The following is a 60948-nucleotide window of genomic DNA, read 5'->3' as shown; positions in this document are numbered from 1 at the left end:
ATGAGCAGTAAAAAAAAAAAAAAAAACTCAAGGCCTATATGAGCACATATTGATGTCCCTCACCGGCTCAGTGAGAAGGAAAGGTCCCAGAACAAAATGTGAGGGTCAACAAAAGGCCCACCAGGTCTGAGTGAAACCAGCCTGACAGTGTAAAGAGTCCCCAGTGCTGTTAAGACGGGGAGCCAGCCAACTTTAGATTGGCAGAATAGCAATAAGATGCAGTGATGAAGACTGGGTTATGCTGAAGCGTAGAATACTAGAAATTACAGAAATCAGCAGTTCAGCTGAATCTTGATGTAACTATATCTTAAATTTATAATTTTAGCTGACAGGATGAGAATGGCTATTATTAGAACCCATGGAATTGAAATATAGGAATTCTGTTTTAAATTAGCACCCTGGGCAATTCTGATCCTCATTCTGGCTCGAACATCCTGTGTTAAACGGACAGCAAGGATCAGAAAACATAAAAAGGTGGAGCTCAAAAGTAATTATCCCAACCTCACAGGTATCTAATATCAAATACTGGATCAGAATCTGACGCTTATTCAAAGTACTCCCTTCTCAGTATTATACTAAAGATACAAGTCAGCAGGGAGCAATATGTTTTCCAGTTATTCAATAATGATAAAAAATGGTATGTTGCCTCATTGGAATTCATTGGTGAGAAGCAAAAAGTATGAAAGAGAAAGGTCTCTTTAGATTAGACATACAAGTAAGACAGCAATCAATAAAAGTTATTAAGAGTAAACTCAGCAAGAGAGATGTGATAAACCATTCAACCACCTGACGAATCCATCTGGTTCCTGAGCAGAGAGCTCACATCTTTTGTGGTATAGGTGCCCTTTCCTCTGTCCTCAGGAAATAATAAAGAACAAGGCAAAAGGTGGTTCCTTCCTACCTCAGATGAGTTGAGGGTACAGGATGAGGCTGCCAATAATCTTAAATTCTTTTTTTCTAAATTTAAAATTTCCCTGCTATTTGAGACAGACATTGGGCTGGGCTGGGTCATGCTTGCTATCAATGTCAAGTGTTGAAATTAGCACCACAAATCCTCCACCAGGACTGAGACTTGGTGCCAGGCCTTGCCCATCATCAATCTTGAATGTGAGCAAAGGCAAGCACGAATGCTATTCTCGGGAAGAAATGCAGCTGTGCAAAGTGAAGGAACGCACAGGAGACAGTAAAACCTAGGGAAAAGGGTGGTAGTAATGAAAGTGAGGTAGAGAGCTAGTTCTTAGCTCCTCCAATTGCCAACTGAAAAGACAGAAGAAATAGGGTCAAAGACTCGCTGCAGGGCAAGTACATGAGCCCCTTGAAATTGTAAGATGCCCCAAGAAATGATCTGGTTATCCCCCCTTGCTTATTTTTTAGCTCAAACTCTTAACAATGTTGGGAGATCGACACCTCTCTCTACAATACAAAAGAGTAAAAACAGACTATGAGAAAAGTCTTCATTACACATGGGTAGAATTCATCCCATAAGTCAAAGAACTTTGCAAAATTACAAAGTTGAAAGGCAGAGGGGACGAGATATCTGAGGTGTTAACAGACAGGCTGACTTGAGACTCCGTGTTCTTTATTTACAGAGAGGCAGAAGATAGATTTCAGAGAAGAAGCTAGTGTCACAAATTAAGATATCTGAAGGAGAAATTGGGCCTCTTTTTCCATTTTCTTACAATATTTATTTCCTTTACTGGAAACCAGTGTTAGACAAACGGCAACAGGGCTCACCAAATGGACTCCATTATGTACTTCACTTGGGCCCCTTGCTAGATCCTGATTTCCCTATTTGATGTGAAAAGCTCCTGAACTTCCAGTCTTTTCTCTGCTAAACTGTCTAAATAATGTATACTTAGAAGTTAAAGAAGCATATTTACAATATGCTTAGCCTTGGAGTCTCCAAGTCAGGGTCATGGAAGAAACTATTCTGAAAATGGTCCTTCCATAACCCAACATGTCCACAGATCACAAGTCCTGATCAAAGTTATAGGTTTGGTTTTCACATTTCCAAGTAGAAAATCTGCTCCCTGGCAGTTCTTAAACTTTATCTGACAAATATTGTACACCTTCAGTCCAGGCTCCTCAATTTTTCACATCTCCATTAACACCGCAGCAAACAACAAAATGCATCCTCTTATCACAGTTCAATCCCACTTGAGCATCTACAGCGACTATTTGGACATAATCATGTTCTGAAAGCTGACTGGGTGTCCAACAGCAGCGAAGGTCGTCATTAGGATAGACGTGTTGGCACCAACAATACTGAAGTTTGGTTTTTAACTGCATTTTTTGTCAGTTTGGCTGGGGAGATCTGGACAGCTGGAAGTGAGCTTCTCCATCATTTTCTGTTTCCTTCTTTGTATCAGTTTTCCACCTGTGAAGCCCAACACCCCACCCCCCAGCGCAGCTGCAATTCCTGCCACTTTGAAGCCTGCAAGGAGGCCAATCGGGCCCCCCACCACTCCTCCGATGAGCGCACCTGCCACAGGCAGGGCTGCCAGCTTGTATTTTGCAGCCTGTAAAAAAAAAAAAAAAAAAAAAATTCAATTTAGAAATTGAGTTGAGAATATCTCCCTGTGGTGATGTGCGTTTTCCTCTCATTACTCCTGGCAATGCCTCTTTAACTCGAGGCACATAATTAACCTTAGAGATTGTTCTGGGGTTGGGGGAGGGGAGAAAGTATTCCACAGGTACTCTAATTGCTGCAGATCTCAGAACTTAGAGAAAGGAGCTACAAAGAGTGGACTGCTACAGATTGATTTTACTTGCAAAACAGTCAATCCACTAACTAGCTAGCTAGCTTATCTAAACAGTTTCAGGAGCCACAGATACTCCCAAAGCTTTTATGTTGCACACAGATTATTCCATGCTATGTACCTGGGTCAAAAGCCACGTTCTGTGGGAATAAATGGACCCACACCACGCGTGCTGTCGTGTCCCTAAACTATGGCCCCTACTGGGCTCTTCCAACCCTCTCTACTCCTCTCCCCGACCCTGAAAATATTCTTTTCTAACACCAAGGGCCATATAGCAGGGCTTCAGTTTACTCTCTCTCTGAAAAAATGTCTCTCCCAACAGAAGGAATCTTAGAGTAGAATATTACAACCACCATTGATTCCCTGCACTACCTATGTGTCCTTTCTTCCTTATTTTCTTAATTGCTGGCTCCCTCAGATCAATTGGGCTAACACTGGGGACTCCTGAGAGCCAGAGCCCCGCTGATGCGTCGGCAGGAGCAGAGTCTCACCTTCCCCAAGCGTCTGGTTCCCTCTTCAACATTCGCAGCAGCACTGTTGACATGGTCCTCAATGCTGTCAATCTTCTCCTGCTGAGACTAGATGCAAAGGAATTATGAGTGAGCGTTCCTGCTGGGGAGCAGCGGTCAGCCAATACACACTACTTTAATTCCTGTAATCAGAGCCCTGGGTACTGCAGCCTTGCAGCCTTAATAGCGGTTCATTAATAGCATCTGATAAACCATGTTGAAAGTACAAATTCACTTGTATGAAAAAAAGAGGGTGACTTAATTATTAGACAAGAAAAGGGTGGCACCTTTATAGGAAAAAGCATCTCACACTAAAATCCATTCTAACATACAAACATATTATTCTCCAAATGAATCTACTTTCCAGGAGGAAAAACATCCAAATAAGCATTTACGTGTCATGTGAGGTTTGATGGAAAAAAACAAAATCAAACCAAAAAGCCTTTCTAACTTATCTTCTTTGAAGATTCAGCTTAAAACAGACAAATCTGTCTTAGGAGTTAAACGCCCTTGATCCAATAAACACAAGTTATTATGTTTTAGGAATAATAATACAATATGGCTTGATCTGCCATAAAATTGTTCCATTTGTGATATGCACTGGGGAGCAGTGAATGACTTTACTGCCCCATGTCTGACACCTGTACACTTCAATACATTTAAAAATCATGACAAGTTAAAATGTTTCAGATCAAACATATCAATAAAGACCTCTACAGAAAATGGCAACACCTGTGCTGACACAACAGAAACACGGACTCAGGGTGGAAGTGCAGTTTCCCGTCGGCTGTGTGAAGCCCCACTGCACCACTTCTGACACGTGGCCACTGAATCTCAGCTCAAACGTCTCCAGGGACAAGAACTCACTACCGGACAGAGGAACATATTCCCATTTTTAGAAAACTTTATTTCTATGGAATTTACATATAATGTACAACCAATGCTCAGGGCATATCCTCTGATTAGTTCTCACACATGTATAAACCCATGAAGCATGATCACATCAACATACAGACTGCTTACTTTTGAGGGTTTTTTTAATTCACAGAAAAAAGAAGAGAATCCCTCTTCGACCCCAGATAAATGCCAAACTAGACTCCACTCACAGCTTAATCTGGACCCTGTTTGTCCACCGGGACCCTGGCTTTTTATGCTGGGCCAAACCATACATACACAACTTTATTCCACTACAGGACACCAAGCCCCAAACAACAAAGCCTCCTCACCTCTATCTACCAACCTTCCCTTTTGCTTCTGATTTACTTATGTTTGCTTTCATTGACCTAGGCCTCCCAAATCTGACAACCATCAACTTAACACTGACACCTCATATTGTTCTCAGTATCCCTTTAACAATGATTTAAACCATTTATGAGGATCACTGTAGTTTTCTCAAACTAGAGTAATGAATAGACTTCTCCTTTTTAAAGGAAAACAATTCTCCAAAGAATCTAAGAATATGTTTATGGATTTAACACTGACTTAGGTTTCCTTACCTGCCTGAAAAAAATAACAGAATCTTAATAAGCAGTTATAAGAGCACCTAAGATTCTAGGGGGAAATGTGATTTATTAAGTAAATATTTGTCAAGTAGAATGCAATTTGGGCATTTGAAGTCAAAACCATGAAGAACTGTTTTCCCCTTGTTGGTAGTTGTACAGTTGTATTAATGTGCCTGGAAAGATACAGGTTTAAGAAACTAATGCCAAAATTCCAGGTATGTTCCTTTATTCTTCTCTCTCTAAATTGCAGCCAGCTTTCAAGGCCAGCTTTAGTCTTAGATCCCAACCAACTAAGCTATCTTGGTTCTGAGCTCCAAAGATAGATAGTACATTCACCTTAATTATATGCACTCATACACAGAAAAGCCCGGAAACAAACACACAAACGCTATGACACACGGGCAGAGTCTCCTGGCCCGGAGTAGGCGGTAAGCAGGGTGGGTAAGCGCGGTGCTGACATCAGGGGCTCCAGAAACAGGAGAGGGACTACAGGAACCACAGCTCGAAAACGCCTAAAGGCCCTGGCGGTGGCAGAAGAAGAACCCTCAGCAGAGAGGGCCTCAAACAGGGGGGAACAAAGGCACGAACGCAGGGGTCGGGGCAGGCAGTGGTGCGCGCGTGAGTCGCCTGGTCGTGGCCTACTCTACCCGTGAACCACAGCCTGCCAGGTTCCTCTGTCCATGGAATTCTCCAGGCAAGAGTACTGCAGTGGGTTGGCATTTCCTACTCCAAGGGTAGGGAAGGGAGTGGGAAATAAGACAATATCTCATGGAGTCCTCCCATCAATTTACAAAGCTAAGTGTTGTTAACATTCTGAAGGTCACATAAATAATAAATGGAAGAATCTGATCTAATCAATTACAACCCAGTTTTTATGCACTGGGAGTAAAACTTAAGTATAAAAGCCATACAGGATGTGGCAAAAGGCAGAGACAAAACTGGATGAGCAGCAATAGTGACAAGCTATTGAGCAAATGGCCCAGAGTTTTCCTGATTCCTCTTGACTAGAAACAGGGCTGGTTCCACAGTTGCAGGAACAGAAGAGGGCACTTGAGCAATAAGGCTGAAGAAAAAAAAGAGGGTGCCTAGTAGATATTAATTAACATTTACTGAAATATACATGGATCTCTTAACAGCTTTGCAAGTATTATTATGGAAAAAGTATATATAAAATTTACAATTTTTTTTTTAATTTACAATTTTTAAGTGTATAATTCAATGACATTAAGCACATTCACAATTTTGTGTAACTATCTTGACTGTCCTATAGCTTCTTTTTTAATACTATTCTCTATTCTTCATTGTACTGAGTTTAGCACAATACTATGCACACAGATAGCATTCCATAAATACATGGTTAATTAGCCTAAATACTATCATGTCCATGTGATGATAATGAAAGGATGTGGTCACTCCAGTTATGTTTCCAAATCGTATCGTGTCTAAATGGAGTTTCTGTTGAGTCCGTGACCATGTGGTCATGAGGACGCAGTCACTCTGGGAACAGTCATCAGGGGCTCTGCTTTGAGCTTTTGCCTAATAGCATTCTGTCTCATGTCCTTACACAGACTATTATAAAGAGGACGTCTGTATAGAGCCATGGTTATACCCAAAGTTTTCTTGTACAAATCTTCCTTAGATTAGGGGTTGGGAGCTGCTTACATAACCTAATAGGAAATATAACTTGTTAAGTTGCCACAAACCCTTAAATTCCCTTTTATGTGCCTATCTCATTGGAAGAGAAATGCATTCATTTCGAATGAGAACTTGTACATGTTTAGTTTTCTTTTTATATCAACTTTGAGATGTAATTTACATACATTGTAACTCATCCATTTTATTGTGTAAATATTAATGATTTCCAGCAAATGTAAATATCTGTGTAACCCTACATGTACAGATTTTACAAACTGCATTAGATCAGATTCTGAGTTATAAAAATTGAATAAATCATGATTATAAAAACAAATATTTTTATTATATAATTCTCTTTCATACACAACTATATTAACAGATTGTACAGATACCTAACTCAGAAATTTCAAGCATTTTGCTGCTTCTGATTCAGAAGCATAAAAAAGGAAAATGCTTCAAACAATTTACTGTACTCAATTTTAGGTGTTACATTTTGAGAAATAAATCCACAAACTAGAGTAAATAACTAGTACTGAAAAGCTGAGAAATTAGACTCTAGAAAAAACATTAGAGAATCAAGGGTTCTTAAGAGAAGAAAATAGGCTGAAGTGTGGTTGGGTGAGAAAGGATAACGTTGATCTCAAAAAGCTGAAAAATTTTTTTTCCCTTTCCATTATGTTTTAGTACAAGAATACTGAATATATTTCCCTGTGTGACTGGGTAGGACTTCATTGTTTATTTACTCTATACATGATACAAATTATTTGAGTCTGCTAATCACAAACCCCCAGTCTATCCCGCCCTCGCCCACTGCCTCGTGGCAAGCATAAGCCTGTTCTCTCTGTCTGTGAGTTTGCTTCTGGTCTGTAAATAAGTTCATTCGTGTTAGACTTTAGGTTCCAAGTATAACTGATATCATATGGCATTTGTCTTTCTCTTTCTGACTTCACTTAGTATAATCTCTAGGTTCATATAGGTAGCTGCAAATGGCATTATTTCATTCTTCTTTATAGCTGAGTAGTATATAGAAAACCCTAATAACTCCACATAAAGACTACTAGAATTGACAAATGAATTCATGAAGGTAGCAGGATATAAGATTAAAATTTAAAAATTCCTTTTAATCACATAAAAGTAATACTTAGGCATAATAAACTTGGCCAAGGAGATGAAAGACTTATGTCCTGAGACCTATCAAACATTGGTAAAGGAAAGATGGTTGAAAGAAGCAGACCCATGCTCTCGGACTGAAGGAACTAATATTGTTAAAATGGTCGTTCTACCCAAAGCAATCTGCAGACTTAATGCTATCAAACTACCCATAACATTTTTCACAGAACTACAACAAATAATCCTAAAATTTATCTGGAACCATAAGAGACCCAGAATTGCCAAAACAATCCTGAAGAAAAAGAACAAAGCAAGAGGGCTTCTCCGGTGGTCCAGTGGTTAAGACTCTGGCTTGCAGAGCAGGGGACACAGGTTCGATCCCTGTCCTGAGAAGATCCCAAATGCAGTGGGCCGACTAAGCCTGGCACCACAAGTACTGAAGCCTGAGCACCGAGAGCCTGAGCTCCTCAACAGGGAAAAGCCAGCACAGCGAGGAGCCCGCGCACCAAGGCTACCGCAAGGGGAGAGCCCTAGCAGGCCAAACGCCCACAAAGCAGGAGGCGCAGCTCTCCCAGACCTCAGACGCGGCGGCAAAGCTACAGCAACAAAAACAGCACGGCACTGGCGCAAAAACAGACACATGGATCAAGGGCACAGATTAGAGAGCCCAGAAATAAACTCACACGAAGGAGGCAAGAACACACAGCAAGTGTGCTGGAGCCACGTGTGAATCAGTGAGGTCGGAGCAGTCTCTCACCACGCACAGACACAAGCTCCACACGGCCGAAGACTGAAACGTGAGACAGACACCATCAAGTGAACACAGGCAAGACATTCTCTGACACAAATCACAGCAATCTTTCCTTAAGTCAGGCTCCCAAGGTAATAGAAATAGAAGCAAAAATAAACAAGTGGGGTCTAATCAAACCTATATGTTTTTGCACAGCAAAGAAAATCACTTTAAAAAAAAAAGACAATCTACAGACTGGGAGAAAATATTTGCAAATGATGTGACCAACAAGAGATTAATTTCCAATATATACAAACAGTGCATACAACTCAATAACAAAAAAGACAAACAACCCAATCTAAAAATGGGCAGAAGATTGAAATAAACATACAGATAGCCAATAGGCATGTGAAAAGATGCTCAATGTCTCTAACTATTAGAGAAATACAAATCAAAACTATAATGGGGTACCACCTCACACCAGTCAGAATGGTCATCATTAAAAGGTCTATAAACAACAAATGCTAGAGGGGGTGTGGAGAAAAGGGAATCCTCCTACACTGTTGATGAGAATGTAAATTAGTACAGTCACTCTGGAAAACAGTATGGAAGTTCCTCAAAACACCAAAAATAGAGTTCCCATATGATCCAAAAATACCACTCCTGGGCATACATCTGGAGAAAACTATAATTTGAAAAGACACATTCACCCCAATGTTCACAGCAGCACTCTTTACAATAGCCAAGACATGGGAGTACCCTAAATGTCCATCAACACAGAATTATGTCATTTACATACACTTGACAATTTTATGTCCTCTCTTCCAATTTTTGGATACCTTTCTTTTTTCTTGTCTGATTCCCATGGTTGGGCCTTCCAATTCTATGGTGAATAGAAGTGATGAGAGTGGGCCTCCCTGTCTTGCTCCAGATTTTAGTGAAAAGGCTTTCAGCTTATCACTGTTGAGTATTATGTTGGCTGTGGTGAAAAACTTTTATAAGGAAAAAAGACTTTTTCAGGACAGGGTTTCAGAGGGCAAAAGTACCAGAGGGAAGTTATTAAGGGCAAAGTTGACTTTACATAAGAAAAAAAACTTCTACGAGTTAGAGCCTCCAAATGGAATGAGTGTGTCTCTGCACTGTGATTGTTCAAGAGGCAAAAGATCATCTATTTGAGAAGCTTGAGCAAGAGTAGAAGCATCAGATTAATAGGCCTCATAAGTCCTTTGCAATTCCAAACCTCAGATTGTGTGACCTAGGAACGTCCTATAATTTAAAGTCAGATGTCAGGGAAACCATAATTCAAAGATGTACAACCCCTAACTCATGGTTTGATTAAGAACAATGAACTAAACCCAGACAGAAGCATATGCAGAAACAGACATGCACCTGTGTACACACACACACACACCCCTTCCCATAATTCCTGGGAAGGAAAAATAAGAGTAACTTACAAAAATAATGACAAAAAATCTGTTCTATCTTTCCCACCAAATCTACTTTTGTTCCCCAATCTTTGTTAACAGTATCACTGGCCACCCAATTACGTAGAATAAAGCCTTAATTTATTTTGACTCTTCCACCTTTCTCCAATTTCTCATAAGTCGACCTCAGAAATGCCTCTAGGCTGCCTTTTACCTTTGTATTAATATTTGTATCGCCATGCACTCAGTGAAACTCTTGCAATTGATTCCAAAGGTCCTTCCACCTATAATCTCCTCCCGCCCAGGGCAATTATTCACACTGCTAATAGTCATCTTTCTGAAGCATAGACTATCACATCGCTCTATCTGCTCAAAAATCTACTGGCTCTTTAATATCTACAAAGTAAAGTTCAAATTCTTTGGTATGGCTTTCAATGGCATCTCAATCTCCTTGCTTAGTTTACCCATGGTACCTTATGCATTAGTCACATTGCTAACACTTGTTATTCCTGAAAGGACAGTTGTGTCCAACCCTTTGCGACCCCACAGACTGCAGCCTGCCAGGCTCCTCTGTCCATGGGGATTCTCCAGACCAGAACACTGGAGTGGGTTGCCATGCCCTCCCTCCAGGGGATCTCCTCAACCCAGGGATCAAACCCAGGTCTCCCGCATTGCAGGCAGATTCTTTACCAACTGAGCCACCCAGGAAGCCCATACACTTTTCTACTCTATGTTCTAGTTTAGGTATCTTCAACTGCACCCCTCATTCCCACCTGTGGAAATTTTACTCAATTTCCAAGGCTCAAGCAAATGCTACCTATCTTATGACACTATTCTTAATATGCCATGACACCTGCAACTTTCCCTTGGAATTAAACACTTCTCCTTGGGGCCAATAATACTTTTCATATCTTATTTTTGCATTTAACAATAATTCTTGAAATTTCAGTTTTGGTGAGGTCCAAGTTTATGGCCACCCACTGTAAATCCCTGAAGGCAGAGAGCAGGATTCACTTATTTCTATATCCAATCTTGTCAGAACCCTAATACCCAGTATATTCTATATAAAAAATGCTTAATAAAATTTTTTTAATTGAAGTGGGATTTGAGGACAATTAAGACTTCGGTCCATGGCTCAATACCAGTCTTAGAAATTGTAAATTCTATTAAAATTCTAATCAGAAGTCTAGTAATTTATAAAAGCCTCTTATTCTATTAATCCAACATCTCTGAGTCAAAAACAGTTATGTACTCACATTCACTAGGAGAGAGAAATCAGTGACCAGTTGGCTAAGTTCAATTAAGTCCTTAAAAGAGAGAGAAAGAGAAAATTACTTACTTTCATGCCTCACAGCTGCCAAAAGGAAAATCATTTCTAACATACCGCTTCTAAGGTCTCCCATGATTCTGCAGCATTTTGATCTCGAGGAATTTCAGGCAATGCATAAATCTGAGTCATACTCTGAGGATCAGCTTCATCTTCAGTACTGTGAAATGTTCCTGGATGAACATAGCCTCATGTTTAGAGTATATCTGCTTTGTTAGAAAGATGGTAGCATGAATCAATTCCATGAAACAATTACCATGTGAAATGCTTACTAATTAAGTTCAGGCTAAAAGTAAATTGATTATCTATGGAGAGATTAGTTAACAAACACTATTTCTTTAATTATTTTACAAAATCATCTAAGAAAATTACTACAAATACTACTTACCCAGTCTGAACAAGTAGGGCTAAATGCTGAAGTAGCATAAAGTAGAACTATTCTATTTGGCCAATGTTCTATGAAGAGATAACCTAGTCGAAATAACACTTTTCATTGCTAAATCATTAACATTTTCTTTGACTATTTTAGTAATAAACATCAGATTCACAAGATTTTAAAAGTAGGGAAATGATGCATTTTTAGCAATGAAAAATCAGTCATTTTTGGTAATAGTAAATTGTTATTAAACACTCTTACCATGTGTATCTTTTTGCACACACTGTCATCCTTCTCCTCAGAGTAAGTTTTCTGGCCTGGGCCTTCATTCTTCTATGTCTTTTCTGAATTTTAAGTCATCAACCCTTGAAGCCTTTCCTCATTAACACTGCTATATAAAGATGAATTTATACTCCAAACTCTACCTTCAAGTCTTTCTTATTACCTCCTCCTTGGTCTTTCCAATGTCATTAAACTGATATTTATAAAATGCCTACTATATGTCAATCAATGTGCTAAGGTAAATCAGTTCCAAGAAGTCATAGTGGTTAGGAGTATCGGCCTAGTTAGAAAGACCTGGGTTAGAGTCCTAGTTTGCCTATTTTCTAGCTCTTTGATTTCTTTGGCTTATTTCCATCATTTGTAAAATAAGGTGATGTTTATTTTACATGGTGCCTGGCTTATCTATTAAGAATACTGTCACTGCTGTTACTGTTAATGGAGTTTACTATATAATGTGCGAGACAGACAGGTTTACAGGCAAGGTCGGTACAGTCTGAAGAGAACTCTGATGTGGGGAAGTATGGTATGCTCTGTGAGCACAGAAGAGAGGCGTTTCACTGAGACTTGCAGAGAAAGAAGCGATCCGACAAGGCTGTGAGCCAAAGCCTGATGATGAGCAGGAATTATCGTGCTGCACCGGGGCAAGCGTGAAGGGGAAGGAGAGAATGTTCAGGTCAGAAAGACTAACATGCGTAAGTCTAGGAACCGAAACCAGTCCAGACAGCTGAAGCACAGACTACGACAACAGAAAGCAACGGTTGAGGCTGGAAATCTAAGGTGACATTGTTTATGGCACTGTAAATTACATTAGAGTTTTGTCTTTCTCTTAAGATCAATATGGCACTTTTAAAAGGATTTGGAGACTACTGGGAAATTGAGGGTGCCATAATCAGATTTCAGATTTAGAAAGGTAACCACAGCTTAGTGTGAAGAACAGATTAAGGATGGAGTCGACAGATAAAAAATTAGAGAGTGAAAACCAGTTGGGAGGCTTGTCAATGTGTCTGGTGCTAAATGATGACGGTGTGCTCTAGAACAGTGGCAGTGGAAATGGAGAGATGAGATCTGAAGGTCTACTTCCCTTTGTCTTCCTTACTGAAAGCTCAAAACATCTAATACTTCAATATTTCTGAGCATCCATCATGTTTTGGGTTTAGCATCAAGGATAAAAAAAGTGAACAGTATGAAGTAGCTGTTCTCAAAGAACTTACATTCTAGAAAAGTAAACATACAAACAGGCAATCCTAAAACAGTAAGAGACTGCACTGATATCTATATAAATAGATACAGATATCCACAGTGTTTATGGGAGTTTCAAGCTGGGCATGGCATCTGACCGAGTTTGATGTGGTGTGCAGTTTATGGAACAACTTACTAAAAAAACGTTAATTTTTTCTTACTGGGCTAAGAAGACAGGAATATAAATTCTAAATAGAGAGACCAACATGAAAAAGGTCCTCAAAAAATACCCAGTATAGCTTAACATAAAATCAGCAGTCTGGTCTTGCCAAAGCATAAAGTTGAAAACATACAGCTACAAGTATAAGACATTATAGATGGTTAGCAGGTACCTTGCAGCCCAGTTAAAGACTTTGGACTTTATCTGGAAGACCGTGGAAATCTACTAAAGGTTATAAGCAGGAAAGTAGCATAGTGATGTGACCTGATGTATTCCTAAAAGTCAGTCATTATGACTCCTAAGTTCATCTTTTCTATCAATTTCTCTTTTCCTCTAAGCCTACGCGGTTGTGTTAGTCGGTCAGCCGTGTTCAACTCTTTGCGACCCCGTGGGCTGTAGCCCGCCAGGCTCCTCCGCCCATGGGATTCTCCAGGCAAGAATACTGGAGCGGGTTGCCATTCCCTTCTCAAGGGGGGGTCTTACTGACCCAGGAATTGAACCCAGGTCCCCTGGATTGCTGATGGACTCTTTACCATCTGAGCTATCAGGGAAGCCCCTCTGAATGGTATTTTATAAAACTGCATTACTATTTTACCTTCATTACCTTGTGAATGTTTTACCTCTTAATAAATAAAACCTATTTGAATTGCTTAGGAAGGGCAGTCAGTTGATTAAAAGTTAATTTGTAGGTTTATCAGAATTGACAGTGTTCTTTTAATTTTGAATCTTAACTGAAATGAATATATTTCCCTACCTTAAAGGAAGAGCAAAATCAACACATACAGAGTAGTTTTACATTACAGCATATGGCAAATATCCAACATATTAAAAGCTCTGATTTTTACAAACGTTTAGGAGAGTTATTTACTCCACGTCCTAAGTTATCAGATAAAAAAACTTTTTACTTCAAATTAATTAATTACTCTAAGATCTTTCTTCTACTTAATATTCCATTTGTAATAAGAACTCCAACTTCCTTAATAGGATGATAAATAATGATACCTCTTTTCATTAACATATCAAATGTAAAGCAAAACTTTGTAAATATCACTCGAAAGACTTTTTAAAGCCATAATCATTGTACTATTAGAGAAGCTTCCAATGCAGTATGCCAGGATGTATAACAAAATGAGGAGAGATTATCATACAAAAATTCTTGATCTAAAAATGAAGGGATGGGAAATGTTTGACATTTTAAGCAAACATAAAAGATTTCCCTCAATGAAAAAAATAATTAAATGTTTAAGTCATTTACGTTTCACTTGAAACCAAACTGCGTATGCATCTTAGTTCAAATGGAGTCTTAGAACAAAGAAATCTGTTCTCTTCCATGGAAAATCCTGCTGTAAACTTACAACTCAGAACATTGCTAATCAATTCAAGGCATGACTAACAATTAAGAAAGGAACCTCTTAATTTCTACAACTTCCGTAATTCATTTATTCCAGCTTGTATTAAAAATCACTATCTCAGTGTTCATCCATTGACTTTGAACTTTTACAAACTACTACAGACATACTGAGGGGAAACACAGAGAGATTATAGCTGCAGGAAAGACGGCCAAAGAATTCTCACCCTGTGTCCACGGAAGTCAAGACTGCTGCTGCTGCATAACAATCTCAGTTTCACTCACTTGCAAGCAACTCATGTGTAAAGTGCATGTGGAATATGGTATCACTGAGCAGTGTTATTCAGATTCTATTTTTTTAAAACATCATTGACTATAAACTCAAACATTAAGATATTTTTAGTTGATGTGAAAAATAAGCTTAGTAACATAGACATAAGACCTTTTCCTTCTATGCATCTAAACTATTCTCTCTATACCCTCCCCCATCTCTCTCCACATATCAGGAAGGGCAATGATTCCAGTAAGAATCACAACACAATATTTAAGGAACTTCCACTACATTTTACATTAGGAAAAGCTCCATTTTAAATCTAAGTTAATTCAAAAGCATTTCCTGAATTCTTTCATGTTCTAACAGCTTTAGCATAATGAAATTATTTTACTGATCATCTATATAAACCTACCTATTAAGATAAAGTGACTTTGGAGTCATGGTTTAACTTAGCTGCAAAGGAGCATTTTTAAGAAAATTGAAGTCAATTCAAAAGACACCTTCTAAGTAATATATAAAAACATGATTCACAATGTGTTCAATACAAGTGTACATATACCTGTGATAAAATCTAGTATTTCATCAAATTCAAATATTGGTCTGAAGTTCCCAGCAGTTTTAATGTTGGACTCTTTTCTTTTGTGAATAGTTGTTTAAAATGTAGTAAGATTCTGTTCCTATTGCACTGGTGAAGTGTGTGAGCTGGATGGGAAGGAAGAAAGACAGAGAGAAGCACTGATTTGCTCTATATGACTTGATACACCTTGCTAAACACAAATCAAATTTGGAGGCTCGTCACTTCTCTTGGTGGGAAGCAATATGCTAAAAATGAAACTAGATACACGACTGAGACAGAAGGGAGTTTCTCAGATCAAGCAAGATTGGCAGAGAAGATGTGCTTTAGAAACTCTCAGAATCTGGACAAAAGATACAGCAAAATCATCACAGCTTCCCCCTAAACGTAATAGGCTTCTTTCATTCTCCAGAAAACATAAAACATTCTATTCTACTTGTTATTTCTATCTAAATGAAAAACTATTTTTGCATTTTGATCTCAGTCATGGAAATGTGGCATTGCTCCTGAATTTCTGCTCTCATGTTTCCAACCAAGTTATTTATAATCAGATTGAATTTTTAAAGGAAAAAGCATTTTAAGGCACTTAAATTTCTGTGCAAATCATTTTTTTTTCTGTATAAGCTGTCACTACTGTTATGAGTACCAAAAGCAAAAATAGGAAAAAAGGGAAAAAAAAAAACCCAGAGAGCACAGGATAAAAACATTTAGGATGACAGAAAAGAGTCTACAGCTAGAAGACCACACATAGAGCAAACCCAGTTCTTTCCCTGCTATTAAAGTCTTATGTAAATTAGTTATTTCCTTTTCATTATTCCTCTCCTTCCCCACCCTCTCAATTACTTGTTAATATTTATGGATTTAACACAACCTAGTAGAAACTTGAAGTTTGGTGAAATACTCAGGCACTGAGTGAGACGGTTAATTTTAACTGCTTAGTGTTGGCAATGGATACAAAGTCAAAGCACAATCGGACCAGCAGACTGTTCAGAATTTGAAACTATACACACTGTTTTAGATTATGAGTTTTTTAGATGTCTTAGATTATGAGATTCAGGTATCTGATCTCATAAATGGAATGACTGTTTCAATCAATCTGCACTAGACGCAGAGATTTAATTTCATAGTTTCTATCAGTGGCAAGTGATTTGTTCTTTAGCTAATCTGGTGCTCCATGAATTGAGAAGTTTGAGAAGCAACAGAGTTGGAAAACAAATTTCACCTGCTATGTCCTCTCCCTCACCCTCTAGCTCTGCCCCAATCTTCTTCACTTTCTCCATATACATGCTTCCTCAAATTTTCCCATCACTTTTTTTTTTAATACCAGTCAGCTACCTACAGAGAAAGTTAATTGCCAGCAAACTGGGTAAGCTGCCTTTTTCTAATAATCACCCAATTCCTCTGATGACACGTAAAACCAAATTTGTTGAGCCCAAGCAATTCTACTAGCAAAAACACAAACAATGCAATACCAAAATGCAAATTAAGGCTAAAACACTTAAATAGAACTCAAAATTTTTGTTCGTGAGGGAATTGCTGGTGATGGGCAACTGAAAACTAAACAGCAGAAGAGACTGACACCAGTGACTCTTTCCAGAAAACCCATCGTCTTCACCGTTATTACTACCGTCACAGCGGTCACAGGGTCTGGTAAATAAGATGACTCCTTAATCTCACGGAGCCTGTAAGGTCCAGTTTCTCTATACATAAACAGAAAGCATAGCTTTGTACTTCAGTTAGAACAGCACTTAGCGACATCATTATGGAGGTGATAATTCTATATGAACACCATGATATAAACAGTAAAAAGAAGTCTTCCTAAATACTCTTCAACCAAGGTTGAGTGCTAAGATTTTCTTTCTACCCAAAACAAGACTTTGGGTAGTGTTGTCATGCAGTGGTTATCTACACAGTGAAGTGACTAGAGCACATCTGAAATTACAAAATTGTATCTAAAAAGATTTTATTCATTCATACTTATAACACATTTATCAATGGTCCACTATGTGCCAGGTTCTATGTACTATATGCTGAGGTACTGAGGAGACGATAACAGTAAGATTATCCAGAAACTCTGGATGATGGCCTAAATGTTTCTTCTATTTTAAAAAAAAAAAAGCCCTGTAAAATTGGATCATTGGCACTGAAAATACAGCATCAAACAATCAGGCTTTGGAGCCAGGGAGCGATACAGGAGCCTCCTACTTTCTAGGTAAATAAAAAGAGGAACACTGGTCAGATGCAACGTCTCCCAGACTGTATTCTAATTAGTAATTTATTTACTGTAATCCTCAGATGCTTTGCGACACCATGGACTGCAGCTTGCCAGGCTCCACTGCCCGTCAAGTCCTCCCGGCAAGAATACCGGCATGCGCACAGTTAAGTCGCTTCAGGAATGTCCGACTCTTTGCGACCCCATGGACTACAGACCACCAGGCTCCTCTGTCCATGGTCTTCTCCAGGCAAGAATACTAGATTGGGTTGCCATGCCCTCCTGCAGAGGATCTTCCCAACCCAGGATCTGAACCCACGCCTCTTACACCTCCTGCATTGGCAGGTGGATTCTTTACCACTAGGGCCACCTGGGAAACTCAACATTAGAAAACCTAATATCATGGCATCCAGTCCCATCACTTCCTGGCAAATAGAAGGGGGGAAAAGTGGAAGCAGCGACAGATTTTATTTTCTTGGGCTCAAAAATCACTGCAAATGGTAACCACAGCCATGAAATTATGATGCTTGTTGCTCCTTAGAAGGAAAGTTATAACAAACCGGGGCTTCCGTGATGGCTCAGATGGTAAAGATTCTGCCTGCTATGTGGGAGACCTGGGCTCGATCCCTGAGCTGGGAACATCCCCTGGAGAAGGGAATGGCAACCCACTCTAGTATTCTTGCCTAGAGAATTCCATGGACAGAGGAGACTGGCAGACCACAGTCCATGGGGTCGCAGAGTGAGACACAACTAAGTGACTAACATATATATATATATATATGTAGATATATATGTAGATATATATATATATATATATGACAAACCTAGACAGCATATTAAAAAGCAGTGACATTACTTTTTCCAGTAGCTATATACAGATGTGAGAGTTGGACCATAAAGAAGGCTGAGCACCGAAGAATTGATGCTTTTGAACTGTGGTGGTAGAGAAGACTCTTGAGAGACTCTTGGACTGTAAGGAGATCAAACCAGTCAGTCTTAAGGGACATCAACCCTGAATATCATTGGAAGGACTGATGCTGAAGTTGAAGATCCAGTACTTTGGCCACCTGACGCAAAGAGCCAACTCAATGGAAAAGTCCCCACTCACTGGAAAAGACCCTGATGCTGGGAAAGATAGAAAACAAAAGGAGAAGGGGTGGCAGAGGATGAGATGGTTAGAAAGCATCACTGACTCAAGGGACATCAATTTGAACTAATTCCAGGAGACAGTGGAAGACAGAGGAGCCTGGGCTGCTGCAGTCCATGGGGTTGCAAAGAGTTGGACACTACTTAGCAACTGAACAACAACAATTTATTTATACCCCACCTTTTCCATAAAGTTTTAAGGTGGCTTAGAACATATATAAAATATAACAGGATGCATAAATTAAAAAGAGAAATTCAAAGGAAAAACAAGGGCAGTAATGACAAAATAAAGCCAGGAAAGTTCAAAATTTAGGCTTTTGGCAGTTAAAAAATTTATATTTAAGTATTCTAGTAAACTTCCCTGGTAGTGCAGCTGATAAAGAATCTGCCTGCAATGCAGGAGACTCCATTTCGATTCCTGGATCAGGAAGATCCACTGGAGAGGGATAGGCTACTCACTCCAGTGTTCTTGGGTTTCCCTGATGGCTCAGTCAGTAAAGAATCTGCCTGCAATGCCGGAGGCCTGGGTTCAATCCCTGGGTCAGGAAGATCCCTTGGAGAAGGGAATAGCTACTCACTCCAGTATTCTGGCCTGGAAAATTCCACAGACAGAGGAGCCTGGCAGGCTACAGTCCATGGGGTCACCAAGAGTCAGACACAACAGCGACTTTCACTTTTTTTTTTTCTCGATTTTCACTTTCTTTTACATTCTAGTAAACAACTCAAGCAGAGAAACTTTGTTAGTTATGCCATTCGGTATCTATAAGAATAAAAAAGATTAACTGCTTTGAAGTACTACTAATTAAACCAATAATTTTTTTCAGGTTTCTTTATACATACATTGTTTAATATAATCAACAATTATCAATTACATCCTTAGAGGAGCTATAATGACAGGTTTTACTGGCCTCTTCCTTAGAGTATCACTTCATAAAAATTAATGGTGTGACCCCCAATGCAGATTTTTATGGGAGAGAGATCTGACATGCCCTCTGAAAACTAGAATGCCTCAGAAAGAGGCATGCCTGGCTAGGCTGCCCCTGCACCTGGAGATGAGGGAGAAGTACTCTGCAGACCAGGATGACATTCTCCTTAGGAAATATTTTAAAATTTATTTTTAATATATGACCAAGTAGGTACTTGAAGCCTTTATGTTTCACACTATTCAGCATAGCCTCTATTTTTTTAATCCTATAAAATATTTTGGAGAAGAGAATGGCAACCCACTCCAGTATTCTTGTCTGAAGAATTCCATGGGCAGAGGAGCCTGATGAGCTACAGTCTACAGGGTCACAAAGAGTCAGACACGACTGAACGACTAATATACATGAAATGTTTAGGATATGCATTTCCAGTCACACTCAGGGTCCAAGAATTCAGCATACTGAACTAGGAGGTATCCCTGGAGATTTATATATAATTTGCAAATCTGCAATATCAGTACCAGGAAGTGAACTTAATTAACTGCATTACAATACTATGATCAAAAATAAGACTTAGTACATTACCACCAACAGTCACGGATCTGGTCAAAGAAGGCTGTAAAAAAGTTTCTTCATCATTAAATTGTTTCTTAAGTTCTTCTACAGATTCCAGATGGAGCTGGAGAAATTCTGCTGTTGCCGCTGATGCTTCTTCTTTAACAGGATCTATCAATCTCTTCAGAAGTCCTAGGTCATCCTTTCGCACTTTCAAGCAAAGCTTCTCCATTTCTCGGATATTGGAGCGGAGTTGCTGTAAAAGAAAAAAAAAATCGTCAAAGCTACCATCTCTTAATATAAAATATCTTTACATTCAGAGCCAATCTGTGATAATGGCTTTGAATGGAAATGATTACAAGTATTCTCTAGAGCAGACAGTATGCATTAGTACTTTTCTATTTTTTATATCTCTGGCCAAATCCAGCTTCTTTAGAACACACATCCTCATATTCTGACTTTAGCATTTTTCCTTCATTAAATGTGATTATTACAAAGGTAACAAATGTTCTTCATAAAAAATGAAACCCTGCAGAAACATATCAAGAAAAACAATGATTTCCTCACTTCATCAAGCCTACCACTTCTCTTAACCCAGTCCTTCTGCATACTTCTCTCTACTTATACAAATATTAGCATATATAGACCTTCTTTTCACAAAAAATGAATTGTAGATTATGCAGAATAATCTATAACTGACAAACTTTCACACCCCAACTTAACAATATCGTAATGGATATCCTTCCTGGTCAATGACTGTACCATATTCCATAGTACTGCTATAATATAATTCACTCAGTCACTCTTCCAGTGATCAACAGTCTTTCATGTTGTTTCCAGTTTTTAACTATTACAAACTATGAAACTAATGTACTGGACTGTAAATCCTGATCGCAGGAGACATGAGTTTGATCCCTGGGTCGGGAAGATCCCCTCAAGAAGAGAATGGATACCCACTCCAGTATCCTTGCTGGGATAATCCCATGGACGGAGGAGCCTGGTAGGCACAGTCCATGGGGTCGCAAAGAGTCAGACATGACTGAGGATGCATGCACATAAATCCTAATAAACAGTAACAGTATATATTAGTATTCTAGTATATACTATTATACTATATTTTGTAGGAATGATTCCCCAAAGTTAGACTGCTTATTCAAAGGATAATATGCATTTTTATTTCAAAAGCTATTACCAGTTTTTCCCTGAAAGGCTTAACAATCCACACTACCACTAATGTCCGAGTTTCCATCTCCCCATATACTGACAGTACTATGTGTTATCTCACTGTTTTATTTTAATTTCTAAGTGAAGTTGCTGGGTTTTTATGAAATGCTTTTCTCTCTTTTAAAAATCACCTAGTAGCATAATCATAAATTTTTCTCTAATGTGTTGATATAATGAATTATGGGCAAATTTCATGGTATAGAGCCATTTGAATATTTCTGAGATAGACCCTCCCTGGTTAATACATACAATTTTTTTTTTAATACATACAATTTTTTAATATACTGTGGGACTCAATTTGCTAATACTTTATTTGGAATTTTAGTACATGTTGAGTATTTGAATGTGTGTATGTGTGCACAGATGCATACATGACCAGTGCGTGTGTCTATACTAACTTCCCTGTGTTTAAACTCACTCTAATAGGCTGTGCTACCCTCAAAAAATAAACCAGGGAGCTTTTAATCTTTCTCAATGGTCTATACTTGGAAAACATAAAATCCAATTTTTCTTTTACAGTTAAACACAACTTGTAAGAATGATCTATTTGTGCAAGTGTGCTCAGTAACTCAATTGTGTCTGACTCTTTGCAACTCCATGGACTATAGCCTGCCATGCTCCTCTGTCCATGGAATTTCCCAGGCAAGGATACCGGAATGATCTAGATAAGACGCTTATTTTAAAATTGCAGATCTCTACTCATATATTTTAAATTATTTTCCCCTAATGTACTTTCACAGACACGAATGCAAATCCTGCACAGTAGGCAGAACAAAAAGTATTGATTCCTTTAATGTTTCAGGTGCCTACTTTCAGTGAGGTGATACAGTCCATATAATTACATTTCACATTATTACACAGAGAAATCTAAACAAAATTTGTGCAGGATTTACTTAATTATCTACCAGCAAAACTGAGGTTAAAATCCAGGTATTCTTATAAGTCAGCAACCTTTCCATTAAACTACAAACATAATTCCTAACTATAGGGCACCTTAATACAATCTAAAGTATCTATTGCACTATATTAAAATTAAAGCCAATCTTGAAAAAAAAAAAACAGTTTAGCTACACTAAAGCATCTTGTAAGAAGATTTTGTGCGTGAATCAAAAAGTTGTGCCTCTATCCTATCATGACTTTATATTTCTTTTATACCCACTCTTACCATTCCAATGTGAACTGGAAAAACTAAAGATATATGATATTGAGCATTTCATATGTAAAAATCATAGAACTCTAAGGGGCTTATAAGATCATCCATTCAACCTTACAATTTTACAGTAAGGAAACCAGAGTCCAGTTAAACACAGTGGCAGAATGAGGGTTAGGTCCAGTTCTCAAACTCTGGAACAATATTGTTCACGGCATACCATCTCTTGGCTGCGTTATTCTTTTCTACACTACAGTTACAAAGCTTGGTTACATACTTGCTACATGGTTCACAGAAGTACTTCAGGTAACATTAGTTTGGAGAAGCTTTAAGAAATTTCTGCAGCTAATGAGCATCTGCCTGTGACATATTCTCCCTCTTCTATAGAATTTGTAAGATGTTACATCCCCAGCCAAAAATACAGTGTCAGACTTTAAGAATTCTCTTACTATGGGTGAAGGGAAATGTTAAGGGGGACATCTTTAAAAATCCAATATGACTGGGTAAGGTGTTCTGTAAGTTCATAATTTTAAGATAGTTATTTAAAAAAAAGAATGAAAAGAAAGGCATGTGAATAAGGATGAACACAAAAGAGTGACGTGAAAGGAGAAGAACCATGTATGTAAGAGCCCAGAATGAGCGGAGGCTGGTGAAAAATGTTAAGAACGATAAAAAAGATTTAAAAAACATGTAGAGCAAGAGGAACAAGAAAGAAGGTTTAGGCCTACTGCTTGGGGCAGATGGTATAATGTTAGCAGATGATACAGAGAAAGCAGAACTACTTAACTCCTATTTTGCTTTTGATTCTCCATTAAGAAGAATATTCAAAACTGAAAGGGGCATAAGAAACATGCTCAAAGGAAACTTGAAACATCTCACTGTAAGGATCTATACAGGCTTCATGACAGAGGTGAGATTTGAGCCATTCTTGATGACTAATATTAAAAAACAGAATAAATCAGAAAAAGATAAATGGAGTGGAAATACTGTATTTCATCAATTTTAGGGCACATCCTTCCAACATCTCTGAAACTGGAATATATCTTAAAAAGAGATGGTTTGAAAAACAAAAAAAAAGCATATTTAACTGGCAGCACTTTATCCCTCTTAGAGGAAAATACTGGTGTATCTTACAAGTGATGGTGCCTTAGATTTAAACAGTACCTATTCCAATCAGAGTAGAAGCACAGGTACCAAACGTATTAAAAAAAAGGGCAGGGGGGTGGGGGACAGGAATCCTAAATCCTGACTAATCAGCTCACAAATATTTCAAGTCAAAATTTAAGTTTAAATTCCTCTAAACTCATAATAACCTAAAAAGAATTTACCTCCTAATCGCATTCATTTTGGAGTCTACTCTTCTTTCTCTTCCTTAAGATACCTGGCCTTGCTTCTGTCTAATCTTTTTTTTTTCCCCTAGCTTTTATCTACTATCCTCATTTCTCCCTATATCTTCCTCATTCCCTCTCTTTTCTACTGCTTTTCCCTTGTAATTTTTCCTTAAAAAAATTAAAAAGGAGCTCAAGTATCCTGTATTTCTCCTAGTATTAACAAAATCATGAAAGCCATATTTTACTTCTACCAGTTCCATGCCTGACTTTCTATGTATCTGTGCTACCTACGGAACTGGGACAGACTCTCTGTAGAGCACTTTCTTTCCAAATGTGGTCTGACATCTACTGAATCAGAATCTTTAAAGTGAGTCCCAGAAATCTGTGTTCTCAACAAGCTCTGCATCATCACTGCTGACCAAGTTTCTATACAAGTTAACGTTTTTCGTTGAATTATTAGAGTAGTAACAATTTCAACTTTTCACTTAGTTTCAAAATTTGATCACAAAATCTTTCTTATTCTTAATGATTTCTTATTCCAAAGAATAAAACTGTTAAACCTATTCCATTGGTTTGGCCAACCACAACACCTGCAGTTTCAAAACATAATAACAGATAGACTTCTGTCTCTGCAGAGTTTGTCGAACAGAGTACCGAAGAGGAGAGAGCTGTACAGAAAAAGAATGCTGGAGATACGAAGAAGGGTAACCCTCAAGCATTTGGCAAAGAACTCATTAGAACATGTATGTGGGGAAACTACCCAAGGCTGGAGAAAAATACCATCTAAAAAGATTACAAGGAACAGTGCTCAGCACTCATTCAAAGCTGGAAAGTGTCCCACCAGATAAACTGGAAAAACTCTTAATTCATAGGGCATTGGGCAGAATACTCAGAAAGGTTTTCACTTCGGTCATGGGGAAATAAGTAGCCCTAGACCAAGCACTGTTCCAATCAAGCTTATAATAAATCACAAAGTGAGGATCCTTTTGATCTGAAAGGATCAAACTCTTTCCAAGTAACCTAACTATGTGCCATAACAAAGCTCAGAGGAGTTACAGGAAAATATAAAAATATCTAGCATCCAGTCATGCAAAGGTAACCCAAGCAAAGACCACTATACATACAAAGAGGGAGAAAAATATGGCCAATGAAGAAGATAATAATCAGGTGAAACTGACCCAGAATTGACACAGACATTACAATTAGCAGAGAAGCATATAGGAAGCTATTATAATTGTATTCCATATGTTTAAAAAGTTAAGTAGAGACATGGAACATATTAAACCCAAATCAAAATTTGAGAGTAGAAAATTATAATAAGAGATGGAAAATACACTGAATGGATTAACAGTAGATTAGACATGACTGCTGCTAATACTAGTGAACATAAAGGCATAGAAATAGAAAATAAATAAAATGAAACACACAGAGAAAACAGGATGCAAAAAATTTAAAAGAGCATCAGTGAGCTGCGAGCTAACTTCAAGTAGCATAATATATATATAATTAGAGTCCCTGAAGGAGAACAGAGATAGGAGGGGACAGAAAATTATTTTAAGACATAATGGCCAAAAAATTTCCAAATTTGATGTAAACTATAAACTAGGAGATGCAAGAAGCTCAACAAATTTGAAGCACAAGAAAAATGAAGAAAACTCCACCAAGGCTCATTATAATCAACATGCTCAAAACCACTGATAAACTGAATGTTGTAAAAGTACCAAGAGAAAAGACACATATTACATATAAAGGAATAAAGATAAAAATAAAACAGATTTTTCATTGGAAACAATGCAACTGAAAAGACAGTTGAACAACATCTTTGAAGTACTGAAGGAAAAACACAATGCAGAATTCTATATACAGCAAAATTCCTTTTGAACACAAAGGCCAGATGAAGACTCTTCAGATATATACACAAAGGAATTTAACAACAGCAAAACTGCACTCTAAAAAATGTTAAAGGAAGCCTTTCAGGCAAAAGGAAAATTATACCATATAAAAATATGGGTTTACATAAAGGCATTAAGCACACCAAAAATGGAAATAACAGAAATAAATAGATAAGATTCCCCACCCCCGCTTAATATCTAAATCACTTGAAAAAGAACTGTTTAAATATTATGAAATATATAAAACATGTATCAGTATAAGTAAAATATATGACAACAGTAGCATAAAGACTAGGAGGGGAGGCCATCATTTAAAAATCTACAAACATTAAATGCTGGAGAGGATATGGAGAAAAGAGAACTTGCCTACACTGTTAGCGGGAATGTAAATTGGAACAGCCACTATGGAGAACAGTATGGAGATTCAGTCTCTGTTTTGTATTGAATTAACTCAGTATTTTTCATTCTATTGATCTTCTTTCTTGTCTTGCTAGCTATAACAACTCTGTTATTTTAGGGTTTAAAGTATACTCTTATTATAGTTTATCTTCAAGTAAGATTCTACTACTTAAGAAATTTACAATGTAAAAACATCATTAGTCAAATGAAATTAAAATGACAATGAGATTCCACTACAGACCTATAAAAAGTGGCTAAAATGAAAAAGGTAAACCATATCAAGTGTTGGCAAGCATATGAAGGAACTGGTAGGAGTTTAAAATGCTACAATTATTTTGGAAAACAGCTTGGCAGTTCTTAAAAAGGTAAAGAATATGAACCAGTCATTCTATTCATAAGTATTTATCCAAGAGAAATGAAATTCTTTGTACATACAAAGTCTTATATTCAAACATTCATAGTAGACTTATTTGAAGTAGCCAAAAACTAGAAATACCCAAATGTCCATCAACAGATGAACAGATAAACAGGCTGTGGTAGATCCATACAATATAGTATCTACTCAACAATAAAAAGTGAAGTTTATTCATGTCAAACTGTCCTAGGGTCAGCAGCATTGTGACCAAGAGGCCAGATAACCATGTCAGCTGCAGCATTGGCTGCATCCACAGCAGCCCCCTTGTCAGGGCCCAAAGAAATGAGTTTGGAGAAACCAAAGAAGATGACTAGAGAGGACTGGAGAAAGAAGAAAGATCTAGAAGAACAGCAAAAATTGGGCAATGCCCCTGCAGAAGTTGATGAAGAAGGAAAAGACACCAATCCTCATATTCCTCAGTATATTTCTTCAGTGCCATGGTATGTTGATCCATCAAAAATGCCTACTTTAAAGCACCAGAGACCACAGCCAGAGAAACAAAAGCAGTATAGGCTCATCTGGAGAATGGTACAAGAGGGGTGTAAAAGAGAATTCCATAACTACTAAATACCAAAAAGGAGCATGTGAAAACTGTGGAGCCATGACACACAAAAAGAAAGACTGTTTTGAGAGACCTAGGTGAGTTGGAGCAAAATTTACAAAGACTAAAATAGGATATGGTTTGTGATACTAATTGCTATTTTAATTGTGACTGCCTTTATATAATAATCATGAATATCAGATTTTTTAAAGATTGTAGAGTATCTGTTGTACCTAATCTTGATATCCAGCAGTTGTCTTTTGGTAAAATTTGCAAAAAGTGAAACCTAAAGTTGAAGGTTTCTTCAAAATATTACAAGTATAGACTGTAGGGCTATTAGTAACTGAGAATGGCATGATTTTTTAGCTTCTTCTAATAACATGGTGAAGATAATGCTGACAGAATAGGATCAGTGAAAACAGCCTGTTTAAAACCCGACACAAGTACATTGACTTTGAACAGTTACACTGGCTTTTCCAAACGACCAAAACCCACCAGAATATTGCATTAAGTTAACATCTCGGAAATACTGCTGATGGGAAAGTAACTAAATCAAACTGTCAAGTACTGTGGATATACATTGAATCTAAATTCAGACCAGTATGAAATTAAAACAGTGATGCAAACAGATCTAATTCTTACCTACTTTAAGAATGTCAAATTTTATGTTTTCATATTCCTACCTTAACATAGGCTGCTGCTGCTGCTAAGTCACCTCAGTCATGTCCGACTCTGTGAGACCCCAGACGGCAGCCCACCAGGCTCCACCATCCCTAGGATTCTCCAGGCAAGAACACTGGAGTGGGTTGCCATTTCCTTCTCCAATGCATCAAAGTGAAAAGTGAAAGTGAAGTCACTCAGTCGTGTCTAACTCTTAGCGACCCCATGGACTGCAGCCCACCAGCCTCCTCTGTCCATGAGATTTTCCAGGCAAGAGTAGTGGAGTGAGGTGCAATGGCCTTCTCCCGTAACATAGGCTGGTTCAACATAAAATCTGATATTAGTGTCTATTTTGTATTTTATTTGTCTTTTGTTAATAAAGATATATAATTGAAAATAAAAACAAAAGTGGTGAAGTACTGATACACAATACAACATGGATGAACTTCAAAATATACATACAAAATGAAAGTGAAAGAAACCAGACAAAAAAGTATATACTATATGCTTCTATCTATAGAAAATTCAAACTAATGCATAGTGACAGAAAGCAGGTCAGTGATTGCTAGGGTAGTAGGAGTGTATGTGCATGTGGGAGGATGGAGGAGGAGAAAGTCAGAAGGAGGGTTACAAGGGGGCTAAAAGGAAACTTTTGGGAGCAATGGATATATTTTTGTTATCTGGATTGTGGTGAAGGGTTCACGGTATCTTGGTTGTGATGATGGTCTCATGGTGTGTATATATATCAAAACTTATCAAATTGTATACTTTATCATATGTCAATTACACCTCAAGAAAGCTGTTTGGAAAAAAAGCAGAAACAAAGATGCAAAACAATATCATATATTATTTATATATGCTGCTGACAAGTGCTCAGATGTGTCCAACTCTCTGCAACCCCATGGACTGCAGCCCTTCAGGCTCCTCTGTCCATGGGATATCTCCAGGCAAGAATACTGGAGTGGGTTGCCATTTCCTTCTCCAGGTATTTACATACATTTATATGCAGAAAAATGGCAAATACTTAAAACAAAGGAAAAGATTTCCTTCAGATACAGACAGGAACAAAGTAAATGGAATCAAGGAAGGGTACACAACTGACTTCAGTGGTCTTTCTAAATTTTTCTTTAAAAAAAAAATGGGAAGAAATTGGGGCAAAATGTTAAGACTTGACAAAGTTGAGTGATGAGTACATACATGTTATATTTTCGTTATTTCCTTTCCTACATTTTTGTATATTTGAAGTGTGTGTAACTTCTCAAAACGGTATTTCAATGTTAAATTTGTTGTCAGGATAGTTTCTTATTCATCTGTCAAGCTTTTAAGTCCAGAACTATTTCCCAGGGCTACAGAAAGTATGTAAAAATTAACATACCAGGCCTCTGACATTCTACACAAATTGTCTGTACGTGGGTATTTCTGCATTTTTCTAAAAAGCAGACCCATAGTACCCTGATTATTATATTAGCCACCTATCTGGCATTCTTGCTTCAATCCTTGCTCCCTTAGAATCTATCCTTTTTATAATAGTCAAGGTGATCTTTTAAATCATATCACATTATCATATGCTCAGAACCGTCCAAAGGTTTTCTATCCAACTTTAAGTTACCACATCCTGCAAGGCCTTCCCTAATTAGAGACAGCTGATCTCTCTGACCTCCTCTCTTGGGCTCACATCAACCACACTAAACTCCTTATTACTCCCTGAATATGCCACACATCTCTCACCTCAGAGTCTTCACACTGGGTTTCCCTTATGCCTTTACTTCCGTCAGGTAGGTCTCAGGTCAAATGTCATTAGAAATCTTCCACAACCATCCTTTATACAAAAGAACACTCATCATCTCCAGCAATTCTTTGTTCCTTTTAATTGGTTTTTGCTTTTACTTCAACGTACTTATAATCATCTAAATATTTATTTTAAAAACATGTCTGTTTTCTTCATTCCTACCCCCAACATATAAGTTCAGTGAGAAAATAATTTTCTTCTGTTTTGCTCACAGCTGTATCTCCAGTGGCTTGAATAGTATCTGTGGTGGTGGTTTAGTGGCTAAGTCATGTCTTGTAACTGCATGGACTGTAGCCAGCCAGGCTCCTCTGTCCATGGGGTTTCCCAGGCAAGAATACTGGAGTGAGTTGCCATTTCCTTCTCCAAGGGATCTTTCCAACCTTGGGATGGAACCCACGTCTCCTGCATGACAGGGGGATTCTTTACCACTGAGCCACCAGGGAAGCTCTGGAATAGTATCTAGGACATAGCAAATGTTCAAGTGTTTCTGTTCTCCTAATAATCAAGTTCTCCCAATAATCTCCTGAAAAAATTAATATTATTATGCCAAGTTCTGAAAATATGCAAAACTATCAAGTTTGATAAATGGTACTATAATCAAGGAAATAAGTTTTTTTAAAAAGTATACCAACTCAGTAATTAAAACATTTTGCACTAAGCAAGTAGTAGTAAACTGCAAACTATGGCCAAATTTTCAGTAAAGTAAAGGTGACATCTCTCTCTAGTTCTGCATCTAAATTTAGTAACTAGTTATGGCTTTTTCCCTTCTTCCAGAAATATCCTGAAATTTCTGTCTATAGATTAAAAGATATATTTAAATGTATACTTATCTATACTGATAATGGTAAAGTAATTATTCTGAGTTAATTAAAATTCTGAAAAATGGCTAATTATGTATTTAATGATTAAAACAAGAGAGGCTATGCATATATTTGCCTTTGTTAAATATTGATCTAAGGAATTCTAATGTGTTTTTACAACATGTAATTTTGAGAGCAAATTGTACACAGCAGAAAACATTTGGTATCATAATAATTAATCTGATTTCTTTACAAACATAAAGCACAAGTCCACTGGGAAACATTTAAACAACTTAGAGTAAACACATTCTAGATGTCATACAATTTATTATTAAGGACCCCAGAGCCATAACTATTTAATTAAAATAAATCTGGACTATCCCTTGCTTGTATTGCCTAACTATTACACTAAGGTATTAACAGTAGTTAATTACTTCACATGTATTTCAATATCAAAAGGCACAAAAAAGATTCCATATAGCTTAAAATATATTACATGAACCACCAAAAGGAATAAAAACCAAAGGAGAAAAGGGCCTGCATTCATTTACTCAACAAATATCTAATGAAGACCTACTATCTATTAACTGCAGTATTCCTGAGAATATTCCTGGATTAGTCTATCCACCTGAGTTAATATTTTAAAAATAATTCCAGATTGGACCCCTGTCCTTCAACTTATGACAGTCTTGTGCTTTAGACAAACACCAGTTTCTCCGTTCTTCAGCCTTCTTTAATTTGAAAAATGAGAATAATACTGCCGCTATCCAGCATCCAAATAGCTGGCATTCTATCGCTTACTGGTCTCCAGAATATATTTGACAATTAGTCCCATACTGACTTATGATACTTCTTTTCCTAAAGCTTTAAATTATTATTTAATATAATGGGCCATAAGATCATATATGAAAATGAACTATATTTCTATATATACCACCAACAGTTAGAAAACGTAATTTAAAAGAAGGACAATGTTTCACACCTCCCTCAAACACAAAGACACACCCTAAAACAATAAAGTATTTAAGAACAAATTAATGAAGTAGATTGAAATAGACAAAATTAAGTGTAAGTCCTGTATTCCAGTCATCTGTTGCTGCATAACAAATGCCTCCAAAACTTAAAGGCCTAAAACCACCACTTAATTTTGCTAACGATTTTGCAGACCAGACATTGAAGAAATCAGCTGAAGAGTTCTTCCTTGGGATCACTCATGTGACTTAGTCAGGCATTGGCTGAAGTTGTATTCATTTGAAGGCTCAACTGCACTGATGTCCACGATGGATCACTCATGTGGCTAGCACTTGAGGCTGGAAATTCCTAAGACCTCAGTTGTGGCTGTGGATATCTCCTGTATGGAGGTCTTCAGATATTTGAATGTTTCGCATATGGCTAACTTCCTTCAGTGCAAGCATCCTCAGAGTACCACTGGGAGCTATTTGGCTTTTTCTAATCGAGCCTCAGAAGTCTAGTGGCATTACTTCTGCCTCAGCTCGGATTCAAAGGAAGGGGAATGAGACTCCACCTGTTGGTGGGGAGTAACAAGGTCATACTGTAGAAGACCATGTAGGATGATAAAAACCTTGGCAGATATCTTGGTAGACTGTACAATCTACCACAATCTTATGCATAAAACTATAAAGATACACATATAATAAAGAAGGTGTAAACAAGTGCAAGAATATCATATATTCATTGGTAGGAAAACTGGACATTGTAAATACGTCAATTTTCTCTAAATAGATGAACAAATCTAATGTAATTCCCATATTTCCAACAAGATTGTGTATAAACTTTGAAAAGCAGATTCCAAATTTTATATGGATTACCAAATGGCCAAGTATAGCCAAAACACTCCTGGGAAGGAAAAATAAGGTAACAGTATTGTCCTACTAGATATCAAGCCTTAAACAAGGCTGTCTTAACATAGTGTAGACCTTGATGGAGAAATAGACAAATAGAAGAGAAAGACGAGAGACAGACTCATGCATATATGGAACTGCAGTATGTAAGTAACACTGCAGAAATCTGTTAATAATGAAAGACAACTGGTTTTCCAAATGGGATAATATTTTACTTATACCTTCCTCATACCAGGTGGATTAACAACTTAAATGGTAAAAGCAAAATATTTAAAATATTCAACAGAAAATATAGGGAAATATCTTCTTGGTCTTAGGACACAGAACATTCCCTGAAGAAGATATCAAAAGCATGAACCACAAGGGAAAAGATTGATAAATAAAGACTGACACATTTAAATTAAGAGCTCCTTTTCAACAAAGACACTATAACAAAAGTAAAAAGATAGTTCTTACTGTACAAATCTAATAATGATAAATCTTGAAAATTTATAGTAACTGTTCATGAAATTGTTTATCTAAAAGTGTTTTACACAAACTAGCAAAGAAGCAGCCTGTACAAAAAATTCAGGGCATACACGAATAAAACTAAGCCAATACCTACATCTAAAAACAGTTTCAATCTCATTATTTTAATGGTACAGAAAACTTCTCTGCCAGATGGAGATCGATAATGTAAATATATATGTATACTTTAAAAAATCGGTAAACAAACACTTTGACCCTACCACTGTCTCAAGAAAGTCATAAGTGATTTTTAATGACATGTTAAACAGTAAAGATGGTAAGAAACGAAAGTCATAACAATCTCATTGACATTAACATGCACAGTACCATTCCATAAACTGAATCTTGCTGAGCAGCTGGTGCTCTGAGATACACAATTAGTGGAGACATAGTCACTGATATTAGGGCTGTAATCTAGGCAGCAAGAAATACTGATAAAAGACATATATGAGAGGCAAGTCAAATTTCTACCTAAGTCTCAAATCAATTTTTTTCCTACACCTTCACCATTTGTGTAACCACGCCTAAATAATCTCTTGCATTGATTATATTCTATCCCAACCTACTGACTATACTGCAACCATACTAACCTTTTTTGAAATGTAAGAGGACTAAAGATGTCTTTTTTGGTGAGACTTCAAATTCAGAAACATAAAGAGAGACTGGACAGGGCTCACACGACTGAACAACGGAAGCACAGCAGAATTGACCCACGCTGCTGCTTCTGTAATTAGGAAATAAATACCTACCTACCTAGGAGGAAAACAAGGATTCTTCTCAGAAAACTAAACCACAACAACCTCCAGACACTGATACTTGGAGGTTGCTCCAAGGAAAATGCCAGCCTATCAAAGAATATTTAAGTGAAGTCCACCAGGAGACAAGCAATCAGTGTCTCACAAAAGCAGAAAGAATTGTTATGTCCAAAGGTAAGATGCTATAAAAAATAATAAGAAAAAGTTCTTGGGAAATAAATGTCATAATAGTAGAAACGAAGAATTCAGTAGAAAGAATTGAAAATAAAGCTGAGGAAATCTCTCAGAAAACAGAATAGAAAATTAGAAAAGCAATCCAAGAGTCTTCCATTCAGCCGAATAGAGATCAGCAAATTTTTTCTGCAAAGGATCGGACAGTAAATAGTTGAGGCTTTGCCGGGCGTATGGTCTCTTGATGCAACCATTCAATTCTGGTGTTGTAGTATGAAAGCAGCCAAAGACGGCACAGAAACAAACGGGGCCCAGGGCAGGCAAGGTGCGGCCTGTGAGCTATGGTCTGCTGACCCTTGCAGTAAAAGGATATTTTAAAAAGAGAGGACAAGAGAAAACACAGAGGAATAAATAATCAATAAGTAAGAAAAATTCCCAACGGTTTCCTTGGTGGTCAGCGTTTAAGAATCCATCTGCCAACACAGGGAACACAGGTTGAACCCCTGATCCAGGAAGACCACACATGCGGTGGGACAACGAAGCCCAGCACCACAAACACCGAACCTGCACTCCAGAGCCCACAGGCCGCAACGACTGCAGCCCGCACGCCCGAGAGCCCGCGCTCCAAGGCAGAGACGCCACTGCCACGAGCGGCCGACTCAGGGCAACTCGGGGAGCCCGGCTTACCACGGCCAGGGAAAGTCCCAGAGCAGCAATGACGACCCAGGGCAGCCAGAAACAAGGAAATAATTTTTAAAAACATATTTTACAAAAAGGAAAGAAAAATTCACAGAACTAAAATCATGAGTTTTTAAATTGAAAGGGTCCAACACAAAGCACATCACATTATCAAATTTCAGAACACCAGGGCAGACAGATCACAAAGGTTCCCAGAGAGGAAAAAAACCTGGTCCTATACAGAGAATGGGAAACTAGGTGATAGTTACTTTTTAAGAGCAACACTAAATTAGAAAGCCTTCAAAATTGAAAGAGAATTCTACACCTACTGAAATTAGCAATCACACGTGAGGGGAGAATAAAGGTATTTATCAGACACATAATAAATTAAAATTTTACCTCTAAGGTACCCTTATTTGAGAGCTATTGAAAGATATATTCCAGCAGAACAATGGAATAAGCCAAAAATGAGGAAGACATGATATCCAGAAAAAACAGGAACCTAACACAGGAACAACTGAGGGAAGTCCCAGTGAACAAGAGCTGTGCAACAAACCTAGAAAATAAGCTCAGGCTGGAAATGGCAGAAGAACGGTTTCAGGAGAGAGCCTTCAGGATAGAGAATGGAAGGGACATACTTGAGCATATAAAAAATACTGACAGCGCTGTGGCAGAGAGGTGGGGCACTTTTTAAAAATTAACTAAAACTGTACCAAAAAATAGGAAATTTTTTTAAATGAAAAGATTATTAACTCCAAAAGAAGTAAAAAGACAGTTAACATCACACTTAACAGTAAAAAGGAGAAAGTATTTCCTCTAAGGTCAGGAACAAGATAAGAATGTCTACTCTTTGCACTTTTATTTAACATAGTATTGGAAGTCCTAGCCACAGCAATCAGATGAGAAAAAGAAATAAAAGGAATCCAATCTGAAGAGAAAGAGTAAAACTGTCACTGTTTGCAGGTGACATGATACTTAGAAAACCCTAAACATATCACCAGCAAACTACTACAGCTCAATGAATTTGGTAAATTTGCAGAATGCAAAATTAATATACAGAACTCTGTTGCATTTCTATATACTAACAACCAAGTAATCAGAAAGAGAAATTAATTAAATAATCCATTCACCACTACATCAAAAAGAATAAAATATCTAGGAATAAACCTACCTCAACATTCAGAAAACTAGGATCATGGCATCCGGTCCCATCACTTCATGGCAAATAGATGGGGAAACTGTGGAAACAGTGGCTGACTTTATTTTTCTGGGCTCCAAAATCACTGCAGATGGTGATTGCAGCCATGAAATTAAAAGACACTTACTCCTTGGAAGGAAAGTTATGACCAACTTAGACAGCATATTAAAAAGCAGAGACATTACTTTGCCAACAAAGGTCCGTCTAGTCAAGGCTATGGTTTTTCCAGTGGTCATGTATGGATTTGAGAGTTGGACTATTAAGAAAGCTGAGCACCGAAGAACTGATGCTTTTGAACTGTGGTGTTGGAGAAGACTCTTGAGAGTCCCTTGGACTGCAAGGACAGCCAACCAGTCCATCCTAAAGGAGATCAGTGCTGGGTGTTCATTGGAAGGACTGATGTTGAAGCTGAAACTCCAATACTTTGGCCAGCTCATGCGAAGAGTTGACTCACTGGAAAAGACCCTGATGCTGGGAAAGACTGAGGGCAGAAAGAGAAGGGGACGATAGAGAATGAGATGGTTGGATGGCATCATCGACTCAATGGACATGGGTTTGGGTAGACTCTGGGAACTGGTGATGGACAGGGAGGCCTGGCGTGCTGTGGTTCATGGGGTCACAGAGAGTTGGACACGACTGAGCAACTGAACTGAACTGAACTGATGGAGGTAAAAGACCTGTACCTGGAAAACTATAAAACACTAATGAAAAAAATGAAGATGACACAAACAAACGGAAAGATATGCCATGTACATGGATTGGAAGAGTTAATATTCTTAAAATGACCATACTCCCCAAAGCAATCTATAGATTCAATGCAAACCCTACCAATATGCCAAGGGCATTTTTCACAGTACTAGAACAAATAATTTTAAAATTTGTATGGAAACAAAAAAGACCCTGAGTAGCCAGAACAATCTTGAGAAAGAACAGAGCTGGAGAAACCATGCCCCCGACTTCTGAGCATGCTACAAGCTACAGGCATCAAAACAGCACTGTACTGGCACACAAACGGACACACAGACAGGCGGGACAGAACAGAGCGCCGAGAGATTAAAGCCACCTACTCACGGTCAGTAAATCCACAGCAAAAGGGGCTAGAACATACGACAGAAAACAGCAGTCTCTTCAGCAAGTAGTGCTGGGACAGTTCCATGGAAAAGAATGCAATCAGAAAATTCTCTAAAACCATATACAAAAATAAACTCAAAACGGATTAAAAACCTAAATGTAAGACCAGAAACCATAAAGCTTCTAGAAGAAAACACAGGCAGAACACTCTGACATAAATCTCAGCAATATTTCTTTTGGATCTGTCTCCTAAAGAAAAGGAAATAGAAGCAAAAATAAACAAATGGGACCTAATTGAACTTAAAAACTTTTGCACAGCAAAAGAAACCACTGGCAAAACAAAGACAACCTACTGGATGGGAGAAAATATATGCTAATAATGTGACCAATAAGGGGTTTATACCCAAAATATATAAACAACTCATATAACTCAACAGCAAAAACACCAAAAAACCCAACTAAAAAATGTGCAGAAGACCTAAGCAGACTCACAGATATAGAGAACAAATTGATGATTACCATTAAGGACAGGGAAAGGAGGTGGGGCAAGATAGAGTTAGGCAACTAAGAGATACAAACTATTATGTAGAAAATAGATAAGCTACAAGGATAAATATATTCTTGTACAATACAGGGAATATAACCAATATTTTATAATAACTATAAATGGACTATAACCTTTAAAAATTGTGAATCACTGTTATATACATATAACTTATATAATACTGTATATAAACTATATCTCAATTAAAAATAAACACTAAACACATTCTAAAAGTCATTAGAGTAAAACCGACATTTTAAAGAAAACAAAGCAAAAGTCTGTACTGTTTATCACTATCTGGCTTAGCAAGAAACAATGTCTTTATAATCAAAACAATGAGATATTAATCATTAATTTAACCAAAAATTATAATATAATTATGGAGGAAGGAAATGGAGAGTAGGGTGGAAAGCTAGATCTGCACCTCGTATAGCAAGAAGTGAAGAGACTATGTCTAAACCTGATTAAGAAATAACAGTCTACACATGATATTTAGGAACAAAGAGCTAAATACCAGGGAACATGACCAAAAGGATTAAGAGTAGTTTCTTAAAAGAAGGACCTGGAGATGTAGAAGGGTAGGTGCTATGTCTTTTTACTTGGCTTTTAACGATGTAATTATAAGAATTTCAAAAATTAATTTAAAATAATTAACATTTATCAAAAAGCCAATAACTGGTAAATAATATTTGCAACACTATATTACTGCATCAGTCTTATAAAAAGAAGATCAATTATTTAAAATTATAAGGAACTCTCACAGAAGACAACAACATAATATATGAAAGAGACAGGAACAGACAATTCATTAAAAAAAAATTTACTATCCAAGGTACATATAAAAAGTTTCACCTTTCAAAGCAATGAAAGAAAAAGTCCAGATTAAAACAACAAAGCAGCATTATTTTTACCTACTAATTAGCAAAAATCTGAGGAATGAGTAGTATTAAAGTTGTAAAATGGATTCACAGTGAAAGTGTAAGTTAATATATCATTTCTGGAGAAAATTTTGGTAATATTAATCAAAACCTTAAAAATATGACTGACATCTGATTCAATAATTCCTGCTAAAAATGCATCTTTAAGGAAATAGTTACAAATACAATAAAGAGATTCAGCTACAAGGGTATTTATTTTAGCAAAATTTCCTTAAGACTGTCTTTTTCATATTGATTTACCTGAAACAATAAAACAGCCTTACCTGAACTGTACGTCCTGCATTGATATGCTCTTCATGCAACTTGTCCCATATTCTGCACCTCTGATACTGTAGGAAAGAAAAGGAAAGGTACTGAATTTTTTTTTATCACTAAGTGATTATTCCCAGTTTACCACAACAATCCCCACTCACCCACCCAAATTTAAACATGCCAGCTAAAAAAGTTACTGACTTAGTAGTGGAAATTAACTGTCCAAAGACCATACAGGTAGGAAGTTTTCAAAAACATTACACACAAAATTCTGGCAAACAGTAAAACAAATAAAAACCACTAAATACTATTTACTTTCTTTTACTGAAAAACAGTATGTATTTTGTCTATAATGCATACTCCTTGGAGGTGACAAAAATAAAGATTGAAAATGTAAAAGAATTTGAAAAATGAAAAGATTAACAGCATTCATCAGATATTTTACTATACATGAAGATTTTGAAACGTCTGTTAATGATAGAGTCAACTACTGAAAACTAAAATCTCATCTGAGAAAAAGGAGCATTGCTATCCCAGACTAGAAAGTATGTAAAAATGAGAGTGAACATTTTATATTTTTAGCTTTTTACCTAGATAATGTTTAGTTTTCAGAGTTTCATCTAAGAAACTTAATGAGCATAATGCAAAATTTTTCATTTGACAAGAACCACAGCAAAATGTGGTAACATCATGACAATATTTGCACAAAATATAAACAATGTCAACCATCACATATTATTTTTGGTTGAAAAAAAAAAATCCAAACAATTAAGATGTCAGTAGATGTGAATAATGACATTAAACATATTTGTGGTATACCACCCACACACACACACACACACACACACACAAAATCAGCCTAGAAATATTCTGAAAGCACATAAAGATGAAAATGTCCCATATACACATAGAAGGCCTAGTAGATTAAAAAAGCAGAGCACTAAAATTTTTTCCAGGGTATTTTTATATTCTCTATTGTTCACAATGCAGCAAAATAAAACTTTTGATAACTCCTGACTTTTTTTTAACATCATCTAAGAACTAAACAATAGCCATTAAGCTTAAAAATAACTAGACTATATTGAAAATGTATTTGCCAAACATAAACTTAAAACCACTACCCAATCAAATAAATTCAAAATTTACTACTTTCACTTCTAATAAAAATTGAATGATGCCAGCAGATTCAATATAAATGCTCTTTTAGACAGTGTTATATTAATAAAAAGAAGGGAATGGAAACAAAAAATACATATCTGAAAACAAGTTACTTTAAAATTTATTACTTAATACTAATCTGTCATGATACTTTTAATAAAAATTAATGGTAAGGAAACAGAGAATCCAGAGAAGTCAGGGCTGCAAGAATTCATGGAGCAGAGCATCAGAGAAGAAAAAGCTGCCTGTGAGGCTGTAACTGCATTAACAGGAGAGGGCCATACAGAGAGCTCCAGGATCCACAGGGTTTTGCTTTAGAGTCTCCAGCTGAGTACAGAGCAGCACAAGCACATAAGGAAACCACCTGAAGTCAGGAAAGGAAATCACTGAAAAAGACCAGGCAGGCTCATCCCCCCAAATCACACAAGCCCAGAAACTGTTCATGTGACCACCAGGCAGAGCAGGAAAATCTCTCAACATACTGGAATCGGGCAGAGTACTCCAAAGTACTATACTGTGCGAGGGAAAGGTAGGCCTAGAACAAAGGCTGTTCTGATCCTCTGCAAGCTTAAAAGAGCCTCAAAAGGATCAAACTGTTCCTAAATAATTTAAATGTGTCTCAGAATAAATAAACTTCAAAAGTACTCAAAGAAATTTTGGAATATTCAGTATCCAATCAATTCAGAATGTCTGGCATCCAATAAACAATTACCATGCATGCAAAAAAAAGCAGGAAAATATGATCTGTAATAAGAAAAGCCAATCAAGAGAAACAGATTTAGATATGATAGAGATAATGGAATTAATAGACAAGGATATTAAAAGTTATGATGTATTCCATGTTTAAGACAGCTGAAGAAAACTGAAGATATGAAGATATGAAAGATATTTTTTAAAATTCAATTCCTAAAATTAAAAGGGCAGCTGAAATGAAAAATGCAATGGATGGATTGAACAGAAGGTTAAGACATGCAAAGAAAAGATTACTAAATTTAAAGATGTAAAACAGAAACCATCCAAAATGAAATAGAAAAAAAAGATGGTCAATAAATGAATATAGTATCAATAATCAAAGGCCACTTGAAAGAAACATTGTATGTATGCAGTTGGACTCCCTGAAGGAGAGAAAAAATATATGAAAAATTAATGAGACAGTGGCTGAGATGGTGGAGTGAGAAGACCCTGAGCTCACCTCCTCCCACAAGTGCACCAAAATTACAACTATTTTCAGAGCAAGTATGGATGAGAACAACTTAAAGACTACCAGAAGAGATTTTCCACAACTAAAGATATAAAGAAGGAACCATATAGTTTATGAACAAAAGATACAAACTTTCAGCCATAAGATATATAAGTACTAGGGAGATAATGTATAACATGATTAAGATAATTACCACTGCTGTATGTTACATACACAAATTGTTAAACAGAGAGTAGATCCTAATCTATTTTTTTTTCCTTTTATTTTGAATCTGTATGAGATGATGGACAGTCACTATTTCTTTGTGATAATCATTTCATGATGTATGTAAGTCAAATCATTATGTTGTACACCTTAAACTTATACAGTTCTGCATGTCAGTTATATCTCAACAAAGAAGGAAAAAAGAAAAATGAATGACCAAAGCTTTCCCAAATTTGATAAAAACTATAAACCCACAGATTCAAGAAACTCAAGGAATACCATAAATAAGAAAATGAAGAAAATTATATGAATGCATATCATAACAAAATTACTTACAATAAGTGACAGTAAAATCTAAAGTGTAAGAGGAAAAAAGATGTGAAGTACAGAGGAACGCAGGTAAGAACGACAGAAGACTTCTTGTGAGAAACAGTGCAAAGCAGAAAACACTGAAGCGACACCTTGAAGCACTAAACCCACCTGCAAGTCAGCCTAGGATTCTGTGCTCAGAGAAAATATTTTTTTCAAGTGAAGGCAAAATAAGATTTTTTTCCAAACACAAAAAAGCAAGCAGAATTCATTATCACCAGCAAAACTGCACTACAAGAAATGTGAAAGGAAGTCCTTCAGGTTGATGAGAAAAACAATACCAGACAGAAGCCTGGCTCTACAAAAAAGTGAGCACACTGAAAATGGTCAGCTCAGTCCAGTTCAGTCCAGTTCAGTCCAGTTCAGTCCAGTCCAGTCCAGTCCAGCTCAGCTCAGGTCAGTCGCTCAGTCATGTCCGACTCTTTGCAATCCCATGAACAGCAGCACGCCAGGCCTCCCTGTCCATCACCGACTCCCGGAGTCCATCCAAACCCATGTCCATCGAGTCAATGATGCCATCCAACCACCTCATCCTCTGTCATCCCCTTCTCCTCCTGCCCTCAATCTTTCCCAGCATCAGGGTCTTTTCAGATGAGTCAGCTCTTCACATGAGGTGGCCAAAGTATTGGAGTTTCAGCTTCAGCATCAGTCCTACCAATGAACACTCAGGACTGATCTCCTTTAGGATGGACTGGTTGGATCTCCTTGCAGTCCAAGGGACTCTCAAGAGCCTTCTCCAACACCACAGATCAAAAGCATCAATTCTTCCACACTCAGCTTTCTTAATAGTCCAACTCTTACATCCATACATGACCACTGGAAAAACCATAGCCTTGTCTAGACAGATGTAAATTATATTACAATAATACTACATAGACTCTGAGAGAAGAAATTGAAGTGTATTGTCATAAAGTTTTTATATGTGAAGTGATATATATAAAACATATTACTTGAAGGTAGACTATCATAAGTTAAAGATGAATACTCTGAACTGTAAAGCAACCATTTAAAAATAAAAACACAGAGGTATAATAAGCCAATAAAAGAGAAAAAAATGGAATCTTAAAAATATGCAATTAATCCAAAAGGGAGTAAAACATGAAAAAAAGGGGAGAAAGAATAGATGGAACAAATAGACAAAAAGAGCAAGTTAGTAGATTTAAAGACAACCATTTGATAAACATCTATTCATTATAAAATTTATCAGAAACTTAAAAAAGAAATTAACATCCTCAACCTCATAGAAGCATCTGTAAAAACTCTACGGTTAACATCATGCTTGGTGGTAAAAGATCATTTCCTAACATTGGGAACAAGGTAAGGCGTTCTGATCTTGCACTGGAGGCCACAGCCAGGACAGTAAGGTAAGAAAGGAAGTCAGAGAAGAAAGCACAGGAGGGAAGGGAGGGAGGGAGGAGGAGGGGGAAAGGGAGGAAACAAGAGAGAAAAGAAGGAAGGAAGTAGGCAGGCAAAGGTTAGAAAGGAGAAAATAAAACAGTCCGTCGTCATGACTGTCTACAAAGAAAATATCAAAGACTCAACAATTCAAAGAGATGGAAAAGGAATGATGGGCAGATTACCTGTCAAGAGATTTGATAAAACAGTTTGCCTTTGCCAAGGGCTTCTCTCTAAAAGGTTTTTAAACATAGCAACTTTGGAAGGAAATATTTTCTAGATGCTATTGGATATACACTTTTCACAGAGTGGGCAGAAGGATTTGTCTCAGCACTATTTGCTCTTATGTGGCTTCCAGGCCACTAAGCTTTGCCCCAATATTTCAACATGGGTGGAACTCAGAATGACATCCCCAATGTGATTCAGATTCTGCTCTTTTCCTCTGCTGGATACTGCAACTTCTAATAAATACCTTTAACTGCTATGAATAAAGTGGACCAAGAAAGAGGAAAAACAACTACAGAAAAAAATCATAGATACTGTTTTTCAGTCACTTCAGGAAGATGTTTTGTCTCACCACAGGCATTCAAGTTGTTCTTCATACGTCTTACGGCCTCATGGTATACCAGTGGGACAGGCACGAGCAGAGGGTCCAACATTCACAGAAACAGCCTTTCCCCAGACGTTCCCGAAAGAGACCAAAGCACACTCATCCTGGTGAGACAGAAGCCGTGTCCACCATTCTCACCCTGGTGAACACCTTGTCTCCTTTCACCCTCTCTTCCAATTTATCATTTCGGATAACCCTGACTGTGAACCCACCCCACCGTGTGATGAACGCCTCTGCACAGGTGGTTTCGGGCTTCCCGACATGATCCCTCTGTGCTCTCTGGCAGCGACACCAGGTCTCTCAGCTTCGCTTTGCCTGCTGGGCAAGGAGAACGAAGATTCTAAGGGTAGTGCCGGGCTGAGCTCTCTCTAGAACGCCTCACCATTTACTTAACAACTTGATGTATTTGTACGCTCACATTTTATGTCATTTCATCTTCCAGAACATTTTGATTCAAAATTGAAAAACAATGATAATAATTCTGCCTCATATTGCATAGAGTATAAAAATATGAAAGCTAATCATAATTATTAAAAATGATTTTAATTATATAATGTTTATATAAAATTATATAATGTTTTCACTATGTGCTCAGTCACTCAGTCATATCTGACTCTTTGCGACCCCATGGACTGTGGCCTGCCAAGCTCCTCTGTCCATGGGGATTCTCCAGGTAAGAATACTGGAGTGGGTAGCCGTTCCCTCCTCCAGGCGATCTTCCCAACCCAGGGATCGAACCCAGGTCTCCCACATTGCAGAAGGATTCTTTACCATCTGAGCCACCAGGGAAGCCCAAGTTATTTATTATAGGTTCGGGAAATTTTATGATGATATAACACAGAGAATGTTCAGGATTTAGGAGTTTAGGGTATAAAAGCACTTTAATTTAAACCTTATGCTGACACTTAAAAGATTTATTTAAATTTATGGGCATAGTAGGAAAAAAAGATGCTTCAGTTGGAGAGAAAAAGACCCAGAAATACTATGGAGCTGTAAAATTATATGTGGTATCCAAAGGACTGCCATAAGATCAATGTGTTTGTGGTATAATGCATGATGGGAAGAGTAATGAGAAAGAAGCAGAGAACATAGATGAAAGCTTATTTTGCCAGATATCTGAGGATATCTCAACGATCTGAATGATCAGAACCCCTTGTATGGAAGATGATGGCTTTATGGAGGATTAACCAGGTAGGATAAGAGTATTGTAGATGATGAAAAGTTTAAGTATTCAATTCAAATAAATTATTTATTGGTGCTTTTGAACTGTGTGTTGGAGAAGACTCTTGAGAGTCCCTTGGAGTGTGAGGAGATCCAACCAGTCCATCCTAAAGATCAGTCCTGGATGTTCATTGGAAGGACTGATGCTGAAGCTGAAACTCCAATACTTTAGCCACCTGATGTGAAGAGCTGACTCATTGGAAAAGACCCTGATGCTGGGAAAGATTGAGGGCAGGCAGAGAAGGGGATGACAGAGGATGAGGTGGTTGGATGGCATCACTGACTCAATGGACATGGGTTTGGGTGGACTCCGGGAGTTGGTGATGGGCAGGGAGGTCTGGTGTGCTGCAGTTCATGGGGTCACAAAGAGTCAGACACGACTGAGCAACTGAACAGAACTGAAACTCAATAAAAAAGAAAAAAATCAAAGACTCAAAAAGTAAAGCTACATAATATTAACATAGTCCAATGAACATAAGCCATAAAATTAGGATTACTCATGTAACGAAGATAAACAAACACAAAGGATCTCAGGAAGGTTGTGACTCTCCTAATGATTATTAACTGAGTACCAACGATGAGTACCTGAAAACAATAACTCACTTGTTAAGTAACTCATTTCCAAGTACTGACTTTGCATTTAGGGATTCTTTATATAATATCTCAATCCTCAGAATAACACCATGAGAAAGATTTTAATGTGACCTTTACAACTCTCTAGAGATCAAGCATGGGCATCTGCAGGTTCCCCATGAATGGTTAAAATGGTGGTGAACCTGAAGGTCTACTGCACAGTGCTGTGTGGGGATGGTGTGTTTGTATCTGACCCAGGATGGAGTCAACCAGGTAATGTTCCACAGGATGTAACTAAGTTGGGATTTGAACAAAAAAACAAAGTTTGAAAGATGAGCAAACAGAGTGGATACTGCTAATAAATGTAGGAAAGCCAGAGTATTCAATTCTATTTTTTCCATTTTCCTTCTTCATTGGAAAATGAGCATAAAAATAGAACAGTCCGCAATAGACAAGACTAAGAGTAAAACAAAAACCAAAAAAGAGTGAGAACAAACTAAAATCATGCTATATTTCAGGCACAATATTGGAAGATTAATATATTTAGCAGCATGGTGATTTCAAGAAAGTAATTTAACCACTCCAAGTCTGCTTCCCCACTTAAAAAAGGAAGACAATAAGAAGGCTAACCTATCAGGATGTTGTGAGATTAAATATGATAAATACAAAAACTTAATACAGCATTCAACAGATAAACACAACAGCTACTGTCTTTACTATTATTATTATTATTTGCTCACGTGTCAAGTAAGTTGTAGAAGAGATTAGTATCTTGGATGAAGACTGAATAGATGAAACCTTATGTCTCACAACAAAATTCTAAGAAAAAGAAAATAGCTCAGACTCTATGTTTGCTATACAATGTTAAACCTAAATTAGGTTACATTATTAAAGGCTGTCATTCCAAATACCTGCAGAGGAGAAAAAGCTTTAAATGATTTAATGTGTATTGGAGGGGAAATTACAAGAAATAACCCCCTAAAAAATTAGTTAACTTGGGACCACTGACAAACATTTCTAAAATGCACTGTTTTTACAAAATGTCATTTTTTTGTATTGTCTATTTGCACAGTGACGCTAGACAGATAAGTTAAAGTTATGCTATAACTTGATGCAATTAGGATGTTTTTCATTGCAAATAACAGAAAGCTCAAAGTTTAAAGAAATGGCTTTACTAATAAAGATATTTATTACCTCACATAAACAGCACCCTAAAAGTGGGATGATAAATTCAAGGGTAGTTTAGTTCAGAAGCTTTCAAGCTTGTCAGGCACCCAAGTTCTGTCTGCTTTATTACCTTCAACAGAGAGTTTTCATTCTCATACTTACCCCTCCTGGCTATAGTTACATATACAACAGGGAGATATAAGACCAGCAGAACTGCTTCCTCCCGTGTACATCTTTATACAGTAGAAAAGTCTTTTCCAGAAGTTCCATATCCCAAACAGGTTTTTCCCTCAAGTCTCATTAGTCAGATATGTCAGAATATGTCTATTTTTCATTGCTAACCAAACACTGACAAGCATGAAATTATCACCATTAGACCCATTATCATCACCACCTGTGCTGAGGCTTTCCTATCCTGTAACACAGGAGAAAGCAAACTGAATCAGGGGTCTAGCAGAAGAAAACAATGAGGGGGGAAATGTGATTGTAAGATTGAAACAAACATTCTCATAATAAAAAGGGAAATGGGAACAGTTTTTGTTGTAACCACAAGTTAAAAAAAACAAATAAGTGAAACCAAAAGTGACAAATCAACAAGACTGATTATATCTGATTTTGTACCACGTAGTTCAGGCTTCATACTGCCTAAATAGTCCATAGCACTCATTTTCACACCTAATTATATGTAGCTTCATCGTATCTGAATATTTCCTATCTTATTTCTTTAACTGGAGGGTAAACTTCTTATAGATTAGAGACCTAATTTTTTATATAACTTTCAATGCTAAAAATATAAGAAACAGCAAACACCAACACTTATGAAAAGCTAACATATATTTATATCCTGTAATAATTTCCCTTCTCTTTAAACCTGGCAGATAGAACAAATATTCATCTCTGCCCTTTTTCAAAATTTAACCAAAATGACAGTAAAGAACTTTAAAAGGGATCAGCCCAGAAGAATAATGAGAATACAACAGGAGGTATTAACTGACGAGAAATCTGAACGACATTTTGGAAGCTGGAAAGAGAATGGACATGTTGCAGTTGACTTAGTAGAGCAGAGACAGTTGAAACCCAGGGTTGCAGAAGGGGTGGAAAGTGGGAGAGAAAGGCAGTGAGAAGTAAGCCAAAGGAAAAGCACTATTCCAGAAAGACTCAGTAACTAGAGGTACCACAAGCAGGTCATCAGGAGGATGTGTACGGCGGGGCACGTTACACAGTTCAAGTTTTCCCCCAAAATTCTATAAAATGAAACAAAGAAAATTATGTTCAAAGCTTATTATGTTGTTGTTCCTATTAACTATGCTTAAGTCTATTCTATATTAGATAAGAAAGCCAAAATGCTAACACTTCAAATTTCAGCATTACATTCTAATCAAGTCTATCATGTGTAATAAAACATAATGCTGAAGGACCTATGGAATATAGTCCCAGGTGTCCACAGCACACTACTCTCATTGTTTTCAGATGCTGCACAATCATTCTACTACGGCTTACCTTCAATTTCCCTTCAGTCTGACTTTCTTCTTTTAAATTCATACTGATGACTGATGGCTAACATAATAAATATTTTATCTTTCTACACCCTTCCCTCAAGAAGACTATCTCTTTTTGAAAATGAGGCACTGTTAAACACCTGGACTCTAAATTTAGTTCTTAACTCTATTGTCCACAGTAAAGGCAGTGGCTTTTTAATGTTTTTACACTGCCATAAAGTATTCACTAAAATATGCTATTCAAACTTATATAGATTAAAAAATCACCATTAAAACTAAACTAGAAGTCCTAGAGATAGAATGATCAAGATTATGGACTAAAACATAGCTCAGTGTAAGTCAAACTGCTTAGCTTCAGACATCACCTATACAGTAAATTATAATTATTCTGATATCATCTAAAAGTTTCTCAAAAAGTAAAATTTTCAGAAAATACTAGAAGAAAAATGTTCTGCCAGAAAAAGATCTATATAACTCTAGAATAATTTTTTTTCTGAAGTCTGGCACAGCTAATTAAATCAGTAACAGACCTGTTTCTATCCCCACCCACCTTCCTCCCAGGGTTCTGGCCTTTCCATCGATCACTGGGTGGTATACGTGGCTAGGATCTGAGGGTAATGACAGCAGGCATGTTTGTGTAGAATACATACAAGAAAGGGGCAATTTACCAAAGGGACAAATGTCAAAGGCAAAATAGGGCAATGAAAGAAAGAAAGAATCTTAAAAAGACCATAGTCCACTTATTTCTTCCTTTCAGAATCAATTCATTTGCCAAATTCTTATCATCTTGTTAACTGAACACTTCAACATAAGCCCAGGACTTTGAACACACCTTATCAAACCTCCCATCCAGATATGATTGATCAAAAGTAAACAACTCCATTTCCATATTGTTACAGTGCTAAAAGAACAAGCCTTCCTTATTAATCAAAGCATGGAACCTTTATTTCTGCTCATGACAAGAATAACCAGTTTACCAGACAACCCCTTCATCCTTAAAAGTCATAGTACTTATCATGGAGAAAGAAAAAAGAAACTAAAAGATTATGAAATGTTAATCTTGAATTCTATTTGTATTTGCATTGAAATTTTCACCTTATTTTTCTTGGCACTTATTTTCTAAACTTTTACAAAAGACTTAGAAAGACAGTTGGTATCCATGGGAGAAAAAGCTGGCACTCTTCTTACTTGTATAAGGTACACAGTTGAGGGTGATAAATACTGTTTATACTGAAAGGCTTAATGACCACTTCCACCTCCCACCCACTCCCAACCAAAAAACATTTAATGGAGGACCTCACAACTTAAAATTTGTACTGGGGGAGGTTCTCCTGAGAGATCAAATACCACTGATTTGTCCCACAGCAAATAAGACAACATAACCTGCCAAATCCATGCTCAGTACACAGTAAACTTCATGTTCCCATAAATGCCACAACCACTTCATCAGATCCTAGCCAGGCCTGATTCTATGCAACCTCCACCATAGTCCCCGGCGTTAGTTCTTCCCCCTACCTACCTCCTAAGCTGACCTCTAGCTAATATTTGGGCTTTGGGGTTTCCTCAAAGGAAAGCCATGAAGCTGGGAAATTCTCTCATATCAAACAATGATTTACCTCTTTAATCCAATAACACTTGAAGAGGATAGGTGTTACTGATGAACACACCCTCACAGTTCAAAAAACTTGCCACTGGGTGAATGAAATTAAGGCAAGCCCTTTAGCGGAAATCCATCACCTTCACATTATAGTCAACTATCAAACAAATTCTAATTATTAACTGCTTAATTCATCACTATGTACAACTAAAAAGGCATAGATCCTATTCTTATATCTTTTCATTAAAAAAGGAATAATATGAGAGGAATATTTGTAGAACAGAAAAAATGAACAATGTTGTTAAATCAACAGGAGCTAGACGTTTTAGCAAAGTCTCTTATCTGGTATTTTCAATGTAGGTGAAATGCACAACAAATATAAATCAGAATATGTAACTGTTTCTTTAGTAGAAAAAGAAAAAACTGGAAAAAAAGAAATAAAGTGAAAAAACTCACCTTCTCAATATTTATCTGATGCTTTCTTAACCTCTCCAGATCTGTTGGAATTACTATCTTAGTAAATTTCTGGATAGCTGGTTCAAGACGCCGTAATTTCACTTTTTCTTCATCTTCAGACATCCTAAAAAAATGCTGTGTCTCTCCTACTTGCAACAATTATCTTCTCCACTCATGTAGAAAAACCTAAAAGGGAAATATTTAAGAATTTAAAAAATTAATTTCCATTATTTTTAAAAACCATTAGGTAATTTTATAATATGTTCTGAACACATACTCAACTTGATGCTGAACCTGAGTGACTTGTTAACAAACTTTAAAATTTTTTATATTTATTTATATTAATTAGAGGATAATTACTTTACAATATTGTGATGGCCTCTGCCATACATCAACATGACTCAGCCATAGGCATACATGTGTCCCCTCCCTCCTGAACCCCCTTCCCACCCCATCCCTCCTACAAGTCAGGTATATTCACTTTAGAATGTTTAGAAACTAGGAAATAGAGAATAAAACAAAATCAGTGATCATCTCACTCAGAGTTAGCTACTCTTTCCATTTTTCCTCTCTCCCATCCCCCTATTCTTTCCATTTTGATGTATGTCTCTCCAAGTCTTTTTAATATAACATATGCATATATTTAAATAACTTTTTTCAGAAAACCAGAAGCATACTGTTCGAGTCTTCATCACCCAATGTATCTTTGACAGTGAATAATGTTTTCTAAACAGGTGTCAACTTGCAAAATTGGAAGAAAAAATTTTATTCTTAACATTTCTGCTGTATCAAACTCTATTTCCAATTTATATATCTAATTATACACTTGAAATATACAATGCAACTCTTCTCATTGATGTTCTTTAAATTGCCTCTTCCCTTTCTTACAGAGTAATTAGCATTTCCCCTTTCTTACAGAGTAATTAGCATTGTCTATAATCAATACAAGTAACCACTGACAGAGATGGAGTAAGAACCCAGTATTCCTGAGAGTACAATCAAAAGCTCCTTCTAATTCACCAGTAGTTTTTCTACCAGTGTTGCAGAGAGTCTAGGGTTATGTCTTTGGGGTCAGGGTAGGTGATGATAAAAGCTGTCAAGTGGGCAGGCTCCAGGACCCCACACCTGCTTCAGCTTCAGAAAATTTTGTTTCATTAATTTCATAAATTTGAACTTATTCAATTTTATGTAAATAAAGGTCTCCACTGCCTAAGCAAGCTTGAAAACCACTCCTGTACATCATGTTTTCACGCTATCTAATTAGCCACAACCTCTCCCATATTAAAAATAAATAAGTTGACTATGTTAATCCCATTGTGTTATGGTATCTTAGACTGGGGTGCATAGAGATAAGGGTTCAGGACTTTGAGGAGTCAATGAATCTTTACAAAAAAACTAGGACTACTTTTTAATTATTTCAGAAGATAGAGTCAATTGCTTTCATGAAATTATCAAAACACTCTATCACTCCACAAACATTAAAAACTATTAAATAATGTTTCTCTCTTTGAAGTGTTGGTTATACAAATTATCTTATCCACCAGAAACTCGGTCTTTACATTTGGTCTAAGCTTGAAAGCAGAAAAGGAAAATCTCCAGCCACCACAAATAAAGAATCTAACAGCTACAGTGGTGAGTGGACATTAGAGTGCACAGGAAAGTTCACTGCCAAAAGAGTTGGTCAACAGACCCAACAAAATGGGAAAATTCATAGCTCAGGGTCTAGAGATAATAAAGTAATCTAAAAATGAAATTAAAATTGGTACATTTTAAAATAAAAATATAAAGAAAGAAACAGAATTTTTTAAAAAATTAGATAATATTATGAAACACTAACAGACCATTCCAAAAATAAACCAAGTAAAAATTCTACAAATAAAAACCTCCAAAGGTGGGTTAAACAGTAAATTTTGTAGCTGAAAAGAGAACTATTGGCTGTAAGCTATCAGTCAGAACAAAGGAAAAAGAAGATAAGCAACATAAAGGATAAAATGAGAAGCTCAATAACAAGGAGTCACATTCCAGTAGTCATGTATGCATGTGAGAGTTGGATTATAAAGAAAGCTGAGCGCCAAAGAATTGATGCTTTTGAACTGTGGTGTTGGAGAAGACTCTTGAGAGTCCCTTGGACTGCAAGGAGATCCAACCAGTCCATCCTAAAGGAAACGAGTCCTGAATATTCATTGGAAGGACTGATGCTGAAACTGAAACTCCAGTACTTTGACCACTTGATGTGAAGAACCAACTCACTGGGAAAGACCCTGATGCTGGGAAAGAGTGAAGGCTGGAGGAGAAGGGGATGACAGAGAATGAGATGGTTGGATGGCATCAATGACTCGATGGATATGAGTCTGAGTAGGCTCCAGGAGTTGGTGATGGACAGGGAAGCCTGGCGTACTGCAGTCCACGGGGTCACAAAGAGTCAGACACGACTGAGCGACTGAGCTGAACTGAAAAGGCACTAGTCAAAGAGAATATGCTAAGAATTAAGATGTAAAATTTCAAATTGAAAATGCATATAAGCACCAAGCAGCATTAAAAAAACAAATTTATCAAAATACACAGATGGGAAATTTCAGAACATTATGGAAAAAGGAAAACTACTTTAAAAAGCAAAGCAGATATAAAAGACAAACTAAAACAACAAAAGCAGCAAACTTCACCACAGCAACACAGCAAAAGACAGAAATATCCTCAAAGTGGTGATTTGATATATATCCAGATTAATTATTATTTAGGAGTGAGAGTAAAATAATCATTTTCAGGCCTATGAAGACCGAGTTTATTACAAAGCCCTTTATTAAAAGAACTACTAAAAAAAAAAAAAAAAAAAAAAAAAGAACTACTAAAAGGCATGATTTAATAATAAACAAAATAAACCCAAAGGAAAGGAATGGCAAGGAGCAAAAAAATATACTGTTACTGGGTGAACAAAGGAAGGTATGAATCAAAGAACAAAAAAAAGATTTATTTTGAACAACCTGATTAAATATAATAAAAATGTTTCCATGTAATTATTTTTCTATAATGTTTTTTATAGCAGCATAGTATCACATTATATAGATGTTCAATGATTTAATCATCTAATGTTGGCTATTTAGGATGTTTCCAATTTTCCCCTATTATAAACTATACCACAGTGTAATTACCCTCCTTACATGTAAGTCCATACAACCATCTATGATTATTTCTTTAAAATAAATACCTGGAAGTAGAATTAACAGGTAGACACATTTTTTAAGGCTTTTAATATTAAAAGTCCCAAAAAAGGTTGTGCCTATTTGCAATCCCACTAGCAACGTATCTGGAGAAGGACATATCAAAGTGTCCATTTATCTGGATTAAAGACTTAAAGACCTGAAGCCATAAAGGTCCCAGAAGAAAACACAGACAATACACCCTTTGACACTGGTCTTAGCAATGTTTTTAGATCTTTCTCCTCAGGAAAGGGCAACAAAAGCAAACGAACAAACAGGAGTACAGCAAACTAAAAAGCTTTCTCAGTGAAGGAGCCCATCAACAAAACAAAAAGGTAACCTACTAAATGAGAAAAGGTATTTGCAAATAATGTATCTGATAAGGCATTAATATCCAAAATATAAAAAGTGAAAGAGAAATTGCTCAGTAGTGTCCGACTCTTTGCAACCCCATGGACTGTAGCCTACCAGGCTCCTCTGTCCATGGAATTTTAATTCACACAACTCAATATCAAAAAATAATCCAATTAAAAAATTGGTAGAGGATCTAAATAGACATTTTTTCCTAGGAAAGACATGCAGATGGGAAATAGACACATGACAAGATTGTCAGTATCACTAATCATCAGGGAAAAGTTAGTCAAAACCACCTCACACCTGTCAAAATGGCTATCATCAAAAAAGACAAGAAATAATGAATGCTGGTTGTTGGCAAGGATGTGGGAAAAAGGGAACCCTTATGCACTGTGGTGGGAATATAAATTGGTGCAACCACTACATACAGAAAACAGCATGGAAGTTACTCAAAAAATTAAAAATAGAACTGTCATATGATTTAGCAATTCTAATTCTGGGTATTTAAAAAAAAAAAATAATTCTGGGTATTTATCTGAAGAAAATGAAAACAGTCATTGAAAAGATATATATGCACCCCTATGTTCATAGAGCATTATTCACATTAGCAAGATATGGAAGCAACCATTGTTTGAAGATAGATGAATGGCTAAAGAAGATGTGATACACACACACACACAATGGACTATTACTCAGCCACAAAAAAGAATGAAATCTTGCCACTCACAACAACATGGATGAACCTAGAGGGTATTCTGTTAAGTGAAATAAGTCAGAGAAAGACAAATATCATATGACTTCACAAATACCTCGAATTTTAAAAACAAAACAGAACAGAAACAGATCCATAGATACAGAGAACAAACTGGTGGTCACCAGAAAGTAGGCAGTGTGGTGGGTGAAATGGGTGAAATTTCCAGTTATAAATTCATAGGGATGAAGGTACAGCACAGAGAAATTGGTCAATAATACTGTAATGACCTTGCAGGATGACAGATGGTTACTAGACTTATCATGATGTTAAATTCATAATGGCTACAACTGTCAAATCATTATGTTGTATACCAGAAACAAATACAGTATTTTATGACAACTATACTTCAATTAAAAAAATTTTTAAATGTCCATTTATCCATACCCCAATACCTCATATTATCATTCTTCTTAGACATTCAACTGGTGACAAAAATGGTATCTCCTTATTGTTTTACTTTGCATTCTTTAAATTACTAATAAGATTGATTATTTGCATGTCTTCTTTCATCAACTGCCTGCTTGTGCTATAGGGAATGTCTTTCTCTTATTATATATAACACATAATAGTCTCATAAATTATCTATTACTTGTCTAATATCGTTTCCTAGTTTATCTCATTGCCTCTTGTATTTTCTTCCACTATGCAGATTATTTAAGAAGCTATCTTTATATATACTATTACTCCTATCAAAATGGTTTTGAAAGTACCTGGTGTTCAAACTGGTATTCCAATGCTAACAGAACTAAAACATGTCTTCACATGTCTCTTCTACACTACTTCTAATCCTATCACTCTAGTCAAACATATTACATAGCATAGCATATTACAAGTGTCTTATTTGGCCTTCCTTTAGTCTCTTTCCCCTCTCCAATTTTCCCAATAGATTGCCACCAATTAATACATCTAAAACACCAAAGGCAACATGCTCCTCCTTTGGACAAACACTTCCAAGAGTTCCCTGTTACCTGAGCAAGAAAATACAATGTTCAAAAGTAACCCACCCACGCTACTGAAATATCACCCAATCTCTACTTTTGGCTTTGGAAGGTACTCCCTCTGTCTAGTCACTCTTTTATAGCCCATCTGCCTCTCAACTGTATGTAGCATTTGAAATACAACTCAAATGATTCTGCTTTCTCTTCCATTAATCAGTTTTCGGTGTACTTGACAAACCCCAACTATTGACTATTTGGCTTATCTTCACTGTTCCCCTATGCTATGATGACAGCTTTCTTTTTTGAATTCAAAAAGTGCTATTTCCGGATCAGAGTACATGACTTTGCCCCTTAGCATTTTGTGCTGAAGGAAAAACCTGCTGCCTCATAAGGGCCATCTTTCAGGGCAGACGTTCTGGCCCAAAGCTCCCCAAGAGATTTTTCCATCTCCTGGTTTCCTTCTAGAGAGTATTTTCTTCTTCTCTCCACCACTTCCACTTCTATAAAAGTATAATAAAATGTCTATATAAAACTGAGAAGAGGACATAACATCCAAACAACTGCACAAGGTATGGTGTTACAGCAACAAAACTGTCCAGCAGTGACCTGATCACAAAGTAGCTCAAATAACATTTATAAACTATTAAGGAAAGGTCTTAATTCAATACAAAATGTGGTTTAAGAGTGTGACTAAATAACAAGTTGAAAATATTTTCAGCATTTCTTGATTTTTCAGTCAAAAAACTGGGAAATATTTCTGGTATAATTCAAACACAGAATACAAAATATATTTATATTAACATCACAAATATCTAAAATATGCCTAGGAAAAAGCTAGTGGGAACACAAAAGTGACTAATTTCCCAAACTTCTGCAGAGTTGTATTACTTTTGACTTTTTTTTTCAAGTGTAATGGAATATGTGGGGCAACAGAATTGTATTATGACAATGATGGTGGATACACAATTAAAATACATTTATCAAAACTTACAGAACTGTATACCACAAAAGGTGAAATTCTGTATATTAAAAAACAAAATGTGGGGGAACCCACAATGAAATACAAACTATAAAAAATAAACTGTATTACAAATGAACATAACCACACTGAAAGAAGTGGTGGAAGAAAATAACTAATATAGGTAACTTGGGAAAACAGATGCTGGACACTAGTGTCTAGATACGAGATACTGGGCTTCCTAGGTGGCACTAGTAGTAAAGAATCTGCCTGCCAATGCAGAAGTTGTCAGAGACGCAGGTTCAGTACCTGGGTCAAGAAGATCCCTAGAGGAGGGCATGGCAACCCACTCTGGTATTTTTGCCTGTAGAATCCCATGGACAGAGGAGCCTGGTGGGCTACAGTCCAGGGGGTCACAAAGAGTCGGACACGAGTGAAGTGACTTAGCACAGCACAAACTGGCTAACACAAGGTTAAAGACAAAAAAAAAAACTACACACAACTCTACCGTTCTCTAGTTAGTAAATTTGTTTCTCATAGGACTATGGGTTAGGAATTCTGAACTAACAATGCATTATGTGTATTACTAGGATTGAACAAATAAAAAAAATATTTTGTAGAACACAAAAGCCAGATTTCTCACTGTTGAAAAGAGAAGTTACAAATGAGGGGCAAGACTATAATGAACAATGTGGTATTTTGCTAGATATATAATATCAGAATAAACCCCAGTTTAAAAACATACATATAAAAAATACATATATACAGACATATATATATGTATATATATATTACATGTGTGTATATATATATACACACACACACATATAAATACAAAAATAAAATACAAATCTTTGTAGATGCATGGGTGTATATGTTTGTGTGTGTGTGTATATATATATGCCTGTATCTCCATGACATATACAGATATACATTTGACCTTTGAACAATATGGATTTGAACTGCAAGGGTCTACCCACAGTGGAATTTTTTCAATAAATACTACATGATCTACAGCTACTTGAATCTGCAGATATAGAACTGCAGATACAAAAAGTCAACTATGCAATCTGAGTGACTTCAGATTTTGGTGACAGCAGATTTCTGCTGCAGGTCCTGGAACCATTCTCTTGGATACTAAGGGATGACTGTATAGCTAGCTAGAAATATACATATTTATACATATAAAATGGGCTTCCTTAGGTGGCACTAGCGGTAAAAAAAAAAATATGTCTACCAATGCAAGAGACACAGGAAATGCTGGTTTGATACCTGGGTCAGGAAGATCCCCTAGAGGAGGAAATGGCAACCCACCCCAGTATTCTTGCTTGGAGAATCCCATGGACAGAGGAGTCTGGTGGGCCACAGTCTATAGGGTTGCAAGATGTTGGACATGACTGAGGGACTCAGCGTGCATATACATAAAATACACACACACAGAGACACACACACAGCTTCCTAGATGTCTTCTGCCAGGTACTAGAAGCAATGATACGCCAGTAGCAATGAGCACACCTAGAGCCCAGATCCTTTGGTGTTTAAATAGTACTCTCCAAAAAAGAAACCAGGGGTCTTTGGAGAACTGGTGGATTCCGGGATAGGGAAAACGTTAAGTGAAGCCTGGAGCATCTTATAATGCCAAAAAGCAAGGCAGTTTTTAAAAGAAAAGGAGTGGGGGATGAGAGTCTATTAAAAGGGCACAGGAAGCAATCTGAAAAAAACTTCCAATGGACGAAAGTGGAACAACTTGAGACAAGATAAATAACAAAAGTGTAGGAAAATAACCAATAGAAAAATAAATGAGTCCATACTGATACAAAAAATTAATAAATAAATAGGATAAAGGGGCAGCTCTTCCTTACTGAAAAACTCCAATTAATAAATTAAGAAGGAATGGGGGAAACAAAACATCACAGTAATAATTACTGAAGGCAAGATCCATTAATGGATGCTAAAATCAGCAAATTAAAATTTGAGAGGAAACAGGATATCTGAATGGTTTAAAAGTTCTACCCCAAGATACGAATTCAATACACAGGGGAAAATAGTTATTCTACATTAGAGAATCCCAGCAGATACCACCTTAACCAAGTGATCAACAGTAGCATCATTTCATGCACTCCATTATTATAAACTATTGAGAAGGGCAAATATACTTCTGTGCTAACAACAAAAATATACAACTTTAATCTATTCTGAGAAAACATCAGACAAAGCCCAACTGAAGGACACACTACAAATAACTGACCAGGACTCCTCAAAAGTGCAATGGTCATGAAAGACAGGAAAAGACTTCAAAGTTGTCACAGATTGGAGACGACTAAGGAGGCATGCCAACTAAATGCAACGTAGGATCTTAGATTGGATCCTGAAACAGAAAAAGGCCGTTAGTATAAAAAGTGATGAAGTCTGAAGAAAGTTGGTGGTTTAGTTAACAGTGTTGTACCGAAATTAATTTCTTCCTTTTGGTAACTAACTGTATTATAGTTACATAAGATGTTAACATTAAAGGAAACTGTAGACAACTCAGATACTTTAGTAACTTTTCAGTAATTGTAAAATTATTTTAAAGTAAAAAGTCTTTTAAAATAATATGTGAACTGTTTCACATAAGACAGGTCAAACATTCAGAAGTCAAAGAACTGCAACCGTATTCAGGGCACTTAACACTTGGTGAGGTGGGGTGCCAGGTGCTTTACAAACTTAACCTTGAGTGCTTACAACTATTACCAGCTGAGTATCATACTACTCAATAAGGAAAAAGTACTGGGATATTAACCAAACTACTTAAGGTTATTTATAAGCGAAAAGTCCCGTTTCTCAGGAAAAGTCCAAAATTGCAGGCAATGCCCCCTTCCAAAAAAAGTGATGAACACCTTCCCACATTTGCCCACACCGGTGGCACCAAATTCCCTCAAGCACGTCGCCTAGTGTTTCTGACTGGGGGAAGGGGGACTGACTTTGGAAGGAAAAGTCGAGGCCCTTGGACCGACCTCCCATACGGTCTGTTTCCTGAGCCTCCGATTCCGAATTTTATAAAGGGTCGGCGGGGACTTAGACGTGGGGCTTTCTGCGACCCACCGCCCTCTCGTCGGTCTGGCTGACAGGAGGCTGCGCCCACCTCGCGCCCCAGGACCTCCCCTCACTTCCCTCGAGCCTCGTGCCGTCCCTCGCAGCGTCCCCCAGCGCGCACCTGGGCCACAGAAACCAAACGCCGCCTGCCCTCACCCCCGCCCAGGAACGGGTGCCCGGGCCAGCCTCTGGACCGAGACTCCTGACGATCTGGGACCCACAGTGCGCCAACGGGCTGGGCAGAAGACGGGAACTTTTCCACACCGCGACCGGGGAGGCCGTCAAGCTCGCCCGGTCGGCCGCCTCCTTCTACCCGCTTCGAACAGCGCCTCCACAACCGAAAACGCCACTTCTAGAAGTCGGATAGAGACCCCACAGCGCTCGCACTTCCGACCTGATGCCCTGCTTCCTGCGGGGAGTCCCTCCCGCGCCCGGAGCTGGCACCCTGCCCACCACTTCGGTCACGGCCTGACACCCCCGAAGCGGCCTCTCGCGAGCCCCTTACCTCCCGCCGGGGCGCTGGAGGCTGATAGGCGCAGGGCGCAGGCGCAGGCGCAGGGGCGACGGGGGCGGGGCGTCGCTGTAGGGGGCGGGGCGTCGTGATAGGCGGACGGCGCTCCGCCACGCCCCCTCCCGCCCAGGTCCTGCCTTGCGGGGTGTGGCGGGCACTCCCGGGGGTACAAACGCGGTCGCCACCCTGGGCTGTCTTACAAGCTGGTCTTTATTTGTGGTGGGGCAGGAACACTGGAGCTAGGAGGAAGGAGACGCACAATTGTTTTTTAAGTCTGTTGTGTTTTAAGTGTGAGACAAGGCACATATGTATAGCCTTTTACATTTTGCAATCTTTTTCTGTCTCATTTTCGGCTCTTCTAGGAATTTTACCGGTGGGCTGGCCGGATGTTGTTACCTCTTTACACATACAGAAACTGAAGCTCAGAGAGGTTGTACCTTCTCCCTGTCGCTCTTCCCCCAACCCCCCAAGCCCCAAATCCTCTGAGGTGGATAGGGCACAAGTTTAAATGTAAAAGGGACAGAAACTGAAATTCAGACTAGTCGTGTTTTTCCTCCCAAATAGGTTAGGCCCTTAATGCCAACGTCCTTGTTCCAGTTTTATAGATAATGAGACTGAGGCGCAACAAAGAGTCTCCAGTGACTCACTCCAGTTCAGCCAGTTAGTGGCTGAGTTGGAACTTCAACTGGGTTTCCTAATTTCCTTCTGAAGTTCTTCCAGTTATACCAGCTGCTACCAATGAACAAGCAGATGGTCGGCTTTAAAGCCCTGTCCAGTTCACAGGTCCTCCTCCCTGGATGGCCTGACTTCCCCATCGAGCCTTTTCGATATGTATTTGAATATTCAATTGAGTTGCTCAGAATGCTGATTATATTGTCCTCAGAAGCCATAGCTTAGGAAACAGCTTTTAGGATATTCCAGTGGAGTGAAGAGAAAGGTCGAAATTGGGGCCCAAGGACTATTAGGGCTCTGTAAGAATTGCCTTGAAAGGCATTTCCAAAATAAAGCAAAAAATCTGCTAAGCATTTCAGGTTTTCTTTGTGGGTATCATGAATGCTGATTTTTGTTATTGTTATTTTTACTCTAGGAATGAGGTGCTTATAAGATTTTAATTCTAAAGAGAAAAATTAAAGTATTAGGCAATGCCATGGGAAAGTGTTTTCATTTGTTTTTCATGCAAGGGTCAGTTAAACAAGAGCTACTGAATGAAGGTCATTTGAGTTATGTTCTCCAACAGCTACCCCAAGCACACTAGGGAGGTGTGACCCAAGGATTATAAACTTGAGCCTGGCCGTCTAGGTTTTTATGTGTATGTTTGCTATAGTCAGGTATGTCAGGGTAGCTGGATAGAACTTTTTTATAATTACATTTATTTATTTTTAGTTGAAGGATAATTGCTCTATAATAATGTGTTAGTTTCTGCTGAACATCGACATGAATCAGCCATGCATA

The 60948-nt window shown here is 37.5% G+C and overlaps 1 protein-coding gene across 5 annotated transcripts; it reads right to left on the bottom strand.

Moving 5' to 3' along the window:
* Nucleotides 1-1562: 1562 nt before the first annotated feature.
* STX17 (syntaxin 17) lies at nt 1563-59550 on the bottom strand. 5 transcript variants are annotated; one of them, XM_043890788.1, is made up of 8 exons: nt 59491-59550; nt 49713-49898; nt 38274-38339; nt 20116-20341; nt 11054-11169; nt 10926-10976; nt 3251-3337; nt 1563-2519 (listed from the first exon to the last, which is right to left on the bottom strand). In XM_043890788.1, the coding sequence occupies exons 2-8, from the start codon at nt 49833-49835 to the stop codon at nt 2280-2282; spliced, it is 909 nt and encodes a 302-aa protein (XP_043746723.1). In that variant the 5' UTR covers nt 49836-49898; nt 59491-59550; the 3' UTR covers nt 1563-2279. The 5 variants fall into 5 exon arrangements, with proteins under 5 accessions (XP_043746723.1, XP_043746724.1, XP_043746726.1 ...); XM_043890789.1 differs by having other exon boundaries at nt 59380-59507; XM_043890791.1 differs by lacking the exon at nt 59491-59550 and adding an exon at nt 59107-59358.
* Nucleotides 59551-60948: the final 1398 nt, after the last annotated feature.

This window comes from Cervus elaphus, chromosome 29 (genome assembly GCF_910594005.1).
Source record: "Cervus elaphus chromosome 29, mCerEla1.1, whole genome shotgun sequence".
NCBI lineage: Eukaryota > Metazoa > Chordata > Mammalia > Artiodactyla > Cervidae > Cervus > Cervus elaphus.
This window is presented reverse-complemented; position numbering and strand designations above follow the sequence as displayed.

Excerpts from the sequence above, each read along its gene's own strand:
- STX17 (XM_043890788.1), bottom strand. The coding sequence starts at position 49,835 with ATGTCTGAAGATGAAGAAAAAGTGAAATTACGGCGTCTTGAACCAGCT. Across the intron at positions 20,342-38,273 it reads ATGCAGGACGTACAGTTCAG|CAACTCCGCTCCAATATCCG; the intron begins GTAAGGCTGTTT and ends TTTCTTTTACAG. Across the intron at positions 11,170-20,115 it reads CAGATCCGTGACTGTTGGTG|GAACATTTCACAGTACTGAA; the intron begins GTAATGTACTAA and ends ATGTTCATCCAG.